We start from the raw sequence: 60,948 nt of genomic DNA, 5'->3' as shown, positions 1-60,948 counted from the left end.
TGGTCCAGTTCTGGGGTCGATTTTCTGTTAGTGTTTCCACACAAACTGTCTTTGTAAACTTGTGTTTTTTTTGTGTTTTTTTTTATGTCACAGTAGCATCTAAAGAACACACCACAGCTGTAATGTTGAACAAACAAAAAAATGTGTTTCACAAAATATTTTAGTGCGCCTGTTTCAGAAGAATAAACATTAGAGGGTGAATATATATATATATATATATATATATATATATATATATATATATATATATATATATATATATATATATATATATATATATATATATATATATAATTATGATATAATAAAATAATAGGTTTTTATTCTTTGCTTTTTTTTAATTTTATTCTTCAATGTCTCTAAATATAAAGTAACAATACTTCACACAAATGCAATTTAGTAACTGTTTTATATAGATAATTATTTATATTTGCATACATATCTTTTTATCTTATTTACACTAGTGACCCCAATGGTTTATCACAAGACATAGGCTACAGAACTTTAAAAATGTCATTTATTTTCAACACTATCACAAGAATGACAGGATCAGAGTTGGCAACATAAGGTACTGAAACAAGGTAACAAATGAACATAAAGAAAACATTTCCTGGAGAACAATTGTTTTCGAATATATTTTCCAGAAAGTAATTTTTAAAAAAAATAATTTATGCATTATGATCCTAACCTGTTTTTTTTTTTCAGAGGGCTTATGGTGCAGTTATTCATGTTCTGCGAACTATTAAAAAATATCGGATGGATGGGCGGATTGTGTGTGCAGAGATATGACTTGATAGATGTCTTTATTTATGGCGTCCTTCAGTCGTGACTATGGATCATCTCATGGAAATTAGATGAATGCCTGGGCCTGGGCATCAGTTTTCCCCTCCCCAAGCAGATGATGTGTCCAAAGGAACAGCAAATGAGATGCAGTGCCCCTCCTGCATGAAGCTTGCTGGTTTAGGCGCCAGTTACTCGCTTTCGCCCCTTTTCCTTTCAGTGAAAACACTTCCGCCGGACTCAATATCTGAGGCGCACGTGAAGGCCAGAAATTAAACTGGAGGTTAGAGGCTTTTTGAGAGGCATGCCATTAGGAAGCATTTTATAGGTAGTGAAGTGCTTATATCTATTACAACTTCGGCAATGACAACCTTGCAAAACCAGATAGATGTCTTTAGTTTCTCAAGTAGTCTGGTGAATGCATATTTCAATTGAACATAAAAACATTACATTTCAGAGACCTTAAATTCTATTTACTTAGCAAAGTAGAGCTAAGCATTTGTGACCTATCATAGGTCTTACAAGCTAACAAAAACATTTAACAATTTTTGAAAACAATTAATAAAAATAATGGACCTCATTCACCAAAACTAACGGTCACGTGATAATATTGATAAAACAACGAAAACAAACTGTCACGTTATAATCATTGTTGATTAAAATTAGACCGTAATTTGTATAGGAGAGATAATCACGTGGCTTAATGTTGTTTGTTTACGATTGGTGAATGAGGTCCATTAGAAAATTATATTAGATAGAAAAACAACATCATTTTTTAAGGGTTTATGAAACACACAGTGAAAGAAAATAATTAGGATTTGCTTTTTTTTTTTACTATAAGTATAAAGAAATATGTCGGTGGCAGCTGAGGCACATAAAGTACTGCTCTCATCATCAGTGGCGTAGCAAGGTACCCGTGGGCCCAGGTTGAAGAATATGTTGATGGGCCTCCTCCCCCCCCCCCCATATGACAAATATTTTGTGTATTTAGGATATTCTAAGGCCTCATTCGGTCATTAGTCATCGGCCCAGGCGCAATGAGCCCCCTACGTGCCATGCAGTGCCGTAGTTAGAGCTGAAAAGGCGTTAAGCTATTTGAAATATGGGCCCCATATAAGTCTAGATATTATATATTAAGTAAAGTAAAGCTTTCCCTTTTCATACCTTGCGGTCTATGGGGCAGACGATGTAACGTTCATGTGTTTCTGTGGCCTGCGGACAACGAGGGTGTCATGTGGCCAGCACAACGACCAACCGCCTTACTTTTCCCCAACTAACGTCAGATACCCATTAGAGCTGGGTGGATTCAGGGGCGCCCGATTCCCGAAATGAAAAAATCCCAGTCCTCACCAGAATTAGAACCCCGAACCCCGGTTCGGAAGCCAAGCACTTTACTACTCAGCCACCGCGCCTAGATATTATATATAACTACTAAATATTTCTTGGAGGCCCTAAACTAGAGCTTATGTTACATCCGGCCCTGGTTCATTGAACCCCTTCGCGCTATGGATGCTACGCCACTTCTCATCATTAATCTTCAGACTCGAAGACGAGCCTTATTATTTAGAAATATAAATGAAAGACCAAGTGAATTATACAAATATCAGCAAGAGATAGGAGCATTTTGTGGATTTCTTAACAAAACATTGACACCGATGAAATGTGTCAACTGCAGTTTTCAAAATGAACATATTATTAAAATAAACGTCTCAAAAGTGGTAGAACTAATGATCGGCAAGACATAACATTATTAAGAAATATATACATGATTTAGAACCTTTTTTTATTATAAGAGTAGAGTCTATAAGAAAATGATCTATAAATATACATATATGCATAGTAAAATATTATACTTATCATTGATATATGATATAGGCTCTTTATATGGCGTTATGAGATTTGAGAATACTCCATAAAAAAAAACATGATCACAAAAGAACAAATATGGCACAATTTATTTAGCACAGTAAAAATATTCTCTACTACATTCGCTACTAAAACGTCACATTTTGAAGACTAGTTTATTTACAAGGTCTTTATAAGATTAAATTGCATGGTCTATAACTACCTTTTGCCAGTCTAAATGCATAGGCTAATTGTTAAATCTTTGCCATACATGAGGAAACCGAAATGAGGATTCGCACCAACCAAGAAATATATCAGCTGTATGAAGACCTCTCCATAGTGACCGAAATACAAAGAAACAGATTACGTTGGGGGCAGGTCACCTCGAATGAATGTCAGAGAACAGAGGAGCAAAGATTGTTCACAGCCAAAAACCAAAAAGCAGTCGCCCCAAAGGCAGACCACCAGCACGGTGGCTTGATGACGTAGAGGCAGATCTACAACAGCTAAAGGCCCGGGCATGGAGACGTAAAGCCCAGGGTAGATCAGAATGGAGAGATGTGCTAAAGCAGGCCAGGGCCCTACCTGGGCTGTAGCGCCACTGGGACGAATGGATTTACCATCTTTACACTACTTGGTGCATATTTTATAACCGAACTAAACAAGATCAAATGCAAGGTGGATATATTATATAGCAAATACAAGTTTAGGTGTATGGTTGATACACTATGTTTACAGGTATTATGCATAATGTGTAAAATAGCATGACAAGATTTGATCCATTGTATCTAAAAGGATTTACTGCTGCAGAAGTGAATAACTGCATAGAAAAAAATACAATAGCAAAACATGTAGGAAAGTACTTTGATACAACAGGGTCCCCTATGAGTATGTCTATTGTAATTTTTATTTTTCCATAGTACCGGTACATAAAAAATATTTATTTTCTAGATTTTATTATTCTAAAGCACCATCAGCAGAAGTTTCACTTTTCTATGCAAAGGGAGATCATCTTAAAGCATCTTTAAGTGAAGTTTCATTAATCTAGGCAAAGGGAGATTATCAATAGAATCAGTGTCCTGTAAACTGTTGCGTATTTTTGAAAAGCATTTCTCCTGTAAGGTCACGTAGCGGCATGTCCTGGCTCCCAACTCGAGCTCAGTCTGGGTGGACGAGGAGCTAATCATGGGATACAGAGGCTCCTTGACAGCGTTCAAACCGTTGAAAGCCTCTCCCAAGCTCACGCCATTCTTGAAGAAAGAGAGCGTGCCCTTGTATCTGTTGAGCAGTACGCCTATGACCGTGGACCGCTCGTAGAATGGGTCACAGTAACGTTTGCTGATTCCATTATGCCAGATGAATCCTTTGTAAGACAGACCCCAGCTTTCTTTATCTTTACCTGGTAGAATGGAAAGTATATACAGATATCACTGGAGAAATCTAAACCTACTAATGTGTTAAACAATGATTAGATCAGCTTTACTAAACTTTCTATTTAGAAATGGCCTTCATCATATAACTATTATTTGTTTATAGCCAATGTGTATACCAGTTCAACAAGTAATTAGTGTAACACCAAAACTCAAATCACCAAATATAGAGACACTCCAGGACCGAGGACTAAAAAGTAATGCTGCAATAATACATAGGCCTACAGCCCTGAACTATAATTTACATTTACAGTGTTTCCCAAACTTTTAACCTATGTGTCCCTTGTATAATTTTTGTAAAGCTATGTATCACTCGCCCCCCCCCCCACACCTCATTTTAATTCATTAACAGAACATAATAAATGGGCATTAAAAAAGAATTCCCCCTCCAAAGTCTTCCCGTACCCCTGGATGTATATTTAGCATTGCGTGGTCGGAAGCATCGCGAAGCACCTAACTTTTTCCACAATTACATGATGATCTGGTTTAATCTCTAACTTTGACTGCGTTCTCAATCATAACCCTAATTAGGCACGATTCTTACCTAGAAGATGTATGTACTGATAGTGCTTGGATTTCAACTGGGCCTTCCTTGTGCCGACCCCAATCATCACAGATGTTCCAATCGGAGGTTCCAGAAAGACAATCTCCCAGTAGTGTTCCCCATCGGCAAAACCTTTGGTACCCCTCACAGCTGAAAGGAAGAAGAAAACAAATGTTTCCAAAGGTCGATATAGTAAAAATAAAGTAACCCTCGCAGACCTTGAGATATATGGGCAGCTGGTGTGAAGGCTCTCTGTTTCTGCGACCCACAGTTAAATAGGGTGTCATGTAGCCAGCACCATGACCAACCGCCTCATTTAGAGTTGGATAGACTCAGGGGCGAATTCAAAACCCCAAACGCTAACTAAATACAATTCTAAAATGTCTAATATGCTATAATAATCTGAGCGTGAAAAACAATAAAATAATTTTTTCATGTAATAGTTTAATAGTTTACCATTATGATGATAGCTTGTAGCATGTAATTCATGCTTTACAAAGCTTATATCAATTCACTCTGTCTGTCTGACTGTCTGGTGAAAGGTTTGAACACTTTATTTCTCTCACAGTTCCTAAGTGTTATGTACTTTGTATGCGTGTTTCTGGTGTAATATTGAGTGAAGGTGGGCAGATGGTTTGGTTGTATAGTGTAAAGAGATTCTGATGAAACCACCAGGTGGTCTGTCATAGTTTAAGTTAGTACTTAATGGTGTGTAAGTGGAAAGAAGGGGTAAGAGACGTGAGACGTGACAGAAAGTCATTCATTTTAATGAGTTGTATCTCGTTTACGTGATCAAGAGAGCGGACCTGCAAAGAATCCACACAATCATGATGCAGTCCCAGCTGCGATGGGCAGGCCCCATCTACAAAATGGAAGACTCCCACATCCCTAAACGACTCAATTAAGGGAAGGGAAGCGCTCACAAGGTGGACAAAGAAAACGCTTAAGGGACACCTTCAAAGTTTCCCTGAAGGCCTTCAGCATTGACCCAGCCACCTGGGAGACAGAAGCACATGACAGAGCATCATGGCGTCGGGCTGTGAAAACTGGCGCACAGATTGCAGAGGACAAGAGAACAACGCTGACAGAATAAAAGCGCCAGAGAAGAACAGCAAGGCCAATGACACTTGCTCCAGCTGGAATAACCTGCCCAGTATGCAGCCGAACATACCGGTCTCACATAGGTCTCACCAGCCATATGAGGAGGCACAAAACCCCAGTGCAAAGCCCTCAGCCCCTGATGACAAAAGAGGGCCATCGTCCAACCAATATGGACGAACTATACAATATATATGTGTTTTTTTTTTATTTTATTTATTTATTTTTTTTGCAAATGATCATTATTTCATTTCTCTTACTATATACATCGACATTGAAGTTGAAATCTGTGTATATTTGTTAATAAAATTTTATTCTGTTTTGTTCACAAAAAGAAGTCTGCTCAAGTTTATTTTAAGTTATACATTAAGAATTCAATTCGCCTACACCGGTTTAATTGGACTAGCTGATTGTAGATACAAACCAGCGACTCGAGTCATTCAACACTAAGATTTAGGCCCATTGACCTAAATCAAACACTCCAGGCTCCATATAACAAAAGTAGTGAGGTTGTGCGTTTGTGCAAAATCGAGACCTGGCACAGCATGTCGTATGCATACATTTGAAAGCTTTTGTTTATTTTACCTTTTATTTGTCACTAGGCAAACGATATTGTAATTGTGTTTGAAGACTAAACAAAGCAAAGATGCCAACGTGCTTATTAAACTGTTCGATAAACTTGATTAGATTGTTATTTTAAAGTTATTTTTAGGATGGCTGGAGAGGGTAGGGGAGAGAAAAGCGTAGGCATACTCATTTATTACTATGACCATCGTGTCTGACTATTTTTTTAAAAATTTCACTTAGTGGTTGAATGCTAAATTGCTGCCTCCCTGAAGCGTAGGTCTTAAATTCAAAAAGGGCTAGTCGACTATAAAAAGAATGTTTTTACCCGAAACCAATCACCTTATTGCAGGGTCGGTCTTAGGCCACTGCAACCTAAGCGCCCGCAGTGGGCCCCGCACTTTCATAGGTCCCTGCTCTAATTCTAGGTGTACATTTTAAAATTAAACCATTATAACTTATATATAATAAAATGGTTTCCGTGGCCTCTAATTTTCCAGGGCCTACTAGAAATTTCCTAAAAAAGCAAAATATACGAAAACGTCCTGGAAATCTCCCAAAATTGTTCAAATCTCCTGAAAACGTATGAATAATCTCCTTGAAAAATAAACAAAATTGTCCTTTTGGGGTGCCAATTGAACGCGCAATAAAAAAAAAATAAAGTAGCATTGTCAGCTTTCATTTAATAAAAATTTATTGCAAAGACGTGTGTAGGCCTATTTTCTAATACAAAATCTTAATTTTGACAATATGCATATCCCTACCCAGGCTGGGCCCCGCGCAATCCGCTTCGCATAAGGCCCCGCAACTATTAGGCCGGCCCTGCCTTATTGCATATATTAAAATCGTTTTGAACTATCTTTAGCTTACAAGATATATTTTCAATCAGTAATATCGTTTGTTAATATATTAAAGACATTACAATTATATCATAATATCAGAATTTAACTTTTCCTCTCGAAACTAATGTATTTTTTCTTGAAAAAAAAAAAGTCGAGTGTTGGGTACATTCGTTCAATTTGTCCATTAAGAAAACACATTTCTAAAAGTTCCTCTAAGTCAAGACTCTGGCTGGTAAAAAAAAAAAAAAAGCACACAGATATGGTCGAGAGATTGTACATTGCACGTGGTAGGGATGTAACAAAGGCTCGCTAATCAGTCCAACCCCCCCCCCCACCGATTCGTTCCCTAACGGGGTCCATACGGGCGGTGAAGGACCCTCGCACGGGTTCGGTGGGACATTATAGGCATACGAAGGGCCCCCATGCGCCTCGGCCTCTGGCCTCGCACGGGAGAGGGGGCCGTGACTAGCGACATACCGGGTGTGAATACATGATCACTTCGGATAAGGCGGGACTTCGGAAAGAGGGATTGGTGATGAGCCGATGCCTCATCCTGGATAAAAGCCTTTCCTTGGTCAAGAGGTCCATAATAGGGAACGGGACGTTCTCGGACCTTAAGGACATTTGATTCAGGTAAAAAAAAAAGGAGGAACAACTCGGTACGGTGAAGAGAACCAAGAACTGACCTGGTTCGGTCTTGCCATAAGACCCGACTCACTTTTCAAAGTTATTCTTCAAGGGACAGCGAAAGGGGAGCACGGCGAATGGGTCGTCCAAGGAAAAGCTGGCTGGACAACGTGAAGCCTTGACCGAGCTCTCTAGTGATATTCTGCTAAAGAAAGCTGCTGACCAGCAAGAGTGGAGGGATAGGCTTACACAAAACGTCACGGCCACCCTTACGACAAAAGTCAAGGAATTAATGACGACAATAAGTAAGGAGGTAAATAAGCTGACTAACGGATGTTGACATGTTAACAAAGGTGCCACATTTAACCCTTAAAGTGCTGAGCTGTTTTACAATGAGTGCATACAAAATGGAATTACGATTCTGATGTTTAGAGGCTGAAACTACCACACGCGTTTTGAGGGTTAAAAGACAAATGTGTGTGAGTTTTGAATGAGACCTACCTACAGTCCCTGTACTTTCAATTATGGGATCGATGTAGAAATATGCAGCCTCGTGCGTAGACGATAGAAGAACTTCTGCTGGTTTAGAGTTGCGATCCCAAACCCAGTTTTCCAGATGATAGTCTCTTATTGCTGGCTGACCTGTCTGTGTCATACTTCAACTGGAATTAAGATTTTTTGGTTATATTTTAATGTAAAGATATGTGTAAAAAAAAATGAAGATAAAATGCGCACAATGTAAAAACTGAAAATCTTCATGTTTATTGATCATTTCGAAGCAAGATCTTTTTATTATGAAAGATTCTTAAATTACGGAGTTACAATAGGATCATGATATCATCTAATCATTCTTTGATAATATTTACATTATTTTTACTTATCGTCTAGCAACTGTAAATTTCTTAAGTGCAAATTCTATCTTAAAATATTCAAGTTTTTGTATTATTTTGTTTTGTTTTTACAACTATTTTTGAAATCTCAACAATAAAACATGAGTGATTAACTTTAGACGGCTGACACGTGATTTCCAAACATTATAACTAGGATCTGTTGCAGATTAGCATCAAAACTGTTAAGAGCTTTTTACAAAGCTTTATCCGTCTATCTATCCGTGACCGCTGTGACCCCGTGTATGTCGAAGGCGCAGATCTATCTATCTAATTCTCTTCATGGCTCAAGAGTTTGGACACAAAGTAATGGAAAGATCACTCTTATTATTTCTGCAAGTCGGGCGGACTAGAGTTACCCCACGTAGTTTTAGAGGCGAAAATAAAAAGGAACAATTAGTAATCACCCATCACTAAATAGCAGGGCCGGACTTAACCATTATGGGTCCAATGCGAAACGGATTTCGCGGGGCACAGTTTGGGTAGGGATACGGATAATAAGTGAAAATTAGGAGTTTGTATTATTGTATTAGAAAATAAATTCGTCTTTGCATTTTATTCATTCTTTACTACGTACATAATTACTTTACGAGCTTTGCGTGTAGCAAAGTCATACAGTATATCATAATAATTCTGTTTCCTACATAGATCACGCTCAATAGCAAGAATTACCAAATGTTTCAATCTATCTACGAGAATTGTTGACCTCAAGTAATTCTTCATTATTTTGAGGCGCGAGAAGCTTCTTTCACCAGATTACACAATAATAGGTATTGCATAATGCTTTTTTTTTTCGCGCTTAGTATTAGCGTTTTCCATATTGAATAACACCGCAAAATGACAATTTTTATCTATATATTTCAGGCGATTTCCAGGAGCTCTGGTAAATCGACATGTGGCCGCGGGAAATCTGTTATAAGTTATAAAAGGGTTTAATTTAATAATTTATACACCTAGAATTAGCGCGGCTCCTATGAAAGTGCGGGGCTCACTACAGTTGCATAGGTTGCAGTAGTCTAAGGCCGGCCCGGCAAAATAGCGGCGTATCTTACGCCTCCAGTCGACTAGTTTATTATAAGTCTCTACAGGCACAACAGATTCAAAATATTAGACTTCTATGAATATTTTTATTAATTAATACTTAAGACATATTTAACACATCAGTGAATTATAAGCTTTCAAATGTTTAAAACAACGTGAACATTTTCATTCATGCCAATTTTTTTTTTAAATTAAATATTCCAGCCTCAGGAAGAAAAGAAAAACAATCTTCATTTCGATTCATAGAGAATTATAGAGAAAAACTCGTTCTCCTAAATTTTACCAAGAAATGGAGGCTAAAAAAAAAATTAATTAATTAACAAATGAGTTTTTCTTTGTATTAATATCTCAAGTTATGTTTTACCATAACACAATTAGACGCGGTGGCTGAGTAGTAAAGCGCTTGGTTTCCAAACCGGGGGGGGGGGGGGTAAGGGGGCTTCGGGTCGAAGGTGAAAACGGTTTATTAATTTCGGCATCTTAACACTTTCTCTCCATAATTATTTTTCCACATTTTAAAGGAATTCTTTATTTTGCGCATTACTAATGTAGGCTACTACTCTGTTTTGATTGGGCTTCAATAGCTTTGTTGTTTGAATCAGAAAATGTTGTATTTGGTGTAGAATTAAAGGGAAATGCATGTTCTCTTTTTATATAATTCAAATTTAAGTTTTAAAAAATTAATATTAATTTAATTTCATTAGGTCAAATCAACGATGGTATCGTCGATTAGGAGAGAAAGAGTTAAGGTCGCCTCTAAGTCTACCCAGCCCTAATAGTTGGGGAAAAGTAAAGGTGGTTGGTCGTTGTGCTACCAACATAACACCCTCGTTGACTACAGAAACATATGTATGATCTGCCCTATAGATCGCAAGGTATTAATAAATATTATAGCCAATTGTAGACGCTAGATAGTATTATTAGCACATAAATTACGAAAAACAAAATTTAATGTCTTACCAATATCTACTACTGTACTTTAAAAAAAATAGTCAAGCTTAATTCGGTTGATCTATGTATAGAATTTAATTATTCAGTAATCGGAAACAAATTCAAGAGAAGTTAAATTAGGGCTAAGTAGTAATACTTTAATGACCTCAACACGCACACACGCGCGCACACACACTCAAAATCGTGATGTCATCAGTTGAGCTCTTATCGTGAATCACGTTTTCAAACACTCGTTTCACTTAAGCAAACAAACGCAGGATGGGTTCCTGGTCGGATGAACGTTGGACACGACGTCCAAGGGTTCGAACCCTACCCTCCACCATAGCCTGATGGGAGGTATGGGCTAAGACGGAAGACTGTAACGTGTGAAACTGTACTAGATTCTGTGTTTAACATTTCAATATTTTTTTTTTAACTGAATATTACAAAAACTGGAGGCGCGGTGCCTGAACGGTAAGGCGCTTGGCTTCCGAACCGGGGGTCCGGGTTCGACTGGAATGGAATTTGTATTTTCGGAATCTTTGGGCGCCTTAATGGGTACCTGACATTAGTAAAGGCGGATGGTCGTCGTGCTGGCCACGTGACACCTTAGTTAATCGTGGGACACAGAAACAGATGACCTTTACATCATCTGCCCTATATATCACAAGGCAACTTACTTTACTATTACACAAAGTAAAGAATTCCTAATAGCTTTCAGAAGGAACAAACGACACATGAACTGCATAAGAACAATATACCGATACAACTAGTGAGCTCATACGTATTGCTATGGTTCATTGCAGACAACGAGCTTTCGTGGGAAGATCATCTTGAAACTCTTGACAAACAAAATGGTACTGCGGCTTTTTCTTTCCCTATACAAACTTAATAGCTTTAACTGCAAAAGAAGATCTTGGCTCATTTTGACTGTGCGACGATAGAAAAATCTGCTAACATATGGAACAATCAAGTTGGCAAGCAAGAGCAACACTTCATCTAAATTGTTGCGCTGCTTGGACAAGTTGCAAAAGAACACAAAAAAAAACACGCACCCACAACACTAGCTTATTTAAATGAAATTTTATTATATTTTATTAAATATCTCGGAAATATCTTGGAAGACAACCGACATTATAACTACCGGTACGTCAAGTAGTCGCGAAGTGGGCGACTTGAGCCCATCAAGACTATAACCGAAAGATAAAAAAACTCGTTTGTCCCTTATTCTGCCTGGTCGTGCGGTTTGCGCGCTGGACTGTCGTTCAGATTTATCGATGGTCCAGGGCTCAAACCCTGCCCGCTCCCATCCCCCGTCGTCCTGCGGGAGGTTTGGACTAGGAAGTAATTATCTTCAACTCTGAAGGAACATCCGAAATATATAAAACATTTTTCTGTCAGACTGTATCAGCGCTCTTTGTTGACTATTTAACGTGAAACGGATCAATTGAAGACGTCTCTGTGTGTAGGCATTGATTAATGTAGGCCTACTCTTTATGTTGTGTCTGTTCTATTTATGTGAAGGTTTTTGTTGTTGCTTTTATTTGAGAAAAAGAGTCCTTGTGATCACAACAAATTTCCAATAAGGATCAATAAAGCAGTGACCTTAGTCTTAGTTTTTTTTTTTATAAATAATTAAATATCATGTATATATAAATCTATAAAGTATGATATTAAGCCTACATGAAGAATCTCATATTCGTATTGTTTGAAATGTGTAACTTTTAAAACTATAAGAACAATCAAAATATTTTTAAAATTTACTTTAAAAAAAAGGGCTTATATAAGGGATCCCAGCCTAAGTTCGAATCCTGGTGGAGACATGCTTTTTTTTTTATTTCGGAATCTTTGGGGGGGGGGGGGGGCTCTGAGTCCACCCAGCTCTAATACTATTACATTAATGGGTACCTAACATTTGTTGGAGAAAAGTAAAGGCAGTTGGTTGTTGTGCTGGTCATTAGCACATGACACCCTCATCGTTAACCATGGGACACACACACACAAAGAGATTGAGAGAAAGAGAGAGATATGACCTTTAGATCGCATAGATTGACTAGGCTTAGATGGATCTTTGGGCTGTAACGTTAAATGAAATGTTCAATTACTTCAATAATTAATGAAGTGATCTTTAAAAACGTGTTGTCGGACAGCACATGTGTTTAGGCCTATGTGAAAGTTCAGCTCCATATAGGGATAGGTTATTGAAAAGCTGTCACTATAATGATTCCTTTTTTTTTTCTTTTGAGTATGAGTTAAAAGTAGAACTTGCTAACAAATGTAACGTAGCCTATATAGCACCCTAAACGTTTGAGCACCACTGATCTAGATTTTAAATAGATTAGTGGTTGTGTGAGAATAGTATAAGTCGGTTAAGTTCGTTGGGAAATCTAAGGCCAAGGGTTATATTTGGGTCAAGGCATACTCATTTACCTGGCTAGAATCTAGACTTTTATCTATTATAAAGTTGTATAAAATTAAAATATAGAATACTACATAGCCGACCAAATAACGATTTTAATAAGATCAATTTGAAAATTAAATATCATTACTTAGTATTTACTACATATCTATCTTGGGAAAAAAATGTAGGCCTATTTTCAATTTTAAACAAACATTATCATGATTATCTTCATTTGGCAACTTAGAAAAACAAAAACAAGATCTGAACAACAAAATATATAGATCTAGATTCTAGAGTTAATAAGAATAAATATGTACAATAAAGAATCTATAAATCTATAATTACTTTTTCGTCTTTTTGATTCTGAATTCTTGAATTAATAATCCAACAAGCAGTAATGACTACTGATGTGTAAAGCTAGCCTTGAAATTTGTTACCAAATAGTGAACTTGATTGAAGGTCGAGTAAACACCAACATTAGATCCCATTGGCTCTTAGAGACACACCTTCGCACACACCTCCACAATTAGCGAATCAGAAATTAGTAAGGTATTCTCTGCAATGCTTTTATAGCATCCGTCTAAAATGAAAACTTCCGGTGTCCATACTTGACTACTTAATAGATATACCCCTATTATCGCCATCTAAGGCCTGGACAAGATTATTAAAGAAAAGAAAGTCAATATGTCAGATATGTTGGATTACGAAATTGAAGAGGACAAACTGTACGTAGATCTAGATCTAATTTCTTTAGACTAGGGCCACTAAGTATTACATTAAGAAATGTAGGATCTAGATCTAGAGATCAGATATCGCTCTCTAATAGAGTAGAGACTCTATTATCTATAGTTACAGTCAGACTCTATAGTGTATACTATAACTATAAACTCTATTATTATACTATTACTGTATTACTTATTTACTATGATACTCTGTAAATATGGCTATGTTCTAGATCTAGAATCTTTGAATCTAGATTAAACATTAAGCCGACTAGATATGTTATTAATATTATTAATAAGTAACTTCTAAGTCTCCTATCTTGAAATGAAGTTTAAGGAATTAAGTTTGAACTTTGAATAATGAAGTCAGTTCAATTTGAAGGGTTTTTACATTTAGTCTAGATTATTCTAGATTAATAATTTTACTCAAAGTAAGTCTAATTTACTAGATCTAGATCTAGAATTAGATATAATCTATCTAAAATACAGGTCTACGTTAATTCAAAAATTTTGTCCTATGCATGTCCTTAGGTAAAACTAGTCAATGCTTGTCAATGATCAGTGACCAAGAATTAATCCCTAGCCTAGTGTAGTGAGTAGTGTGAACGCCTAGTGCCAGTACTATTATTACAATTATAAGACTCATGGCTTGGAATCTGGATTGTCTGAGTCAGCCAGGAAAACAAATGACATGGCGGAAATTAAGTCATTAATTAACTGTTTAACATGCATGTCTAGATTGACTACAGGCTAAGCCCTACCAACACACATACTTAGGGCATAATCTTCTTTTTTGAAGTAATGTTTGTATTTTATAAGATAAGTAAAAATTTAATAATTGTTGATTAATTACTTACTAAACATAGATTCTAAATTCTAGATTAGTAGATAAAATATAGAAATAAATATTTATAGAAAATCTATATATAGTCTATACTATAGATATGTATATAATAGATTTAGATCTAGATCTAATAAATAGTTTAACTTTGATAGTCATTTAAAACTGATTAATAATCAATAAAAGACACTTGACTGAACTCTGATGACAGAAGTAGATCTAGATCTACATTAAAAATTTAAAAGTCTGAAAACATAATTAAACGTGATCAATAATATCATAATGAATAGATCTATAAACTATAAGATTATAAGAGGAAATTTAGATTTTAGAATCTATAGAGTTAGACCTAGAAATCTAAATAGATTTAGATCTATTAAATATAAGATCTAGACTTTACTTCTAAGCCACTGAACCATTTATAAGTTAAATTACAAATTACTTAGTCTTAGACTTACATATTATATATATATATATATAGACTCTATAGTATTTTACAAAAAAAAAACATTATTTTAAAGTTTTGTAACCTAGTAAATATATATGTATAAAGTTCTCAGTCGCAAAGATTATAAAAGTTAAACTAAAGGAAAGGCGCATTTCATATTCCATGAGATCTAAAATGTAGATCTATATGACTATATATGTATATATATATATATAATATATATCTTTATTATATAATGTATATTAATATAATATATATATAAATTATAAATCTAAATTTAGACTCTAGAGATATATATATAGAGTCTATATTAGTATATATGCTAATATGCTAACTTACTAGTTCGTAAGGGCCACTCTAGAAGGTGAATTCTTGTACATAGATCTACCACTTTTCTTTCTTCCCTTGTAAAGTGACATAAGAACAAATAGATCTACATGTTGCCTGAATCAGCCAGGAAAACTGATCACTTTCTTAGGCTTAGCAGATTAAAAGTCTAATTAACATGCACAGCTAGATCTAGATTATGGGCATTCATACTGTTCTCAGGACATTAATTAAATTTTCTCTTTTGAAGGAATGTCTGTAATTTATTATATAATATGACATAATCATAAGTTCTAAATATTAAGAAATTTATCTTTTATTAAATCTTGTCTTATAAAATACCAGACATTACTTCAAAAAAGAAAATGATTACGTCCTACGCATCATGCATCTAGTCATGCATGTTAACCAATGACTTAAATTCTGCCAAATCATTGGTTTTCCTGGCTGGCTCAGACAACCCATTAATTGCTCTAATAGCACTAGGGAAGAAAGAGCATTTACATTTACAAATTTGTCCTAGTATATATATATATATATGTGGAACGAAACAAGGAATTTCCTTTTTATCTTTGGGTCTTTCTGAGTATTTTATTAGGTTTTGTTTTCTATTTGAATATTATTGTTCAGTGTTTTATGTCAATTTGCTACTTTACTTTTAAGTCTTCTATCCTTAAGGCTTTCTAAATTTTGTGATTTTACTAATTTAGGTGTTTTTCTAGTCAAATGTGAATATTCATTTGTTATGAATCTCACTGCTCTATTTTGTGTCTGTTCCAGTTTCTTTATGGTTTCTTGAGTTGAGGGGTCCCAAACAGAGGATGCATTTATTCTATTATTGGCCTAACCAAGGTTAAATAACATTTTAGTTTTATGTTCATATTTGAATAGGAATTTCTTTTAATATAAGCCCTAATACTTGATTTTTTTATAGTTTCATCAATGTATGGGGATTCCATGACAGTTTTTCATTTATTATAACACTTAGGTATTTTGCAGTTTTAGTCTGTGTTACTGGTTTAGTTTACCATGAATTAGATAAAAGTGGAATTTATTTGGTTTAGTTTTTTTGTTACTCTTAACTCATTGAGTGCGGAGCGTCTATCCCATAGACGGTCTCTCTACCCCAAAACACACGGAACGTCTATGGGATAGACGCTCTTACCCTACCTTTGTTTCGCTGCATTTTGAAGCCGAAATTTTAATCTTTTCTTTACTTTACTATTTTTTTTTCATAAAAGAGTACGTGAAGCTTTGTTTATAGCTAGAGTTTCACGTGTTGTGCTTTGTTTAGCCTTTTAAAAATATTTTTTTTGACTATTATTTTTTTTGTTGTCATCGTTGCCATGGCCACACCAGGTCCCAGTGGCACTCGTAAACAACCTAAAAGGTATAGCGCTGAACAGGCCTTAGAAATGTTTTATAATTTGTCAATTATGGATAGTGATAATGAAGATCTATTATCAGATCAGTCAGATGAATCTGAATACAATAATAGTGGAGAAGATAGTGATTCTAGTAGTGATGAATCTCCTAAGGCAAGATCTAAGCTTTTATCCCTTGTGCACTCTTGCACTGGTGGTAAATCTAAACCAAAGAAGAACAGATATGTTGACCCTGTTGATTCAACTGGAGATAATATTTTCACAGAATGTAGCAATAGATCTAGATCTGATGTTACTAGATCTAGTGACACTAGAGTTACTATTGATGAATGGGTAGAAGCTACTTTAGGTGAATCAACAAGCAATGATTTTCCCTTTTTGCCTACTCAAGAACCAGGTATAAATACAAGCCTAATCAATGAATCCTCTTCTGTTCTTGATTGTTTTTCATTATTATTTGATGATGAGATTATAAATAATCTGATTGACTGCATCAACAGTTTTGCAGAAAAGAAAATAATGCAAAATACACCCATGAGAAAAAGATCAAGGTACCATGACTGGCATCCAGTTTCTAAGTATGATATTTATAAATTTTTTGCTGCTATATTTGCAATGGGTATCAACAAAAGACCTGCACTTAATGATTTCTTTTCTACCATTGATTTGTTCTATACACCATTCTTTGGTGAATTGTTCAACAGAGATAGGTTTCTAATTTTGTTTTCTACTATGCTACACTGTGGTGAAGCCAATGCAGAAGGTAAAAATAAAGTTGAACCTTTTATCAACAAAGTTATACAAAAATTTAACATAGCCTTTACTCCATATCAGCAAGTCTCAATTGATGAGATGATTGTTGGATTCAAAGGAAGATGGCAATATAAGCTGTTCAACCCTTCTAAGCCTTCAAAGTATCACATCAAAAGCTTTGGTTTGGTTGATAGCACCACTGGATATGTCATCAACCTTCTTACATATTATGGCAAGAATACATCTTTTGACCCTGAGGCTGATACAGAAGGAGGCCAGGCTATACAAATTTTTTGCACTCTTCTAAAATATTTAGGTAAAGGCTTCCATATTTTTGCAGACAGGTATTATACAACAAGAAAATTAGTTGATTTTTTGACTAATGAAAAGTTTTTATACACTGGCACCATTCAAAGTAATAGGTTGGGATTTCCACCTCAAGTAAAAAATGCTAACATCAAGCATATGGAATCCAAGTATTGGATGACACAAAACAAACAAAAACTAGTTGTTTTGTGGAAGGATAAAAAATCAAAAAAGCCAGTCATTATGGTATCCACAAGTGCACAATGCCTGGGTGTTTTGGTAAAACACAAAAGTAAACCATCCATGATTGACAAGTACAATAAATTCATGTTTGGTTGTGACCTAGCAGATCAAAAAATTGGCTACTATGGCCTGCATGCAAGAAAATCAACCAAATGGTGGAAAAAGCTTTTTCTTTGGATTATAGAAATTGCCTGTTCTAATGCCCATGTTTTATATAATCTTAGTAGACCAGATCATATCAAAAAGTCTTTTCTGAGCTTGAAACAATTCAAGATTCAGCTGGTGGATTTACTTTGTGCTGAAGCTTCCACACTCATACCACAAGAAGAAAAAGAGAAGAGAAAAATATCAATGGGTCGTCCTCGAATCAATCCACTGGCAAGACTTTCAGGGGGAAGACACATAATAGACATTGGTGATAAACAGAGACGTTGCAAAGTTTGCAGCAATTCTAAGCCTGTTCGGACATTATTTTTTTGTATGGATTGTCCTGATCAGCCTGCCCTTCACCCTAAGGATTGTTTCAAAATTTGGCATACTCAGGCTATAATTTGAATATTCTGAACAAATAAGGACATACAAAATGTAAATAAGTTAATAGTTTTGCATCATGTTATTTTTATATCTGTGTTCTATTCTGACTTCTAGACAATGATTTAGATTTTCTTCAACATTATTTTTCCATTGTATTACCTATGTTGGAAAAAGAAAGGACAGTGATTATGAGCATTGCATTTCAACTATAACTTTTTATTTGTAACTATAGCAGAGAATATCTTGAGCAACATAGTCTTTCAAATGACAAATAAAATCTTGTTGAACATTGTGTTTCAACTTTGAGTAGATTCATTTTGGGAATATACCAATAAATATCTTGGTGAACATTGTGCTTCATATTTGACTATTTATTTAGAAACATTATACAATGAATATCTTGAGAATTGTGTTTTCTCTTTGACAATTTTTGTTGGACATAACAATGCCTATCTTATCAGCATTTCATGTTCATTTGTGGTCAGAATATAAAACTGACTATTTGAAAAAATAGTGCATCCTGAACTGTTACTTTTTTAATTAAATACAACAGAGAAATGATATTAAACATTTTGTGCTAATTTCATTTGATATTTGTGTTCTTCTCAACAATTGTAAACAAGGTAAGACATTTTTTTCATCTTTTTTTTTGTAAAAACTTTTTTTTTAGGTCATAATATTTAATCTAGTTTAATTATTTGACACCTATATAGAAAGTTGTACATTTATTCTGATTCTACATTCAATTCCCTTTAATTTGATACCAAATATGTTGATGTATCTTAAAAGATACAAAAGTTATATTTTTTTTTAAAGACACATCTGTGTTAATTTTTGTTTCTAAAAAAAAAAAGTAGCATTTTTTTGAAAAAAAAACACCGCAGTCAATGAGTTAATAAATGACATTTGTCTGGGTGGAAAGACATGCTGCAATTTCATTCCCATTTCTGTAATTCTTCTAATTCTCTTTGTAAAATCTCTGTATCTTGTGTAGTTTTTATTGTTCTATATTATATTATGCAATTGTCTCTCCCTATCAGAAAATCCTTAATAAAATCCACTGATTGATGCAATGGACCATCAGTGCCCAAATATTTTAATTTTTCAAGCAAACTATGGTGGTGAGCTTTGTCAAAAGCCTTAGAGAAAATCTAATAAGATAGCATCTATTCGCTCACTATTATCTAAACCTTTTGCAAAATCATCAATTAGTCCTTCTATTAGTTGTGTTTCACATGATCTATATTTCCTAAAGCCATGTTGGTATGGAGTAAGGATATTATGTTTGTCTAAGTGGTTTATGATGTTGCTACATATTATGTGTTGTTCTGTGATTTTACAAATGATGCTGGTTAGTGATACTCTTCTGTACCTGGGTCAGATTTTTCTCCTTTTTTAATAGGGGAGTGACATTAGCTTCTTTCCAGTCCCTTGGTACTTTGCTCTGGTTAAGAGATGCCTGAAAAGTATTTTGAACACTGGTGCTAGCTCATTGCTTAGTTCTTTGAGTGATCTACTGGAATACCATCAGGTCCAGACACTTTATTCGGTTTAATGTTTGCTAATAGTTTTGGATTCCATTTTCTTGTACTTCTATATCTCCTAGATGTTGTCTACTTGGTTAAAATTAAGTAATATGTCTTTGTCTCCTGGGGCTGAGAATGCTGACGCAAAGTATTTATTTAGGATGTTAGCTTTACTTTATCATTATATATGTTATCTTTGCCTTTTAAATGGTGGCACTCCTGTTGTTTCCATTTTCTTAGACTTAAAGTATGACCATAGGTTTATCCTTAGATATCACATTGTTTATGTATGAATTCACTCTGCATTTGACTGCTTACTTTTTGGGTTAGGTGTTTAATTTTAATATATACTTTTTATAAACTCTTTCTGCCTTAGTTTCTTTAACAAAGCTACTTACTTAGACATCTATTATTAAACCAGCATTTAATTATTTTGTTCAAGTGAAGTAGATTTATTTAGTTGGTATATGATTTTCTTTATAATGTTTTAAAGATAGCTTTTAATGAAATTTCAGAGGTCGGTTGGTTAATATCTTTTTTCTGATAAGAATATTTGTTGAAAGTTTAATGCAGTTTGGTTTAGTTGTGTTAGGTTGCTTTGTTGACATTGTGTTTGTTGTTAGAATGTAGAGTTATTCCACTTGGTATAAAAGCTCATATTGTGATGTGTGTAACCTTAATTATGAGAGAGTGTGTTATTTAAGAGAATGATTTACCCTGCGTCTAGTGTTGGTGTCTCTTATTGAGTCCAGTGTTTCTGAGTGTATTGTTAAGCCTAGAAGTGTATCATTATTAAGCTAACAGCATTTAGCTTAATAATGAATGTTAGGGGGCACCACCTGTAAAAGTTTGAGAAACGCTGCAGTAGGATATACTTGACTAGTCTGGATCTAGTATATCTAGATGAGATCTATATATCTCAAGACTTAGAGATCTAGATCTAGAATCTTCTGGACATATTTTATCATTTTAATAAATGAATATTTTGAGTGTTTATTGTTCTTCAAGATTCTCAAATTTCTATGTCTTGCTAAGGATGGCTTAGATCTAGATCCAAATTGATTACTCAGTAATTCACTGTCTGTGTAGTGTGTAGTAAATTAGTCTATAATCTTGATTTAGAAAAAAATGTTTGATCTAGAATCTATATATCAAACAATATTAATAACTGCCACTGTTTAATTTCAATTAACTAATGGTTAATTTTTTGACTGATTTAAATGTTCCGTTAGGACCATTGAATAATTGTGTTAAGTTTCAACTTGAATGGGAAGAAATAACATACATGTTCAAAATTTGTATCACAAAAATCAAAAGCAAACAACAAGAAAAAAAAATTTGAACATCACATAAAAAGCTTTTTTTTTTAAAAAAAAAAAATCAATAATTTTTGTTGTTTTTTCAACTCAGTGTAATATACACCTTTGACTTGTATTATATATGTTAGTGAAGCAGTTATAAACTATCAGTTGATTGATATTGGGCTCTATAATTTGATCAATAACTAAGTTTTATTTGTCTCAATGCAATTATCTCTTGTTGGTGGGATGGGAGGTAGCTGTATGATTAAACTCCTAAAGTTTCAATAGCTTAAATAAAATAAATTCAGTAGTCACACTTACAGTTAGGTGCATTTGTCTGTGATGAGCCTGTCTCTCTCTATAATCTGGCTTGTGTCATCTATAATGTCAATTTTACAGCTCTGTTCCTTTTCAGTTTTCTTCTGAGGAAGTTTTTAATTTGCATTCCCCCCCCCCCCCCTTTTTTTTTTCTTTCTGGTTTGTATCCCATCCAGTGACAGGCATTCTAAAAATAGCCTTCCCCTTCTCCTCATGTTGGGTGAGCTCATTGGTTAATCCTGTTGTAATTATAGACAGCTAAGTATTAGTCTACCATACACTTGACATATACACAGCTCACAAACATGTGTAGGTCAACCCACTGTGACCTAGGCTCAACACCCAATCACAGCCAAACCACTCGCACCTGCAAACACACTTGAAAAATCTGTTTGCACACACACATACACACACACATAGTAGCTGTTATTGTGCTAAACTGTTTTTCATTGATACATTGATTATTGGTTTCTCCTTCCTTCTCCTGTATAAGACAGTTTGTAAGGGAACTAACAAGTAGAACAGAATACATTTAATTGTAACAGCTGCGAGCTGTTAAGTACCATGGAATATTTATTAAAACAGTTCTCTATTTGATGCTTCTGTAGCCACTATTGACACTTTGATTGGGTTTCTCTATATACTTAGTAACAAAAAAAAAACTACAGATCTATGTGGGTTTTAGAAAAGATATACTCATGAGAACATTGCAAATTAAACTCTTAGCTTATAAAAGACTTGGATATATGAGAAAAATATCACTTGTATGGTAAAAGTCACATGTCACCTGGTACATCCTGTTATTTTTTTTTTCTTATGAAACTTAACTGATGTACCTAGTGTCTGTTGTATGAAGGATAGACAATAGCAATAGCTGTCAGAGAGGTGGATGTTAGAAAGGGGAGGGTGGACCTGACCTCTCTCTCTCTCTCTCTCTCTCTGTAATTTAAGTCACCATATGTTGCATACTCATCTACACATGTTGCTGTGCTCGTGAGAACAGCAGGCTGTTGAACTGGTGTGTGTTGGTGTGTGCTGGTTGGTCCTTAGTGGGGACAAGGTACTTTGTTACAGTCAGACAGCAGCTGATAATATAAAAAGGGGGGAGGAGGGAAGCAATCATTCACTAATGAGTGGAAGTTATGATTATTCTCTAGTGTCCACCATGGATATGGATGAGATGTATGCCGACCACAACAAACATATGCCCATGCCTTGGGAAGACAATATGTAAGTCTTTGTGAGGAGAATAAATAAAATAAAAAAAACACAGCCAGATTGGAATTACCTTTGAATAAATTTAGGCCCTTTCATTTGTAAACATGAGGTAATAAAAGGGCTACACTTTGTATTTGCTGATAGAGTGACTTTTTTATGAGCTAGGGAAGTTGTGCGTGCATATTAATTACTTGAAAACAATTATTTACCAATATGTTTGTCAAAAAGGAGGTGTGTTTAAGAGAAAGACAATTCTAGATCTTAGTGAAAATCACATGTTTAGCCTGGCTGCCTTGTAGTGTGTATTCGTTTTCTTCATCAGTAATATTAACTGACTTTATATATATATATAGATATATAATTATAAGAATATATATATGTACAGGGCTTTTTGTGACGGTATGCATCTGTACGCGTACCGGCACCTTTTAGACAAAATTATTACTTTTCTTGTATGTTGAAGTATATGATTAAGTTTTAGTAGTTAAAAATTAGGCAATCAACTACTGATTACCTGCACCTAATCACTGAGTACCAGCACCTATCTATTATTTTTTTACAAAAAAGCACTATATATATATAACAGTAATAACAAATAGGTCTGCTTCATCTATATAATTGGATTTCTTTCTATACTTTATGTTTAAGTCTGCATGGGCTTCTGGTTATTTGAACCAATTAACCTGATTCGACTTTTTATACATTTATAATATGTTACCACCCCTTTTTTTTTAAAATTCTAGGGGTATGACTGTTACCTCGGGTCATGTGGTCTTGAAGAAGGATGCTCAGAATTTGATAGGAATCAGCATAGGTGGCGGTGCCCCACTTTGTCCGTGCCTATATGTGGTCCAGGTTTTTGACAACACTCCAGCTGCTAAAGAGGGCTCCTTGGCTGCAGGGGATGAGATCGTGGGTGTCAATGGCCAGTCTGTGAAAGGTCGGACTAAGGTGGAGGTGGCACGTATGATTCAATCTATAAAGGTAACCATCACTTTTATCATTGCATTATCTGAAAGGAACATGAGTATTACATATCTTTCTAAGGGGCTTAGTGATTGAATACTACAGAGTGTTGGATTACTAAAGGGTCTAAAACTCTAAATCATAATTCCCTGCTCTAGAGATATACTTCTACTCTAAGATGTTCTTGGGTCTACCCAGATCATATGGAACCTCCTCTTATTGAGGAAATGTAAACAAAGTAGTTGGTAGCGATGCCTCTGAACTGTTACTGTATGTTACATACTATAACTAAGGACTTATGGGGAAACAAAAATTTGTTTCTATATATATATATATATTATATTATACGTTTTTGTATGCTATATTGTTTTATTGCTTAGTTTTACTTGTTACAATACAATACTAATGGCTTTAAAAATGTTACAAAAATAGTTTAAACCAGATAGTAGTGTATTTAGTTAATAACAAATTTTTTTTTCTGTCCCATAGGCAGAAGTGACAATCAATTACAATAAGCTTCATGCTGATCCAAAACAAGGCAAAAGTTTAGATATAGGTAGGTGACAACAAATTGTAAGTAAATTATCCCACAAGCTTATTTTAATATCAAAGTGTAAAGTTTGCAAAAGCAATGATTTTCATTTTCTTATTTATTTTTTTTTTCTTTAACTCTTTTTCTCCTAATTGATAATACCCATATACCATCCTTGATTTGACCTTTTTAAATGTAACTAATGTTTAATTTTGTAAACTTTACTTTGTGTTATTTAAAAGGAGCATGCATTCCCCTTTAATTCTATACCAAATAAAACACTTTCTGATAAACATGGAAAAATAATTAAGGAGAGAAAGAGTTAAATACATTTTCTACTTTGTAAAGAAAAACGAAAAAAAAAAAAATCTCTCTTACTCTCTTTCTGATTCAATCTAAATATTTTTCTTTCATCTTATAGGCCTCAAATGTTTAATAATAATAATAATTTTATTTATAAGGCACTGTTAACAAACAAAATGTAGGCTCAAGGCGCTGTAATACCATTACAAACACAAACACGACAGCCAAAATGACAATTAATCTAAAAAAAATTTAAACACATAGGTCTTAATGTTCTTCTTAAAAGTGATGTAGCATGTTGTCTGTCTGAGATCAATGGGGAGTGAGTTCCAAACCTTTAGTCCGTGCACTGAAAAAGCCCGCAGACCGTAGCTTTTGAGGGAGAAACGTGGCACCACTAAAAGCGTTGAGTCCATATAATTCAAGAAAACAATCCAACTATTAGTCCTCTGTTATATTTCAGTGAATGAAAAACAAATTAAACCTCTTTTGTTGTGTAACTCCTAGATTTTGCAGTGTAGCTTCTAACCAAGCCAAAATTATGATTATTTAAGGCAAAACTAAATCTCATATAAAAATTTACACTGATGAAAATATCACTATGTTTGTTAATTTGTAGTCATTTGGCATGTCCCCAGTTCAAGACATCATGGTCACTAGGACAGGAAGGAGTAGTTAACAAATGTATAATTCCAGTAGCTTATAATGTTTTAGAAGCTTTTAATCGATTCAGCTGTACATGTACCAACCATTGTCATAACTAAAATTATAAACCACTTGACTTACTAAGTTTGACTCCCTGGGCAATCTAAGTTTTAAATCACAAAGTTAAATAAGTTTGACCCACTGTGCTAAGTTTTAAATCACACTGCTTATTAAGTTTGACCCTATTAGGTTTTGAATCACACAGTTAGCTTAATTGACCATCTGGGCTATCGAAGTTTTAAATCACACAGTTAAATAAGTTTGACCTACTGTGCTAAGTTTTAAATCACACTGCTTATTAAGTTTGACCCTATTAGGTTTTGAATCACACAGTTAGCTTAATTGACCATCTGGGCTATCTAAGTTTTAAATCCCACAGTTAAATAAGTTTGACCCACTGGGCTATCTTAAGTTTTGAATCACAAAGTTAACTAAGTTTGACCCACTGTGCTAAGTTTTAAATCACACTGCTTATTAAGTTTGACCCTATTAGGTTTTGAATCACACAGTTAGCTTAATTGACCATCTGGGCTATCGAAGTTTTAAATCCCACAGTTAAATAAGTTTGACCTACTGTGCTAAGTTTTAAATCACACTGCTTATTAAGTTTGACCCTATTAGGTTTTGAATCACACAGTTAGCTTAATTGACCATCTGGGCTATCTAAGTTTTAAATCCCACAGTTAAATAAGTTTGACCCACTGGGCTATCTTAAGTTTTGAATCACAAAGTTAACTAAGTTTGACCCACTGTGCTAAGTTTTACATCTCACTGCTTATTAAGTTTGACCCTATTAGGTTTTGAATCACACAGTTAGCTTAGTTGACCATCTGGGCTATCTAAGTTTTAAATCCCACAGTTAAATAAGTTTGAGCCACTGGGCTATCTAAGTTTTGAACAACACAGTTAGCTAAGTTTAAACCATTGGGCTATCTAATTTTTGATTTCCCCTCTTTGCTGTAAATGTTTACACTTTTTTTCATCATTGATTTCATAACATCAACTTGAACATTTATTTATGTTCAAAGTTCTGAAGAAAGTCAAGCACAGGGTGGTAGAAAATATGAACACTAATACTGCTGATGCTCTAGGCTTAAGTCGAGCTATTTTATGTAATGGTAAGCATTTTTGTTTTCATTTTTGAATTGTATACATTTTAAACAGCTATTGCTTGCACATAAAAAAATTATATTCTAAAAAATGTTATAATTATTATTAATTATTATTACAATGCGTCCTAAAGATTTTGCATATATATAATTAATCTATTTTAAATCTTACATTTTTCTCCTAATTTTCATTGATAATTGTAAATGTTAACATTTCCTAACTCTGAAAATTTATTGTTAATTTTATTATTATTTTTTTTTATGTGTTCACTCATAATACTAATGTTCATTTATTTAAGTAGAAAAAACTTAACTTAGGTTTCTCTCCTATGTACTTATGACTGTATTGTCTGTTCAGATTTGTTCTCTTTGCTAATGAAAGTTTGTGTTGAACAGATGGACTGTTGAAGAAGCTGGAAGAGATGGAGAGAACAGCAACCATGTACAGCGGGCTTATTATACAGACTCGTAGATTACTGAAGGCAATTTTTGATCTGTCACAGTCACACAAAGGTTTGTGTCTAGTTTGGTTTTAATATACATATACATTATAAACCTAAACAATCCATTTTGTTATTTGTTCAGTACCATGAACATTCACTCTCATTATATCTTTAATAAATACAAATGCTTTTTAGATGGAAATGAATATCTGCAATCGATAGCTGAACATTGTTTTTTTTTTGTTTAAGGCCATGGTCTTAATTTTAGAAATCTAAGATTGACAGCCTATTTGCTTAAACATACAGACTCATATTCCCCCCAAAAGGGGGGTGGGTGTTTTTGATACATTGGAGGAAAATATTCTTTTTCGTGTGATTATTTTATGTATATAAATATTTTACAAAGGAGGTATAATGTAGTGATAAATCTAATAGCATTAAATCACAAACCTAGAATCGTAACCCTGAAATTTCATATAGAAACGCACAAAAAAGAATTCCATCTGCATTCTTATGCTAGCCAGGGAACCTTTTAACGTTAAATATAAAATATACCATATTTTTATTTGTAAAAAATATTTCAATTGTTTTCTTTCCAACCAGCATTTGGTGAAGTATTTTGTGACATTGGAGTCAGGGAACCACAGCCTGCGGCCAGCGAGGCTTTCTCCCAGTTTGGGGAGGCTCATCGTAACATGGAGAAGTTTGCCATCAAAATGTTGAAGACTGTCAAGCCTATGATAAGTGACCTAAACACATTTCTCCATAAAGCTGTTCCAGACACCAGACTGACTGTCAGGAAATATCTAGATGCTAAATTTGAATATCTGGTAAGCCTTTTTTTTTTGGGTGGAGGTATTCAATGTAATTAGCACACTATCAGAAATTATTGGAGAGTTGTATCCCTTGGATGGCTTTTGTTTTTACATTCCAACAATTTTTTCAAGAAAAGATAATTAAATTGCTTTGTCCCCTGAATGGTATAGCAGCAGGGTAACTGAGGGTTGGATTCAGTTTTCCTTTTTCTGGTTGGATAGCCAGCCCAGGCTTTCATCTCATTTCTATGAGATAATGTGGAAATTAAGTTAAAAAAAGGTTCCCCTTTCAGACCTTGCAATCTATAGGACAGATGATGTTAAGGTCATCTATTTCTTTGGCCATTGGTTACAACGCAGGGTGTCATGTGGCCATCACAATGACTAACCCCTTTTACTTTCCCATCTAATGTCAGGTACCCATTAGAGTTTGGTGGATTCAGGGGTGCCCTAAAAATCCAGAAATACAAAATCCCAGTCTTTACTAAGATTCGAGCCTAGGAGCCGGGTTCAGAAACCAAGCGCTTAACCACTTGGCCAATGCGCCATGGGAAATTGCTTTGCTATAAAAATTGCTTTGAACTTATCTTATTTTTAAACTGATTGTAACTCAAAAATACTTTTAATTGTAACTCTAAAATACTTTTCTTGTAAAGTATGTATCAAGTGTTTTTTTTTATTTAGTAGTTGATTGTAGTATTTTTTCTGGTTATAGTCATACTGTTTGAAAGTGAAGGAGATGGATGATGAGGAGTACAGTTATGCTGCTTTGCAGGAACCTCTCTACAGGGTAGAGACTGGAAACTATGAGTACAGGTAAGTCTAAGTACCATAACACCAACATTGTTATAAGAGTAACATTTTCTTTCCTCTTAGTTCTGTCTCAAACGTCCTGCAAGAAAATGAAAACTTGCAAAAGTTTTTATTTGTTAAGCTGTTTGAGAAAAAGATAGAGAGAACTGAAAGTGATGAGTGGTTTGAAGAAATATTTATAATAGTCTATTATCCTTATTATTAATGAATCAGTTTAAGTTAAATAAAAAAAGCAACAAAATCCACAATATTGACATTAAATTTGATTTTCAAATAATACCCAAGTCTGTTGTTGTTTTTTTATTCCAAAAGACCTTTTCAGACTTTATTATCATTGTCATGGTCTGATAAAGTACTGTACTGGAATAAATGTTTCCTTACATTTTTTTAAAAGACAATAACTCCATTATTAAACTTAAAATATTTAAAAAAAATTAAATAAAAAAATGTTTGGTTCAAAACGGGTATCGAACCTGTGATTTTGACACCATCAGATGCTTGAACTGTGACCTTGAATGAACCATGTTACAGATTTGGCCAGTGGGCAATGCACACTTGTGCTATAATTTATTGGTATTTTCATTATATTTTATGGACATCTAGATCTAACACTAGACCTATATTGCTGATTTAGAAAAAATTAAGATCTAGTCTAGATCTCGATCTACTTCTAGATCTAGAATTTAGATGTAATCTGTATTAGAGTAAAGTAAAAAATATAAACAAAGCTTATATAATCTTTGTATAGATTTTGTAATTGACATACTTGAAAATGATTATTGACATGTTTTTGTTGGAACTCATCAGGCTGATCCTCCGATGTAGACAAGAGGCCAGGTCAAGATTTGCCAAGATGAGATCTGATGTCCTTGTGAAAATGGAATTGCTTGATCAAAAACATGGTATTTTGTTTAACATTTATCAGGGGAGCTAGCTTAATGTAAATGTGGGAATGAAAGTATTTGAATCTCTGTGAAGTCTTGGATTTTCTCATTTCTGGATTTTTTGGGCGCTGAACTCTAATGGGTACCTGACATTAGTAGGGAAAAGTAAAGGTGGTTGGTTAATGTGCTAGCAACATAACACCCTCATAAACCATGGCAATATAAAAAGATGACGTTTACATTATCTGCCCTATAGATCAATAGTTTGTCCTTTTCTCTATTTATTCTACAATGAAGAACATTCTGCTTTATTATATTCACTCTCATAAGAGTTGGGGACATTGTGAAAATCTGTACAGTTTACAATAGGATGGTTTTATCAAAAAATCACTGGATAATTTTAAGCCAATTATATGTATTAGCATTGTGTCATTAGAAGTTGTGTTAATGTTAATTAAAAAATATTCTGAAGAAACAAACCTTTTTTTTTCCCATTATTTCCCATTTAATTTAAAATTCAACAATTGAAAACTGTGACACGTTGCATAAATATATTGCAATTGTAACAATCAATAAAAGTTGACCAAAGTTAGAGGCCATTTTTTTTTTTTATTAAGAATTGGGAACAAATCCAAAATGTCGTCTGTCTCATGTTAAATGAATCAATGAATAACATTGAAATGAATTAATTTTTTAAAATGATTTTTCTGAGCTCTCTAAAAATGGTTTTCTAATGGATAATTTCATTAAGATGAGACATCTCTGTGAAAAGTAAATAAATTTGCTAAAATAAAGACCACTATCACAGAGGTGTAGCTTGGGTGGGGAAAAGGAGGGAAATTGACGCCCCCCCCCCCCCCCGGGCCCCAACTTGGAGGGGGCCCCTAATGAGTGTTTTTTACATTAAATATTAAACATTATGCAAAATGCAGGGACCCCTAAGAGGTCAAGCTCCCCCGGGCTCCCAAATGATGGCTAATTCTTAGCTAAGCCACTGCACTATCATTGTTTATATAAATACTGATATCTTAGATTTTTTAAACATAAACATTTTCCCTTTTTTTTTCCTTGAGTCATTTTGACATTGTTCACTTTTTTCTTGTGATATATAATTGCTTAAACTCATTTCCTTGTTTTGTGGTTCACAGTCCAGGACATTGTCTTCCAGCTTCAAAAGTTTGTCACTGCCATGGCCAAATATCACACAGACTGCCATGACGTCATGAAGGGTGCTGTTGTGTTCCCCATCGAGGTGGATCTGTCACGAGGGACATTCACCTACGAGAGTGCAAACAACTTTAATGATGGCGGAGATGATGAGGAGGAGGAGGACGATGATGAGGAGATGATTGGGCAGCACCATCCAGGTGCCCAGGGTGGAGTACTGACTGGAGACCTCTTGGGAGATTGAGTCTTCTTAAAACATTTCTAACTATGTTAGTGTTACATTTTTAAAGGATATATAAAATTATTTATCAGAATCAGTTTATTTAAGGGGTAGCTCTGATGTCTGATTTGTGGTTCGTGAGCCAAGACTTGTATAGACCATCACCTGTGTCTCAGATCCAAATAATGTGTTAGGGAAAAATAAAGTAGAGTTTAGGTTTTTAAAAATCAAATGTATGAATTTATTTCAATACAAATCTAAGTTTGAGTTTGTCAAATTAATGCCATGACTTTATGTTTGGCTTTTATGGTTTCAGTAGCATGGCAGTCTGCACCAAATCAACTGGATTTCATATTAAATTTTGTATTAAAATTACATAATTACACACTGAGTGCTCTAAATATGGCTATGTATTGTTATATTTTTATTTGTGATGCAAACCTCAAATTGTGAACTTTTTGTTTCTGATGTCTGACCTCCAGAAAAGGAGTTTCTGTGATATGTGTTTCTTTTTATCTCTTGCATTTGAGTTTTAAATTTTTTATTTTAAACTTCATTTTTGACAAATGTGTTCAGTACAATTAATTTTTTCATTTCTAGCTATAGATTTAACATACTTATAAAGATCTTATTTTACACAATTTTTTTTTTTCTTATAATGATCTGATTCTTGTGAAAAAGGCTCCCTTTTTGTTTTGTTTTTTGTTTAATGAATATTTTACAATTAAATTCTCCGTTGGTGTGTCTAAGGACCAAGTCCAGTGCACCGGTGGGGATGAAAGAAAGCCCCAACATGTCATTGTCCACACACTGTCCCTCTAGGGGCTATTTTATGGTGGATACCTGCATGGCTGATGTGCTACAAAGAAGGATTATGGGGGAGTTTTCCTTGTGTGCTTGGCCTCACTTCTAACCCGAGCATCTTGGGATACGAGCCATGGGTAATAGGGATGTAATAATTTACATCTGCTTGGATCTTTCTAACACAGACTTTGTTCAGACAGGCAGATGGAGGCAAACTTTTATAGGTCTAGAGTTCCAGGAGTCGAAAAGGAGGGGGGATAAAGGGTGGTAGTTGTTTTGTTTTTTTGTTGGGAGACTCTGGAGATCCCTAAAGTACCAAACAAAGAGTCTGATAATAGTACTAAAACATACTATCACTTATCCTGACAATATTATTGTATGCCCTGACAAGAAGACGTTGTTTTCAATGCCGAAGATTAAGGATAAGTGAATGATCAACCAGTCGCGAACTTCATATTTTGCCACATCTAATGCAAACAAAACCATTGTCAACTTGATATTAACATTTAGTATGGTAATGGAATATAGAATAAAATAGCAGACTAACATTTTTTCTGTTTCCATCAAGCAGTTTAATTAATTCTCTTGCATCATACCCATTATATAAGCAATTCTTTTAAGAAATATCATTTAATTTAGAGGTATGTTTAACTGTTGTTGATTTTTTTTTCAGCTTGAAATTAAGTAATATCTTAATTTGTTTAAATTTTTCCCCCCCATATTTCAATAGAAATACATTAAAGATACATACACTTAAGTAAATAACTTCAGAACTTCTCAATTTTTAGTATTCCTTATTTATAAACTTTTTAAATTGTGATTTTAAAAGAAAAATGTTTACTTGGCTACATTAATCTTTTACGAAATCAATTGACCTGGGTTTCATTAGTCTAGGCCATTATGAATGGCAGCTGGACATTCTTATTTAGGAAGACTAACCAGCTTGAAAAGTAGCTACTGAAAGCTATTTACCCACAGAAATTTAGATATGTTAATATATTCTGAGTTTTTATCAACTTTTTAACATCTCTTCCTGAATCATTGTCCTTGAGGTTTCTGGATTGGTCTAAAAAATGATTCCTTTTAAAAATCAGTGTATATTTTTTAAACCATTTTAATTTTTATTTATCTTGATTTTGTCAGTCATTCCAAATGTTCATGTACATTTTTAGTTTAATTTCCTAGTCATTCCTATGATTAAGACATTCTAAATAATTGTGCAATAGCTATGTTTGTAGTCTATTTCAATTTTATGTAATGTAAATAAAACCCTTACTGTAACTAAATTAGTGTTTATTAATGTTGATATATTTGTAGAATTCTACCCACTTTGCAGAGGGACTATCCAAAAAGTTTGACTGGCTTAAACCAAAAGGGGAGCAGACTCTAGCGCTAGTGATGTAGTAATTGAACATGTCCAGCTCCTGCCCCCCAGAGAATTAGTATTTAATATGATACACTCCCTTTGAACCAAATGTCTGAATTTCTGCTTTTTATAAACTTACAGTAGACCTACAAAGTTACACCACAGTTGAGAGGGATATGATTTTCTTCTTACCTGTGTAAATCTTGTTATAATAAAGGTTTGTATTCTCCCCCATAAATATCAACACACAATGTAATGTAGGCATGATGTTATGTTAAGTCGCCCTTCCACATCCTAGAAGCTTTAATATTAAACATAGCCTGAATCTTGAGCCCAACGATATTGGACCAAATTGGGCCATTGAAACCACATCCCTCTTTTTTAATAAAAAATTCTAATTTCCGTCAGCTCTTTTAGTTTTTGAGTTGTATCACAAAACGACAACTAGCAGCTTTTTCTCTTGCCACAAATGAATAAATAAATAATTGCTGTTCAGGAAAATAATTCATTTTATTTTGTTCATATGTTAATGAAGACAATACAATTTTAGCATTTAAGTAGACATAAGCAAATGTGTGGCATGATTCACATAGAAATAGTTGAATCTAGCAGAATCATAAGTAAACATACAGAGTGTAATGGCTGAAAACACACGTATTGAAGGTTCCCCTCCTACAACAATACACAAGACCTTGAACTTGAATGTTAATAAGTGACAAAAAGCGGCAATGTTGAAACTCATCGTACCTGTACCTTCATTCTAAATATTTTGAAACAGTTCAATCATGTTGACTTGCTTTACCAGCATTATTGTAATATACCTGGTTTAATGAAACTTTTAACGAAGTCTTTATAGATAAACTGATTTTAAATAAGACTAAATTAAAATGGTAATTTCAAGAAAATAAAGAAGGGGCCAAGAGTAAATTAAAATTAGCACATAAAAAGCTTTACAAACAGTGATTTTAAAAGTAAAAATGTGCTGGTATTATTTACAAATTAATTTTTTTTTTTTTTTCAAATCTTTCATCATGCTAAGTTCAAAACCTATGCGATGATTAAAAAACAAAGCTTATAAACAAATGTCATGGCACCTACAATACAAAGAAATTTGTAATTCAGAAGTAGCCTTTCAATCTCACACCTTGATCCTCATTTCATAATATCACAAAAACAACAAATGATAGAAATGCAAAAAAAAATTAAAAAAAAATTTATCATCAATGTAAACCATTTTAATTGTAGTAAATTAACTTTTTAGAAAAAACAACTGGTTAAGGCATTTTCTAAAATGTAAAACTATTTTATAACAATAAATATCTGTGCCCATGAGAGAATGCCACTTTCTGATGACTTAATCTATGTAATCATAATCATTAGTGACACTATTTTCTTATGACTTAATCTATGTTATCATAATCATTAGTGACACTATTACACATACTCACATAGTCTCATCCACAAGATTCTAAGACAGCAGTTTTAGAGGAGCAACATGTCCAACTGTAAAAAATGCAGACACAAACCCTAACAATTACATCTAGTAACTGAATATAATTAGAATAACAATGAAATTAAATATCATCTACCTTATTGTTTGTAAAACCAAACAAATACAAAATGTGTTAAATTACTAAAAAAAAAATAGGCGCAGTGGCCAAGGACTTGGCTTCCAAACCAGAGGGTTCAGGATTTGAATCCTGGTGAAGACTGCAATTTTTAATTTCATGATCGTTAGGGCACCTCTAAGTGATGATAAGGCAGCCCAGAAAATCCAGAGATTTTTACAGCCAATGTATTTTTCAGCCTATATCAGAGACCCAGATTCTTATTTTTGATTTTGCTGAACCTCTCATTAGTCTACTTAAGTTAATAAAGTGCTGTATTCATCATTCATACAATAATATGTAAATATAGTTAGTCACGAAATTTTAAATTTGATTATACTCTTGGCTGTGGGATGGGGAAACCCAAGGAGTGGCTCAAGGAGCCTATCTTACAACAACGGATGAAATTAAATCATCTAGTTGATGAGGATATTGGACAGAGTGATCGGTGAAGAGCCATCTCAACTCCTGGCCTCTGGGTAACATCCTTACCGCTGGTGAAGGATCAAAATAGGATGCAACCTAGACACTCACTGAGGTTATAAAATAAAAATTCAGTTGGCACAAAACTATTCATTAAACAGGAGTTGTCGACTTTTTAAAACAAATGTAAGTGCTGTTATCATTGAACATTATTGATTAAAAGAATGCAAAACTTTTTACATTTGCAGAGTCTTTCTCCTTAAACAAAGTAAGTAACATGAAAAGAACAAAAGACTCGTCAGGAAGAAAAAACAAACTTTAACATGCCTGTAACAATAAAATTGAAACCTTGTAATTCATGGCGAAGATGCAAAACTCATTTGTCTATGCATCTAAAATTTGATAAGGGTGTGATGTGGCTACCACTGAGTACTTTTTTGGTTTTAAAATTACATTAATGTAAATTAATTACATTTAATGTTCTGAAAATTCCCTTTAAAATATTATAACTATGACAAGATTTTTTTAACAAAAATAACTTAAAAAAAAAACAACAAAATTTGATAGAAATACAACTTTCTTTTTTTCTATTAATTTGTTTTTTTCCCAAGGGGAATATAACCTTGCGAAGTTTCACCCATATGAACTTCAATTGGTGTAGAGCAGTGATGCCCAAAGTACGGCCCGCGGGCCAGAACCGGCCCGCGATGTGGTTCTATCCGGCCCGCCGAAACGTCGGCACAAAAAGTAGATAATCTTCCCCTCTTAAAATAGTTGTATATGTATTTTTACCTTCGTTAGGGCCCTCACTTTTCTGTGATGGATTAATACATGACCTTTAACGAGTGTGCAATCATGAGTTTATGAAATGGAACTCTGAATGTAGAATCTACCAGGAAAAGGGAATGGATCTTTTTTTTTTTTTGTGGAACATGATAATAAGCCAACATATTTGTTTTGTAAAGAAATCTCGTTGGGGTCGCCCGTTGTGAAGAAACAAGTTCTTTTTAAGTTTAATCTGCCTTTTATTGTGAAGCCCGTTGTGAAGAAACAAGTCCTTTTTAAGTTTAATCTGCCTTTTATTGTGAAGCATTCAAACATAACCTATTTACAAGGCTAACATTATCTACAGATAACTAACTCCACTAGATGACTTCCTTCTGAATATTTTCAACACACTCGTCACTTCCCGCAAGTCCCCTAACTCTCCGATACCCAACACTTGACCGTGTGTCACGTTTGACCACATATAGTAACCGTTTCAAACAAAAAAAAAACATGTACAGCGGTATTATAAAATAAATATGGCGGCCTTCTTGGTTTGAGCCGCGTCTTGGTTAAACTACGCCTAGAGATTGGAGGACCGATGAGAATATTTACCGAAAAGAGACAAGAAAATAAGTTGGTAATAAAGTTAGCTACAATGTTGCTCACATTTTAAGTAGAGAAATGAAACCATTTTAAGATGCTTAAAAAAATATAGACTTTAACTATCCCATTAATAAATGTAAATACCAGAAACAATAGTTTCAAATAGTTTCAGGTGAATTTTGATTTCATTTTTCGTACCTTTTTGTTGATGTGGCCCGCGACACGCGTTTCGAAAGTTAAAATGGCCCGCAGGTCGAATTAGGTTGAGCATCACTGGTGTAGAGTGTTACCAGAAAATGCCATGAAGCTGCAATTGAGAGGCTTGAATGGATACTGGTCCCCAAATACCCTAGAGAAGACAACTAGCTGGAGAACTGCGTAGGTCAGGAAGCCACTCTTACTAGTTATCTGAACCTACATACAAGATAATGAGAAAGCAGAAGAAAGAAGAACTTTTCCTAAGTGACAATATGTATGAAAATGTAAGAGTTTTTTAAAAAATAGAAATGCAAGCTTATCATTCAAAACATTATACACCTAAATCATATGCATGTTCAATACATAACAAAGAAGAAAGACATCATCAGGACATAGAAATTGTAACCTACAAGTTAGTCTGGTAGCAGTTGTGGTCTAGTCAGTCATCAGAGGGCTGACTTTTTAAGCGAAGTCCGCGGCGGGAGCGAGCACCATAGATGATGAACCGTGCACTCTGGCAAGTGTACGACCCCTAGCCAACACCTGTTTGTTGGCACATTGGCTCAACAGTTGGGATGCTTCCGATATGGGCCGAAAGCTACATAGGTAGTTGAGTAGACCAGACTGGAAGAGAGAGAGAATACTGGTCCATGTTCGGCATTAGGTCTGTCCTTGTACGGGACAAAGTGACCATAAAACTCACTGCCCGTTTCCTCTTCCATGCTCTAAGGGAGTAATTCTCAGCATGGTTCGTTACTACTTGGGTTTCTGATTCAGTAGTAGATTAAACAATTCATCAATGGAAACAAAACTGAAATGTCACATGTCTGGCTAAGTAAATCCAAGTAACTCACTGAGCAAGCTCAAGGGTTACATCACCCACATACTAACAACTTCAAGACAGGCTACAAATAAAATTGATGCAAAGCACAGCAGTATGATTTGGAAAAACAAAAGAAATAGATCAGTGATAAAACAAAAAATACAAAGTTTCATATCATCCTTCTGAAATTATGTGACTAACAGACTTTTACAAGTTCTAAATAAGTTTCAAAATAGCTGAGCTGCCCATTGCATACTGCAAATATAAATGTCAAAATTCGTAATAGCCTTTTCTTACACTCATTTTTCATTGGAACATTACATGAACAAAGAAAACTATTCTGAGAGTCAATCAACACAGCCAACAAATATTTGTCAATGTTGTCTAATGTACCAGTAATCCATATGGGTACTTAAGTTTGTACTCAAAACTATTTACAGTAGAAAAAAAAAAGTCTACAAACTGAAAAAGCTTTGTTGAATAGCGTTTAAAAAAACAACATTACAAAGAATAGTTCTTAGTTTAATAAATATTAATATAAAATGTTAAAACGACAAAAGATTATTTAACAAGCATAGTTTAGTGTACAGTCTTTGTTGTGTAAACAGGAATGATAGAATAGCAAACTGAGATGGTCAGACTGTGCACAGACTTCCCATCAAGCTCTTGATAAGTTCTCAGGTTCACTCCCATGAAAGTTGTCTGCCCATCTATCATTTCTGTTTATACAAGTCTCTTTGTTTGTCACTTAACTCTGATAAATCATGTTTTAAAAGTGAAAACAAAACTAGTTGTAATAAATAATGATGATATAATTCAAGCAGATGGTTGAAGGTGATAACAAAGCAAAAAAAAAAAATGTCTACAAACAGAAAGACAAGCATGAAAATAATCAAATCTCATGAAAACAAAACAAAAAAAAAAATAAAACAGCCAATTTAAAAAAAAAAAATATGCAAGAAATTGCATTTAAAGATATTAAAAGGCTTGGAATAAAATGTTTGTATAACAAAAAAAAATGTTTTGAAATATTGGTTAGGATTCTTTTTTGTCATTCATGTTGTCATCTACATATTCTATTGCACATTTCCTGGGGAACCATCCTCTTAGTCTTTTGACAGCTGAAAATGAAAAAAAAATTTGTAAAGCTAAATGTCAGTCAGGAGTTGTAAAAAAAATAAAAAGGTTTTGAACATTTTTTTTGTAAGAGATAAATATACTCTAGTTCTATAACACAGGCCAAACATATCTCTAACAGGTCTGTGGCTAATCCCTGGTAACATTTATTTTGACCAACTGTTTACTAAGTACTCAACAAATAGATATTTGTAAGAGCTAGGTGCACACATGTGTTTATACAGGTTTTCAGTTAAACTCTCTATCTCCATTAGGTATAAGCAGCTCAACTGTCTATTACTCTAACCAAATCCTCCTATTTCAAATAATAATTATACAAGTTTCTCAATCGGAGATCTACAATTCCATTGATTTAGTAAAGTGAAAAGAGTCACTTTTTTTTTTAAAGCTTTTATCAGATAAATGACAACATATGTACCGGAAGCTCAAAATTGGAACCAGTGAAATCTGCCCATGTGGAGTATCACCAGAGAATGCAGACCACGTCCTCCAAAACTGCTCTCTTTACCAAGAGGCCCGTATAAGACATTAGCCCCAAATCACCCCAATAGAAAGGAAACTATATGGAGAGCTCCTGATTTGGAAACCACTGCCCAGTTCATCTCATGTATTGGTTTACTCATCTGAACACTCCAACATAACAATGAGAACGAAGAAGAAGAAGAAGATAAATGATCATTTGATTTTTCCTAAATTAGTAAATGAAAGTAAAACTAGATTATAAGAGCCTATTGCAGCAAGGAAATTTTCAGATAATGTATAAAAAAATCAAATTTGCCAAGCTGTTATATATCTTGCAGAATTTGAATATTAAGTTGTGCAGTATTTCACCTATCTACACCAAGCAGTAAGTATCATTACAATTATTCAGTCATATTTTGTCAAAATTATTAACACATTGTGAAATATTTAAAATAAAGAAATATTAATAATTGGGGTACGTCATACATAGCTGCAGGTGCGACAGGGATGGTATGGTATGCCCAAAATAATGAGTCAACAGGAAAGTTGATAGCAGCTTTGAGTTCTTCTCGGAATACAAATTTTTTTTAGTGTAATTGATAAATATATACTTTAGTCACTTTGTTCAAAGATCTTTCTTTACAACTAAATAAAAAATCATATAGAAATTCAAGCACTACGAACAAACTCACTAGTTTTCTTTCCATTAACTGACTCTGTGACAACTTTACATCCATATAGCCATCGCCTGGAATAAATAGACAAAATAAATGACAAATAGGAGAATCAAAACAAATAAATATTTAGTTTTATAATGTCCACTCAATAGTATATGAATGTAATAATCTTTTTGCAATTAGACTAACATATACAAATCTGAAAGATATTCTGCAGCTTCAAAAACTTGTATGCTATTGATAAGTGATGTCATTCCCATTTGTTGGCTTTAAATGTATTCCAATTCTCAATTTCTATTCTCCAATGCTACAGGCAGAAAAGTTTTGTGGCCACTTAAGACGAAATCTTAAGCAAGTTGCACACCAAGACAACCTTGAGGTCTAAATAGCTTTTTATATTGTAGTATGGCCATCTCAGATATCTGTCCCACTGCGGATGGCTTTTAGTGTAAAGAGTGGTATTGGCCTGCGCAAGCCAATTATCACTTTAAAAGTACTTAGCGCAGGCTGGAGGCAATATTCTAGTGTGGAGTGCTTCTCATGCTTGGCCAGCTGTCTCAGTACTGGTAAATGTAATGTCAAGAGTTACAAACATCCAGTTATGATTCAACTACGTTGACTAATCTTTTAGGTTAATTATTAATTAGTCTTCTGATATCCAATTAGGTATGAATTTTGTATCTGTTCAATAGACATGGTCGAGAAAGTTGTTTTCTCTGCTGTGTTTAGTCCTTTTTTTTTAATATTCCATAAAAACTTGAATAATTATTTCATTATTGTACAATTTTCTTGATTTAAACTATGGACAAAATATTTAAATGCTATGAAGTTTTGTTTTACATTAAGCAATCAAATTGTTGATAAAAAAAAAAGGTTTAATTGAAGCTGATATCAAAGTGTATTTATTGCCAACACAATTCCATGTTATAAATGATAATTTTAAATTGTACATTTTGGATATAGACATCCTTCTAAGCCTGCCATAATATCTAGGCTGTTTTTTTTTATCTTAAGTAAAATCTCATTCTTTTTTTATCCTAATGCTATATATTGAAAACAGTTCATGGTTTAGGCAGAAAGCCAGTGTCACATTGAATAACTTTGTTATTTTACTTTGAGTATACAAATCAAATAATCTGCTTACTTTTTCCATCTTGTGACCGTGACCTTTTCTCCAACTTCTACAGGAAGTCTCGGCTCATCACTACAAGGCACACAACAGCCGACCTTGCAGCCTTTGGTTATAGGGAAAAGAGAGCCAGTGTATCTCTCTATAACCATGAAGTCCAGAGATCTGTCTCTTTTATCTCTCTTTTGAATGATCTGCTCTTTCTGTGGGCATAACAAAACAAAATGATTGTTACCATTCCTATTTTTAATCCTTGCCTACTAGGCAATGGTATTTCAAGTAATAAGAAAATAGAAGGTAATAAAAAAAAAAAAATTAACACTATGATTCATTCATTGTATCGTCAAGTATGTTTATATATAATAAACATTAAAAAAATATTTAGATAATAAAGAAAAAACATTAACAAATAGAAAAAATAATATATATACTCAAATTACAATCTAGTGAATGATTAAACTCTATCACCCTCTATCTACTTTATATTAGGCATTAATTGATTTCAGAGGACAATTTGTAGATCTCAAAGGTATTCATCAAAACTATTTTCTTCACCTCTCAGTTATAAAAACACAAGATTATCTACCTTACTTATGGGTACACGTTGAAACTCAAAACTGGACAAAATCGTATTTCAACTACTTAGCGACAAAACTCATTCTCAGATCTACTTATCATTTTGAAAAGAAATTTTTTTATTTTTTTTTAAATCTGGCCAACCCCCTAATGCCAGACAAGGTATTCTTTTTAAAGTTAAGTACTTACAGTGAGAGTAAATTGATCACAACCCTCAGCTACATCCCACTTGAAACCAGTGGACTTGGGTCGTCCAGTGAAGGTGAACACTTGCTTCAAGTTGGCCTTCCAGCCTAAATTGTAAGGATAGACAAAATCTTCTTCCTCCTCTTCCCTGTCTCTGTTTACAGCCTGTCAGAAACATGGACACTTAAAAACATGGCAGCTACTAGTGTTTAAAAAAAAAAATGGATGCTAAGACATTTCAGCATGAATGTTAAGACTTTACTAATAATTTGTCGCAACAAGAAACAACAGAAGAACTATGAAGTTATCAAAATATTTTTAAAAAATAAAAGATGGGCCTACAATATTATTTTTTATGAAATGTTAGCATTCAACAATAAAGAATAATAATAAAAATAATTATGTCATTGACTGTAAATATCTATATTTACATAAAAAAAAAAAATCTATAATAACATTTTAAAAAATTATAATTCAATGAACAACCTTATCTATAATCCAAGACTCAATGCCCGTTTCATTTTTCAATATACTGCGTATCTGAAATAAGAAGCAAAAAATGTCAAGCTGGAAAATAAATATATAATATATGTTATAATATTAAAAGCTGTGGTATCTCAATACTCCACTGCTGAAATGAGAATCTCATTGTGCTAGAAATCTTCATGGGGGTCTTTAACATTTGTCAGGGACATTAGAAATGGGCTACCTATAGATAAACATAAAAACACTTGGAAATTATAATTCCATGACATAAAGGAAATTTGACAAGAAATCCAGTCATTCCTCTTTTTTTTTGTTAAAATAACAAGGCTACCAAGCAAATTTTCTAGGTTTTATTTTTATCAATAACAGATTAAACATACAAGATTTTGATGCTGCCTGTTGACCTATATTACTTAAGCCCTAATGTAAGACTGGACAGTAGAAAAACAACTATAAAATATAGACATTATATTGTAAGGTATTAGAAAAAGTTAGTGTGCCATAAAAGAAGGACAGTGAACAATGAAATAAAGTTAGGAAACAAAATACATCTTATGAGAATTCGTCACATTTGTAATCATGCCACAGCAAATAGAGAAACATACTTTGATTATTTTGAGCAGGCATTATTGTCAATATTTGTTAGATGTGAGGATGCTTACTAATTGGGCATACTATATGTAATAAGCAGCAGAAGTCACTGGAGCCAGCCAGGAAAACCAGTGACTTGGTAGAATTTTAAGTCATTGGTTAACACGCATGACGCGTAGGATGTAATCATCTCCTATTTTGAAGTAACGTCTGTGTTATATAAGATAAGTGAGTGCAGCAACTGTCTATTTTGTGCTAGTTAGGAGTGCTCTGAGAGTCTAGTTCTGCTGTAAGCACTTCTCTCTTTTTGATTGCTTCACCAATAACCAGGGCATAGAATTCCAATGGACTAACTCCCTAAACAGTTTTAACACAATGAGTTTAACATGAGGTAAAGAATCACTCATGCATTAGATACCTGTATATAGAACAACATTCCAACTGCTACTATCACCCCAATGGCCAGACCCACAGCAAACATGGTGACCACAAATCCAACAACTCCCAGATAGACGATTGGTTCACTGGGAAACTTGTAGTAATAATGATGCTGGAATAGAAAAAAGAGTTTAAAGATATAAGTATCAGATTATATAAGATGTATTCTTTTTTTAAAAGCTTCTCTACATTAAAGATCTAATTTCTTTTTCTTTCTCGAAAAAATATATTTTTTATTCAATTCTAAGGATAAACTCCAAAAGTCAAAGGTTTTTTTTTTTAAAATTATTCTTAACAAAGCAATTAACTAAGACTATTAAAGAGTTTGTTATGACTTTGCTTTAAAGTTAAAGAGTAAAAATTACATTACTAAACATTTACTTGAACACAAAATATGTTACACCAATGAACACAATAACAACACTTAATCATCATGCTTTATGCAGACATTCTTGACAGAACAGAAAATATATAAATAAACTTGACATTTAAGACTCAAAACAGATGACCTTTATATCATCTGCCCTATTGATCGCAAGGTCTGAAAGGGGAACTTTACATTTAATACTGAATACATAATTAAGTTTTAAAAAATTAAAATATTGAAGAAATCATTTAAGTGCTTTTGTTGAAAGCTGTAAACTGCAAAGTAATTTTATAAAAGTTTTGCTGTGTAGTACTATCGCTATGTAAAGTACTGTACAAATACACTGTAAAGGGAAAAGAACTTAAGTACTGATGTACAAAGTAGTTGTAAAGATTAAAGTAAAGATGTACAAAGAACTTATGAAGTTTAAAGTACTGATGTACAAAGAAGTGTAAAGTACTGATATACAAAGAGTGTAAAGTACTGCTGTACAAAGAAGTGTAAAGTACTAGTGTAAAGTTGTTTTTAAATAAAAATGCCACGACTCACAAAATTCAAGGCTCTGTATATTGATGGGATGAGAATAAATAGTGCATGCAGACAGCCAATAGGTGCAAAGAACAGGAACATACAAAAGTTGGCATGATTGAAGTGACCACAGCAAGTGTTGATCCAAGGACAGTGATGGTCCATTTTCATCACACACCTAGAAAGAAACGAACAAGTGGAAATTAAAAACTCAGCAACACTCAAAATGTGGGGAAGAGAGATGACCGGGAAGTTAGGAAAGATTTCTTGGCTGAAGCAAGATAATGTGAACATGAAGTTTTTATTATTATTTTTTTAAAAATGTGTTTACATGCAGAAGAAGTGCGGTGGCTGAGCCGTACAGCGCTTGGCTTCCAAACCGGAGTCCCCGGTTCGAATCCTGGTGAAGACTAGGATTTTTAATTTCGGATACTTGGGCGCCTCTGAGTCAACCAAGTTGGGGAAAAGTAACTGTAAAGGCGGTTGGTCGTTGTGCTGGCCACATGAAACCCTCATTATCTGTTGGCCACAGAAACAGATGACATCATCTGCCCTATAGATCGCAAAGTCTGAAAGGGGAACTTTACTTCTTACTTTTACAGTGATAAAGACATACTATCAGTCCCTTTTTTCATTTTTTTTTAGTCATAACTACCAAAATAAAGCATTATGGGAAAGAGCCTAAAATTTTAATCCATTTTTAATTGTTCACTATTTCAATAAATATTGATCAATGCGATACACCACATTTAGTTGACTTAATATTTTATTTTCCTGACTTATTACATATACGTTAATAGATTACAAGTGTGTTAGTATTTTTCAGACTCTTTTAAGACAGATGGACATGTCATTTTAGATACATTGATGAATTTGCTTCAAATCAGCTGATCAATTTTTGTACTTAGTACTACTTAATATAAAGAAGACCTGCAGGGATAAATGACTGTATAGCAAACACAATAAACATACGTATAGATGGAACCCTGCCAGACCAAGTCAAAACAAAGGAGGTTTGGGCCACGAGGCCTTCATCAGCTACAAACAAACACAAAAGAAGAACAATCAACTCCCTAGTTCCAATAGATCAAATCAAATAAGACAAGACAAGATAAACAAGACAGAATAAAGGACTAGTACATTCTATTGTAATTTTCTTATTCAGCAAATAACTGAGACAGAGAGTGAGATTTCTTTTTTTAAACTGTCCTAAAAACAAAACACCATTAAGAGATAAGGTGATATAATAAAGGATTTGTTTTAATCAGGTAGTCATTTGGCTATATCACTGGATAAACATTAACCCAGCCAGCAAATTACTGATTTTTTTTTTTTTACTCTGTATCATTAATCTTATCTCAATGGATAAAATTGACAAGAAGAAAAGACCATAGAAAAGAGCAGATTTGGTTTGGAATAAAGCACTATTCAAATTAAACTTTCCCCATAAACCTGACCACTACTGAACAAGCATCTATAGAGATTCTTCTACCCCACCTCTTCAGTGTCATGTCATCTTTGTAGCATTAAATGTTAAGATGACTGTCTTCAAATTCTGTTTAGGCAAACCAAGTTTGTCTCACCTTTTTTTAAATTTTGTTTTAGGATAACTCCTCAAAATAAATTGAATTTTTAGCAATGTATTTTCTTAAGTCTATTACAAGAAAACTGCCTGATAATGTTATGAAAATGTACCGGTATCTAAATAAAAAAGAATCCTATAATTCTTTGTATGCAAATTAAATGAATACTTAATGAAAACATAGAAATGATGATTTTAAAAATCTACAATTTTGTTATATTTGTACATAATGGTATCCAAAAGTCTCCAAATGCTGAATTTATTGAAGTACATGTACATTAAAGCATATATATATGAAAGATATATTTGAAATGGTTTTTTTTTACCTGCCACATTTTCTACAATGATGTGACCTGGGTGCTTTGTATCCTTCACATGCTTCACAGAACTGGAGATACCTGACATGTTCTGGGTTTTTCTAAACCAAGGAGAAAAGGAACAAATAAACACTTTAGGGTAGAATAAAACTATTTTTCATAGTAAAAAATATGCAACATTTTAAAATTTCATTTCAATACTACAATTTGCATCAGTTAAAATATTTTTTGTGTTCTTCTATTACAATTTCAAATGAAACTTTACTGGGTGTCAAAAGATAGTTCCATATTAGTGACCAACTCTTTGCTGGTGTTTCCAAATAAAGCAGCAGTCCACTGATGTAGATATCCTTCAGAGAAGGAGAAGATGGATAAGCCACTCCCTTTGCAAACTTAAATCCAACATTTACAAGGCAAGGAAAGACAGCCCAGGAATATGTGGTGCTGTGATTTCGAGGTAGATGCCAAGCACATGGGCAAAGTAGGAGAGACTTGCACAGAACCAAGATGCCTGGATAAAACTGGTTGGTGGCCTGTGATTCCCAGATGGAATCACGGGGAGAGATGATAACTCTTGTTGAGATGAACTCTGAATGGCATTGGTAACAAAGCAGGAAATTCTACATCTCTTCCAGTGCCATGGCTAGAAATCTTGCTGCTCCGCATAGTGCACCATACAAATAAAGTTGTCTCTGCAGACACATTGTCCAACAGCTCTGCGGTCACAGGTTGGGTATCTGTAATCACCAAATGCTGTGGAACTTTCATCCTTCTTTCAACTTCTGGCGTGTACGCCATCTGCAACTCATTTATGCTTTGTCTTCATCTGGATCTATCCAGTGCCTCATTTTCTCAACTGTTAGTGTCAATGTTAAGGAGCTTCATGTCACGCTTGCATTCATTGATATACCTTAAACGTGGGTGACCTGCAGCTCTCATCATACAGAATGTCTTGAGGAAGTTGACATTGTGGCATTCTGTGAACATGACCAAGCCAGCAAAGATGGCTACTGCTGATAGCAGAGCGGATGCCCTGCTCCCTGATCTTTGCAGTAATTCCTCATTAGTTCTTTTTCTTGGAAGATATTATGCTTTTTTTTGTTTCTGCCAAGAGTAGGTTGACCATGATTCACTACTATATAGCAGAGTGGTAATCATACAGATCCAGTAGACTAGGGCTATTGTATTGGTAGTCACCAAAGGTATTGCCCGACACTCTTATGTGCAGCATAACATGGTTTTGGTTGCCTTGGCTATCCTTTTGTCGATGTCTTTATCCAGCAGCACATCATTGGAGAAGACGGAGCCAAGATAGAAGAAATTGTAAAAAAATTTCCAGAGTATGATCTTTAATGGTCACGTGGGGTGCAGCACTTGTGTTTTGGACTAGTATTTTGGTCTTACTTTGACTAATATTTAACCCTCTTAAGACGGAGCATTTTAGCATGTCTTGTGCCAAAAAAATGGAGCACTATTTCCAGACAAAGCACTTCTCTTATAAAAAAATTCCTAACAAATAAACTAATTACTTTACACACACAAAACTATATATTTTGTTGAAGAGAAATGACAGAGGCTAGACTAGTAAGTGAAGTCAGGCTGTATTTGATTATAGTTATAGTAAATGAACTTACTGGTCTCCATTTTAAAGGCACAAAGCCTGGCCCCTTGACACAGGCGGCAAAATAGTTGTACAAGGTTAAGGTCACCCATAAGATAAAGCTGGTAAAATTGACAAAAGCTGCCAAACTGTGGTGGGGTGGCCACCACATCACATGGCACCGTATGGCTACCCAGCTGATGGTGAAAATTATGGACAAAGCAATCCCAGGTCCCCAGTGAAGAAACTGCTTCCATGTTCCAACTCTTTCATATCCCATGATGCAACAAATGTGAAAGGAAGCAATCAGCAAAACTAGAGGCAGTTAAAAAAAAAAAAAAGTTTATTAAGATTCTGATAGATTAGAATCAAAATTATACCAACATGAACAAAAAATCTAAAATTCTAAACTGATTTTCAAGAATTAAATTTTAAGCACAAGGTTTACCAATTAAAAGTAAAAAATAAAATGAACCCAGTTTTAATTTTAATCATGAGAAAACTAAATTATAATGGTGAACTGATTTCAAGCAGTGTTTTACCACCGAGGTATGCACATCCTTAGCATGTTTTAACTTTGTACATGTATGAATTTATTTTTGAATAATTTAAGATTTAAATCTAGATATATATATAACTCTTCAAAATGAAGTAAAACAAGTATATAATATATATATATATATATATATATATATATATTCTAGATAATTTTTTTTTAGATCTAGTCAATCTAAATTCTAGAATCTAGATTTATTTTAAAGATAGACTCTTTACTTTGTATTTCTAGAATGTAGATATCTAATCTATAATCAAAATAATCTAGTCTATATGATACATATCTAGATTCTAGATCTTAAGTCTAAATATCTATCATTCTAGATTCTAGTTATTATAATCTCCGATCTAATAAGACTAATAATAGTATCTATAGTATAGTACTACTTACTTTTAATTACTAACTAGAATTCAGACCTATACTAGATTGTAGATTCTATTATAAATAGTATAGTATAGTCACTAGATCTAGATCTAGATATATATACTATCATAAATAATCATTACTATGTAATGTACTGTAGTACGTTATGGTATGTCACTATGATATGTACTTGAATGACAGTTATTGAAGTTATAGATCTAGATTATTATTATTCTATGATAATGATTATATTATTATACTAGATCTAGAATCTAGATTGTCTAAGATAGATCTCATCTACTCATCATGGTCTAGTAAGTAAAAAAACAAAAAATAAGTCTATACTAGATCTAGATTACTACTAGATATAGTAGTTTATTTAATTCGGGATCGGACATTACATGAATTTGGAAATTCGCTGTTTTTGTGGTCATTAAAAAATTATTCTAAGATGTATTATAATAAAACTAGCGCGCTGTATAATGTGCTTGTCCATTTTCCAATGATTCTGACCCAATTTCCTTCAATTTTGCTGTCTTTTTATGTAAGAAAAATGAATTTTAATTTGTAAGTCAGGTTGTGGTATTTTCCTATGTTACCCGGATGACTTTACCTCTTCCTAGGGTTAAGACTATATTTTTTGATAGGCTAAGTCTATACTAATGAGCCCGACAATATTTATTCTGTTTTTGGAGCTGATTTATTTGATTCATAAGTCAAGTTGTTTGATTCCATAAAAAAAATAATTAATAGGGTGTCCGAATTAAATTACGATTTTCTTATCAAAATTTATTTCGGACAGCCAGTTTTGGACATCAATAAAAATGATCTTATATTATATTTGTTCGTTTGTTGTTGTTTTTTTAATAGAGAATAAATGGGCAAATGTTTGGAGTGAGCTTGGTACATTGAATGAAGTTAAATGCTTAGATCTAGTCGACCTACTAGATAGATCTAGATTTATAAATAAGAGAATATAGAGGATTCAGTTAGGCAAGAATGGCTATCCTTACCTGTACTATACTACAAAAGATCATCTGTACTAGAAATGTATTAAATTAATAAACGAAAAACACAAACATTCAACACACATCTAATTATGCAAACAGAAAATGTCTTAAAAGTCGGTATAGAAGTCAGTATCCCAGTGACCTAATTTAGGTAGAATAAGTGTGTTCATATTTTATTTTTTGTGTTCTTATTTATGCATAATCTTACAACATCTTAATGATTTAATGTGAGGGGCTAGGGTTAGGGGATCTATAAATTTAGTTTATATAAATGTTAATATAGCATTATAATCTGAGTTTATTGATGCCTAAATATAAAGACTGTCCAAAATAAATTTTATGGTGTCCGGAATCAAATAATGTGGGTCAAATTTGTCCAAATTAAATTAAACACACGGCCTCTTTGACCTTAAATATAATAACAAATATAGGTTAGGGGTACAAATATAAGTAGTCATCCTTATTCTCCTTAAACTAAAGAAGATTTTGATACTTCATTTTCTTTTCTATGTCTATGTCAAACCATTATCAAATAATGTGCTTTCAAAGTCAAACTTTCAAATTTTGGCCTATAATAGGCATAGGGCATAGTAGGTGTCCGAATAGCATTTATAAATTATATATATACAATTTTATACTACTCTAGAATCTAGATGATTAATTAGATCTCTAGATCTAGACCTAGCACTTACTAGCAGGCTAGTATTCTAGTATCTAGATTTAAGTTAAAAGTCTCGATCTATACCATTATTATCCTATCTTATCTACAGTGTGTACACATATCAAATCATACAGTTGATACAGACGTTACTTCAAAAAAGAAGATAATTAAATTAGGTCCTACTCCTACGCTTCATGCATTTAGTATTTTTAGTCAGGCATATTATAATTAACCATTAGTTAGTGTAAGTCTAGAGCTATATCTACTAGATCTAGCTAAGCCTATCTATAATTAAGATCTTATCTTCAGTCTAGTCAAATTATTACCATTGTTAAAATATCTTCTAAATTATCTAGATTACAAAACAAGGGCTTTCCTTAGAAACTGCATGCCAAAGTTTACCTTTCTTTGCTACACTTGTTTTACTTCACTTTGAAGAGTTTTATTTGCGAATCAAATATTGAACTGAGTTATAGATCTTTATATCTAGATCTAGATTTAGAACTAGAATCTAGATCTATATAGATCTAGATCTAATTCTTAAATTATTTAAAAATAAATTCGTAGGAAAAAAAGATTTATCTTTTATTAAAATAAAGCAAATTGTGTATTTTCTAGATTTTAGCTTTGCGTGAATCTGAAAGAAATAAACATTAATTATACTTTTGACCTTTGATTATAGTTTTTATATTTATAGAGCAAAAGTAAAAAAAATAAGAAAGTAAACAAGATGTGATCAACTAGGGGCCTGTCACTGAGTTCCATCTGCGCTTTATTTTCATCTGTCTTTCGTTTTTTACATGAGCCTATAAACGATTCAACAAATGGCTAGATATGAGGCTGCAAATTCTATTATAGGAAATATCAATTTTAAGAAAGCCCTTTTTCAATCACCTTCTCCAGTTCCTGACTGCTCAAAAACATCAGCAGGGTCAGGTAAATAAATAAAAATATTTAAAATAATATTAATAGATCTACTCATCTACTACATACTTTACATAGAATTGAATCATAACAGCTATATTATTATTCAGTATATTATGATTATCTAGAGACTAGTCTAAGTCTGACTAGAGTAGATCTAGATAGTACATATCTAGATCTATGAATTTAGATTTAGAGTCTACATGATGAGTCAATTTTAGAATCTATGGTATGGTAGATCTAATTTCCGTCTTCCAAACAAGTTAAGCACTGCCTCTCCAGTTTTTACATTTAATTTTTTTTTAGCTCGTAATGATTTATCCTATGAAAAAACTGCATAATCAGTTCTGTAAACTCATCATCCATTGGTCAATAATAATAGTATTATATAGATATAAGTTGGTTAGTTTCACTTTGTATAGTTGCAATAAAATATGATATCAAAGAGAGTTGGGTCAATGAGACCAAGGGCTGACACTAACAAACACCATTCCCGACTTTGTAACTTAACAAACACTTTTCAGTACGCTAACAAATATTTCAAAGTTATTGTATTTAAAAATTGTTATTATAATAAATCTTTAATTTCCTTTTTTTTTTAGATCAATTTCTTTTCACACCTCTCAACTGCTCCCTTCTCTGGTAAACCCTTACACCACAAACTTAATAAAGAGTCTTATACTGTGTATACTGTTGACCAAAAAAAAACTGCGTGACAGTGCATCTAGCCCATTCAGCGATAGTGACCTAATTTGGTACCTGATTGATCAATAATTGTCCCTCCAGCTAAGTTTTTTTTTCTGGTACCGTGTTGGTGATACTTTGCTTAGTACCTACCTAGCCTGGTCGATCAAGGAGAGATAGAATAAAAGAGAGGAAGAGCAGGATTGTACCACTCATAAAAACATTTTTTTTTCATACACATATTATGTTCAACATTAGTACTATTCACTTTCTTTTCACCCATTCACATCACACTTGAGTTTAACATTTAAGACAAAATAAAATTAAGTAAGAAAATGTTACAAAATAAATCAAAGAAATTTTAATTTCCTGATCTTGAGTTACATCCCTTTGATATATATTTTCAACATTAAAATAGCGTTTGTTAGCGTCATTGATAGTTATAAAGAGCTTTCGTTAATGTCATTGAAATAGCGTTCGTTAGCGTCATTGATAGTTATAAAGAGCTTTCGTTAATGTCATTGAAATAGCGTTCGTTAGCGTCATTGATAGTTATAAAGAGCTTTCGTTAATGTCATTGATTGTGACAACTGAATATTATGGAAAACACCATATTTACACATAGGCAGGCTATGTCATGCAAGTGTTTCCATGCCTATTTATAAGCATTTTAGATATGTTTTGTTTAGCTTATACCTCAATGGTCTAAAAAATCTCCTTAACTCTACACCTACCCTCCTTCTGTCCTAGAGGAAAAAAAATGACGTAGTCTTACCAGTGCACATTGAGCCCAAGTAAAACCTTTGTTTTTCAAAGTAAAGGAAACAAAATGTGTCTGTACTATAAAGAAATGGAGTATGTACAACAACAATAGACTAGTTCTGCCATAGTTATAAAAAAAAAGTAGGGGGTGTTTGGAAGATGAAAAATACTCTAGCTCTAGAAAATCCATAATACCCTGTACCATATAGATCTAGATCTGGCTTTGTTCAATGAAACTTAGAGTAGCATAAATTAGAGGACATTATAATTGAAGTTCAGACTCTGACTGAGTCTGTCTGTGTCAGTTAAAAATTTTTGTATACATTATTTCTCCCACACCCATTTTCATATGATTTTCAGATCAAGTAGAATGTATGCACATTCATTCTTTGACATAGACAAGGCATAAACAAATAAAAAAAAATAACAGTTAGTCCATCAATTATTGGTAATTAATTATTTTGTTTGATACCAACAAGGCAAAATAATCTTTCAGTATTCATGGGCATGGCTAAATATGTAGGGTTTTGTCCCTATTAGATAATTGAACACACTATTGCCAAGACCCATTCTCTGATCAATTTGAAAATTTAAATTACTTCGAGTAAGTTCCCCTTTCAGACTTTGTGATCTATAGAGCAGATCATGTAAAGGTCATCTGTTTCTGTGGCCCATCGGTTAATGAGGTGTCATGTGACCAGCACATTGACCAAACCCTTTTAAAAGATGGGTGGACTCGTAGGTGCCCCAATATCTGAAATAAAAAATAACAGGATTCAAACCTGTGATCCTGGTTCAGAAGCCAAGTGCTTTACCACTCAGCCACCTCGCCTTCAGTAAATTATTTATTGGTATTGTTTTTTTATATTGAATAAGGGATATAACTTTTGCATTATTGAGAGATATAGTTGTAATTGGGGAGTTCTTTCCCTTGGATAAGCTTTGTCTTTTTAAATTGGATTTTTTTAAAAAGTTTTGTTGTTATTTTTTGAATTTTTATAGCTCCTTAATGGTTAAAACTAAGAAAAAAAAACTCTGAAAGTATATCTATAAACTGCTCATCCATCCAACGCTGATGCCCCCATCATTAATTTCTGATGATAGGTCTATATATTTACTATATGGAATCATATTTTTATGATGTGATGCAATTTTGAAAGATATTTGTGCATCTCTTTGTTTGAACATGTAGATCCAGTAGTAAAATTACAAATTAAACTTAAAAGCAAGTTTTACTGTTTCTTGCACAAATTTGAATAAGACAATTTAGCTAGCACTCACTTAATTTCAGAGTTCAGGAATTCTATGCATTTCAGTCTTAGGATTTATAAAGATTGTGAATGATAAAGTCTTCCTCTACAATGAATGTTTGGCATTGTTACTAGATGGTCAGACCAATTTATTATGTAATATATGATGCCGAACATCCTTCTAAATTCTCTTGAATTTCCCTAATCCTAACACATTCATGTGCAGCTCAGACCTTGACTTTGTTTCAGTGCTTTTTCTGAGATGTCACTAGCTGTTAGCATTCTGAGTGCTATGTATACATGTTCATTTTCATCCCATTTTTTGATAGTTTAGTTTATTTCCCCCTTCATGTATTTTTTTATAGTTTATTTTATTCCCCCCTTCAGGTATTGTTTGCTATTTCATTTATTCTGTTAATTACTTTGCTTCAAATTTCAAACTGTTTTAATTTCATCTTCAGAAATCATGTCTCATTTTTACAAAGTACAGTTGGAGCAGGAGATTGATATGAACCTTTTCTTTATTAAAAAAGGTAAGCTTCAAATTATTCTATTACAACTTTTTGAGGCTCATCTGATCTGTGAAGTTAGCTTACATATGGAGCAAAATCTGCTAACATACGGAATACGTTGTTGGCAAGGCAACCTTCATCTAAACTATAGCGCCTTGCTTAGAAATTATTATAAAAAGGGCATAAAAAATCGCATGCACAACATGCCTTTAACAAAAATGTTTAAGTAAAATAGGAAAATCTTGGAAGACAACAGCCACCCGCTCCATAATAACTATGTCAAGTCGTCAGGAAGTGGGTGACTACTGTCAATCAAGACAAGAACAGAGCGTTACAAAAACTCATTCGTACCTAACTCTGTCAGACTATATCAACGCCACTCGTTGATCAGGAAACATGAAAAGAACCAAGATGATGCCTGTGTGTAGTCGCTGAATGAACTCTTTATATTTTGCTGCTTTTATATGAGAAAACAGTCCTTGTAATCACAACAAATTTCTATAAGGATCAATAAAGCAGTCTTAGTCTTAGTCTTAATTTCTGAGAAAGGTGTATGTCAGTGCCTACTTAATTATTTTTTTTACCCACTGGGCACAGCAGATGTTTTAAAGTGGCTTAATTTCTGTAATCATGTTCTCCAAGATGTTTTAGCTCTTCCTTCCAGAGGAATCTTTGATGTATTCATTTAGTCATTAGATTTTTTTTTTTTTCATTTATTGTCATGAAGCTTTTGTTTTCACCTGAAGACATGCTGACAAGAAGTTTTTTTTTTCTATGTAGTCAAAAAGAGATAGTCTGTTTCTTGTTCCATATGCTAGGACAAATTTGTACAATTGTGCTATTAGAACATGGAATGGGTTGCCTGAGTCAGCCAGAAAAACAAATGACATGGTAGAGTTAAAGTTATTGATTAATTTGCATGACTAGGTTAACCTAGGGATACATGTAGGTCGTAATCATCTTCTTTTTTGAAGTAACATCTGTATTTTAATAAGTTAAGAAGCAGATATTTGTAGTTGTTTATTAGGATGATTTGAAAGTGTATTGCTAAATATTTTTACTGTTCACCAAATTTCATATTTACCTTTTTGTGCTTTTAAATACTGCTTTTCATAAGCCTCTCAAAGTGTGATCATCCTTTCTCCCATTGCTTCTGTGTGCATTGAGTATTGTTGTGTAAGGAAAAACTGCTGATTTTATTTTACTATTGTACACAATCCATCTTAGATTTTTGCTAAAGAATCCACAAAGGATTATAAGCTGGTCTTATTCCTAATGATATCAATCTTCTCAAAGATTCTTTGGTTTCCATACACTATTATGTTGTTAAGTGTTTGCGTGGTTTCTTAATCTAGTTAAGTGAGCTGATCAACAAATCTTCAAATTGGCTAAATCTTTCTTTTGATGAAATTTTGAAGCTTTTTTTTTTTTAAACAAAAAGCCAATGAAAGAAAATGCAGTGCTACTATGATGAATACCAGTACTGGTAGTTTAATGTAAAAGTAGTTTTTCTTCTGCTCTGTAGCTGCCTGAGAGATGGCCATTGCTATTGAATTTTTCAAGCATATCTCTTGAGTAATAAACAATTGCTTTATTTGCTCATAAAAGATATTTTAATTAAAAATAAATGTTTAAATTAGACTAAAGTATTTTAATAATGATATTTTAGACATTTTCTGTACTTTTTTTGGGGTCTGACATAAGATTTCATATTTACAGTTACTTGTCTCTCTTTCAAAATTATTTATCTTATAAAAATAAAATACTATCACTGAAAAGAAAAGAAAAAAAAACAAACAACATAACTTGAAGAAAAATAAACAAAATCATTTTATCAGATTACAAATACTTCTGATCTGTTGCTTATCATTTGAGCTACATAATATTTATTTCATTTCATCATTTATACTATAACTCTTTCTCTCCTATTTGACGATACCATTGTTGATTTGACCCAATTAAATTAATTTTTGTCTTTTTTATAAACATTAATTTGTGTCACATAAAGAGAGCATGCATTCCCCTTCAATTCTAGACCAAATAAAACATTTTCTGACAACAAAGTTATAGAAGTTTAATCATAACAGGGAAGGGAACTACAAATTAACAAAATTAATAATTCCGTTGGATCATGGAAAAATAATTATGGAGAGAAAGAGTTAAAGTGTAGTCTTAAACAACATTCAGCAAAAGTTGGAGACCAAAATGTTTCTACAACGCAAGGGAGGAAAGTTTTTTTTTTCCTTGCTTCAAAATATTTTAAAGATTTAATTGTGGTGTTGTTGAAGTTGAATAAAAAAGTAAATGATTAAAACAATTTTCCCCCACCTTTGTACCAGAATTTCAATTTAATTTAATTTTTTCAGTGCTCAACGATCAGGCTTTCACTTCAAATGATGCTTTAATTTATTTGTAATTATTTTTTACAGATCTTCACCTCCAGCGGCTAAAAGAGCTCAAAGAGTTATCTAACAAGCTACAAGATGATAATTGGATGTACGAGTCTGCAGAGAAATTAACAGGGCTACAATAGCTGAAGAGTGATAGTGTCATTTCCTCTTGTAAAATAAAGCTGACTTCTGTTCAGCATCTTACAAAACAAATGAGAAGTCATAAAACTGGTTGCTGGTGTATGGTTCAAAAACTTATTTTCTCCTTATGAATTTTTATGTCGAAAGTTGATCATTTTTTATCCAATCTTTTCATTATTTATTGACCTGTACAAATGTATTTATTAATGTGGCAGTGATATATAAACTGTTATAAATATACATCACTAAGATTTGTCTGTTTTGATATTTTAATTGTCATTAGTGCTAGTGGTGTGTTTCCTCTGCTTGTTCTTAGAAACATTTTGCTGTTCTTAAGCTTATGTGCAGGGGCAGACTGGCTATGCCCAGTGGGCCAGTACCCAATGGGCCAGTAGGATCATAGTAATCATCTTTTTTTTTTTTTAAAGTCACATCTGTATTTATAAGATATCTTAAATTGTTAAAGGTTTTTTAATAGTATTCTCTTACAAAAGGGTCCCTGTGAGCAACAGATTTATATTTACTGTATGCTATGCTATGTACAGCTATCGATACATTGTCAAACTTAACCATAATGATTTTGAGAACAGGTAGACCTAGAATTGGATGTCCATCATATGATATACAATTTATGGGCCAGATGAAAAAGAAATGCCCGGACTGATTTTTGACACCCAGTCCGCCCCTGTTCATGTGAATGTCAGTATTGTTTCTTTTTTTTTTTTTTTTTCTGTTAGCATAGAGTATTATGTTAATTTGGAAACAACTGCTGACTTATTTTACTATTTAAAAATAAAAAAATTGTAAATGTCATATAGAGTTTAATTTCATGCTTCATGTGTTCACATTCCTAGCTTCATGAAATTCTGACTTAAACTCTTTCAGTTAAGTGGACACCAGACTCACCACTGCTTAAATAAAGCTTTCATCTTTCTTAGAGATACAATCTAAAGTGCTATCAAAGACAATATTGTGGACTTCATACACTAAAATCAACATTTCAAATTTTTACAAATTTACATCTATTAATTTTTTTGTTTACTCTGAAAGCTCTACTGATAATACCAATGACATTAGTTACCATGAACTGCTATTATAGCGACTTAACATTAGTTTCTGCATTTAACTGTTGGCAGGGACATCTCAACTCAGACTCAAGATATGTGAATAATAGATTGTATAAATTGTGGAAATCTTTTCATTTGATTGAGCTTGAAATGTAAATGCTTATGAGTATGTAACATCCATTTCGAACATAAAAACTTCTTTGAAGTTGTTTGTATTATATTACATGTCTGGAGATCATTTTTTTGTTCATTGTACTGGCTACACCGTTCTTTAGCCAACAAAATACTAGGCCTCCCACAAAAAGGAAAAAAAAACTAACATATATATTTTAAAGATCATAGACTATTCTCCTATTCTTTTGGGTCCAATTAGACTTGATAGATCTGTTTTAGCTTTTGAAAAGGCTAACAAAGCGTGTATATGAATACTTTATTTTTATAATTTAATCAAAAGAGAAAAAAAAAAAGATCGTTTAGCAAGTATATGTTTTCTTCTTTCTCATTTTTATGTTGGAGCGTTCAGATGACTAGACCAATATAAGAGATGTACTGCGCAGTGGATTCCAAATCAGGGAGTTCTCCATATAGTTTTCTTTCTATTGGGGGTGTTTTGGGGCTAGTGTCTTGTACGGGCTTCTTGGTAAAGAGAGCAGTTTTGGTGAACATGGTCAGCACTCTCTGGTGACACTCCACATGGGTAGATTTCACTGGTTCCAATTTTGAGCTTCCGGTACATCGTTTAGCAAGTATTGTTTGATGGCTGCCTGCTCGTGTGGTATGCGCTCTGGACTGTCGTTCTATGGTCCCGGGCTCGAAACCAGCCCGCCGCCATTCCCGGTCGTCCTAAGGGAGGTTTGGGTTAGGATGTTATCATCTTCAAACTCTGAAGGAGCATCCTTAACATGTTAAAATTTTACAGTCGATAAACTACTTAACCATTCTCTAATTTGGGTACCAACAACCAAAGTATGTAATTTAATAGCTCTAGATTATAAAGAGAAGTCTATGGAGCCCAGTATGTATTAAGCGTAGGCTTCGAATAAAGTTCGGTTCTAAACAAAAAAATCTCCACAAGACTTAATGCTACATAATGACGTCATGGGAGTCTGCACCTTGCACAAAATGCCAAAAAGTGATTTAAAAAAAAAAAAAAACTCTTCAGAACTTTGGTCAGACTTTCTTTAAACTCTGGCCACCAGAATGACGTCAAATAGAACCACCGTGATAAACACGCGTGCAGTGAGATAGACTTACGTAGACATTCTTTTTTTTTTTTTTTTTCTTTTTAAATCTCAACAAGCACGGAGAACAAGAGGTCAGACAACAGTCAAACGTAAGCTTTGACAACCTCTCCTAGCCCTTAGACTGTTGGAGCACCACACAAGATCTGTTGCCTTGGACAGAATCTCCATCATTGGTAGGCCCGTCCATTCTTTTATGTTGTGTGTCTTCCCATCTCTTTCTCTGTCTCTTCTTTTTCCTGTAACTGTTCCCTGAAGGAATGTCTTTGTGAGCCCTGAGGACCTTTACTACAACTAAGTGAAAAACAACAACGAAAAATGTCGGTGGTTGGGATAAATATTTGAAATTGTTAGTATAATTATTTTTTACTTTAGAAAGAAAAAGATTCGCTAAAAATAATATTTAACCAGCTTTTTCCAATGTTGGTCTCGCCCCGATCTACTGTGATTGTTCCGACGTCATGACAAAAAAAAAGCAGGTTAATTTATTTTTCAAAAGGTAAAAAAAAGGGTATTGTGAAGTCTGCATATTAAAAGTAAAATGACAATATTACCTATGTTTCACATACTAAAATATTTTAAGTTCGAGGCGTCATTCATCTTGTAATAAGGTCTTTTGAAATGTATACAGGTCTCGCGAAAGGATTCATCAAAAGATATCATGGTAGAGCTCCAAGCATATCTAAGAAGCACGTGACCAATGACGCATCATTTTTCAAGAGAAGCAGATTACCGTCTTGCTTAGGCTAGAAGCGCTCTTGGCCACTTCAAATGAGTGTGTGCTGGAATAAATCACTCCGTCGGCAAATAGAGAATGTCTCGTTGAATTCTAAGTTCTCCCAATGTGCGAAGTGTTCCAATTAAAGACATTTTTTTTTTGGACTCGGTTTGTAAAGTGTTTTTCGTATGTTCCTTCAGATTCCGAACGTTATTTCATCCTAGCCCAAGCCTCCCGCACAGTGGCGTAGGTAGGGATGAGGGGTGAGAATTTGAAAATCCCCCCCCCCAAATTAGTGTTTTTACATTAAATATTAAATGTTACGCAAAATGCACGGGCCCCCATAGAGGTCAAGCTCCCCCGGGCCTCCAAATGGTGGCAAATACCTAGCTACGCCACTGCTTCCGAAGGACGACGGGGGTTGGCAGTGGGCAGGGTTGAAACCATGGACCAAAGCGCATTCCACACGACTGGGCAGTCAGGACACACTGATCTAGGAGGTCAATGTTCCTACGCAATCATAATTGAATGATTTTTTGTTTCCACTTAGAAAAACGTGTACGGTGTTGGACTTTGAGTACCGGTATAAGTACTTCGTTACAAGCTCTTTGCACATAGCGTCCTCGCCCACATTGATTGGCGATGATTCCTTTTGCTTACTTAAGCAGATTGAATTAAACTCTAGCCCAAGACGTTCTGTTTCTCCTTTAACTTGGCGCAGAAAACAACTTGCTTGTCTAAACAGACCGTCTAAACACCTTGCACATTTACTTGGGTAAGGTCTTGCATCCTTCCTTGAACCGGTTTATAAACACTTTGCACATTTATTTGCGTAAGGTCTTGCATCCTTCCTTGAACCGGTTTATAAACACTTTGCACATTTACTTGCGTAAGGTCTTGCATCCTTCCTTGAACCGGTTTATAAACACTTTGCACATTTACTTGCGTAAGGTCTTGCATCCTTCCTTGAAACGGTTTCTAAACACCTTGCACATTTACCTGCGTAAGGTCTTACATCCTTCTTGAACCGGTTTCTGAACACCTTGCACATTTACTTGGGTAAGGTCTTGCATCCTTCCTTGAACCGGTTTCTGAACACCTTGCACATTTACTTGGGTAAGGTCTTGCATCCT

The 60,948-nt window shown here is 33.7% G+C and overlaps 5 protein-coding genes across 10 annotated transcripts; 3 read left to right on the top strand and 2 right to left on the bottom strand.

The window, feature by feature from the left end:
• Positions 1-499: 499 nt before the first annotated feature.
• LOC106057253 (SPRY domain-containing SOCS box protein 3-like) lies at positions 500-21,825 on the bottom strand. Of its 3 annotated transcripts, XM_056018874.1 has the most exons (5): positions 21,697-21,825; positions 15,340-15,404; positions 8,232-8,392; positions 4,600-4,749; positions 500-4,024 (listed from the first exon to the last, which is right to left on the bottom strand). In XM_056018874.1, the coding sequence occupies exons 3-5, from the start codon at positions 8,383-8,385 to the stop codon at positions 3,639-3,641; spliced, it is 690 nt and encodes a 229-aa protein (XP_055874849.1). In that variant the 5' UTR covers positions 8,386-8,392; positions 15,340-15,404; positions 21,697-21,825; the 3' UTR covers positions 500-3,638. The 3 variants fall into 3 exon arrangements, with proteins under 3 accessions (XP_055874849.1, XP_055874846.1, XP_055874847.1); XM_056018871.1 differs by lacking the exon at positions 15,340-15,404; XM_056018872.1 differs by lacking the exons at positions 15,340-15,404; positions 21,697-21,825 and adding an exon at positions 13,335-13,468.
• On the top strand, positions 13,575-32,958 carry LOC106057425 (PRKCA-binding protein-like). 3 transcript variants are annotated; one of them, XM_056018868.1, is made up of 9 exons: positions 13,575-13,714; positions 23,655-23,895; positions 24,367-24,433; positions 26,446-26,535; positions 26,923-27,039; positions 27,573-27,799; positions 28,500-28,600; positions 29,405-29,499; positions 30,630-32,958. In XM_056018868.1, the coding sequence occupies exons 1-9, from the start codon at positions 13,674-13,676 to the stop codon at positions 30,890-30,892; spliced, it is 1,242 nt and encodes a 413-aa protein (XP_055874843.1). In that variant the 5' UTR covers positions 13,575-13,673; the 3' UTR covers positions 30,893-32,958. The 3 variants fall into 3 exon arrangements, with proteins under 3 accessions (XP_055874843.1, XP_055874842.1, XP_055874844.1); XM_056018867.1 differs by lacking the exon at positions 13,575-13,714 and adding an exon at positions 22,687-22,923; XM_056018869.1 differs by lacking the exon at positions 13,575-13,714 and adding an exon at positions 23,001-23,020.
• LOC106055113 (uncharacterized) lies at positions 16,719-19,126 on the top strand. Its single transcript, XM_013211258.2, has one exon. It carries the CDS (start codon positions 16,743-16,745, stop codon positions 18,567-18,569), a length of 1,827 nt encoding a protein of 608 aa, XP_013066712.2. The 5' UTR covers positions 16,719-16,742; the 3' UTR covers positions 18,570-19,126.
• A 571-nt stretch (positions 32,959-33,529) lies between the features above and the next one.
• LOC106057558 (palmitoyltransferase ZDHHC6-like) lies at positions 33,530-50,671 on the bottom strand. Of its 2 annotated transcripts, none has more exons than XM_056018870.1 (10): positions 50,529-50,671; positions 47,571-47,851; positions 45,946-46,037; positions 44,059-44,215; positions 43,123-43,254; positions 42,114-42,167; positions 41,631-41,792; positions 40,881-41,068; positions 39,752-39,807; positions 33,530-38,581 (listed from the first exon to the last, which is right to left on the bottom strand). In XM_056018870.1, exons 2-10 carry the CDS (start codon positions 47,814-47,816, stop codon positions 38,496-38,498), a joined length of 1,173 nt encoding a protein of 390 aa, XP_055874845.1. In that variant the 5' UTR covers positions 47,817-47,851; positions 50,529-50,671; the 3' UTR covers positions 33,530-38,495. The 2 variants fall into 2 exon arrangements, with proteins under 2 accessions (XP_055874845.1, XP_013070290.2); XM_013214836.2 differs by having other exon boundaries at positions 50,453-50,536.
• A 151-nt stretch (positions 50,672-50,822) lies between these two features.
• LOC106057330 (uncharacterized) lies at positions 50,823-57,034 on the top strand. The gene is made up of 3 exons (XM_013214529.2): positions 50,823-51,062; positions 54,208-54,279; positions 56,688-57,034. The coding sequence occupies exons 1-3, from the start codon at positions 50,951-50,953 to the stop codon at positions 56,789-56,791; spliced, it is 288 nt and encodes a 95-aa protein (XP_013069983.1). The 5' UTR covers positions 50,823-50,950; the 3' UTR covers positions 56,792-57,034.
• The last annotated feature ends 3,914 nt before the right edge of the window (positions 57,035-60,948 follow it).

Source organism: Biomphalaria glabrata, chromosome 2, assembly GCF_947242115.1.
Source record: "Biomphalaria glabrata chromosome 2, xgBioGlab47.1, whole genome shotgun sequence".
Classification (NCBI taxonomy): domain Eukaryota; kingdom Metazoa; phylum Mollusca; class Gastropoda; family Planorbidae; genus Biomphalaria; species Biomphalaria glabrata.
Note: the sequence above shows the minus strand (reverse complement) of the source record. Positions and strands in the feature narration are given on the sequence as shown.

Excerpts from the sequence above, each read along its gene's own strand:
- LOC106057253 (XM_056018874.1), bottom strand. The coding sequence starts at position 8,385 with ATGACACAGACAGGTCAGCCAGCAATAAGAGACTATCATCTGGAAAAC. Across the intron at positions 4,750-8,231 it reads TGAAAGTACAGGGACTGTAG|CTGTGAGGGGTACCAAAGGT; the intron begins GTAGGTCTCATT and ends TCTTCCTTTCAG. Across the intron at positions 4,025-4,599 it reads TCAGTACATACATCTTCTAG|GTAAAGATAAAGAAAGCTGG; the intron begins GTAAGAATCGTG and ends CCATTCTACCAG.
- LOC106055113 (XM_013211258.2), top strand. The coding sequence starts at position 16,743 with ATGTTTTATAATTTGTCAATTATGGATAGTGATAATGAAGATCTATTA.
- LOC106057425 (XM_056018867.1), top strand. The coding sequence starts at position 22,823 with ATGAGTGGAAGTTATGATTATTCTCTAGTGTCCACCATGGATATGGAT. Across the intron at positions 23,896-24,366 it reads GTATGATTCAATCTATAAAG|GCAGAAGTGACAATCAATTA; the intron begins GTAACCATCACT and ends TCTGTCCCATAG. Across the intron at positions 24,434-26,445 it reads AGGCAAAAGTTTAGATATAG|TTCTGAAGAAAGTCAAGCAC; the intron begins GTAGGTGACAAC and ends TTATGTTCAAAG.
- LOC106057558 (XM_056018870.1), bottom strand. The coding sequence starts at position 47,816 with ATGGGATATGAAAGAGTTGGAACATGGAAGCAGTTTCTTCACTGGGGA. Across the intron at positions 46,038-47,570 it reads TGCCTTTAAAATGGAGACCA|AAAAACCCAGAACATGTCAG; the intron begins GTAAGTTCATTT and ends TCCTTGGTTTAG. Across the intron at positions 38,582-39,751 it reads AGTTAATGGAAAGAAAACTA|CTGTCAAAAGACTAAGAGGA; the intron begins GTGAGTTTGTTC and ends TTTCATTTTCAG.
- LOC106057330 (XM_013214529.2), top strand. The coding sequence starts at position 50,951 with ATGGCTAGATATGAGGCTGCAAATTCTATTATAGGAAATATCAATTTT. Across the intron at positions 51,063-54,207 it reads AAAAACATCAGCAGGGTCAG|AAATCATGTCTCATTTTTAC; the intron begins GTAAATAAATAA and ends TTTCATCTTCAG. Across the intron at positions 54,280-56,687 it reads CCTTTTCTTTATTAAAAAAG|ATCTTCACCTCCAGCGGCTA; the intron begins GTAAGCTTCAAA and ends TATTTTTTACAG.